Source organism: Pholcus phalangioides, unplaced genomic scaffold, assembly GCF_987345545.1.
Source record: "Pholcus phalangioides strain wild (caught in Gottingen) unplaced genomic scaffold, Ppha-v1.0 ptg000019l_1, whole genome shotgun sequence".
Classification (NCBI taxonomy): Eukaryota; Metazoa; Arthropoda; class Arachnida; order Araneae; family Pholcidae; genus Pholcus; species Pholcus phalangioides.
In genome coordinates this window covers 6,469,938-6,542,026 of record NW_028301612.1, presented here as the reverse complement: position 1 = coordinate 6,542,026, position 72,089 = coordinate 6,469,938, and the positions used below count along the sequence as shown (strand labels likewise).

Sequence of the window (72,089 nt, the reverse complement as noted above, 5' to 3'; positions counted from 1 at the left end):
AATACGAAAAACCCGCGAATAACCAGAAAATTTTGTTTTGTAGGCATTTAATCTTCAGAAAATACTTGTCTTAAATATGTGCAAGCATTTCGTGATATTTTTGTATCGAGACATATTGGGGGTCGCAAGCAAAATTAAAAAAAAGCATAATACGGCAACAGCTGATAATTTGCGTGACCAGTTGGAAGTACTATCCTCAAATGTACAGTGTTTTTCAATAGTTCTCGACATAATTTCGGGCTAATATGATCATCACTGACGAATTTTTAGAAATGCTTTTCTATTCACGGAACCATAACCGGGGAAGATATTTCTCACATCGCTGCAAACAGTGTCAAATTATGAGTTTGGGAAAAATATCAACGTCCTAAGAACAAACTCGTAGCAATGAGAAAGAGTGGTCAGCCATTGTTGTCAGACTAAAATGTAAATTTTGCTTCAAGACTTACAGTGAACTTGAAGGAAATGCATTCAGATATTCAACTATCTTTTTCCATTGCGTCATTTATCACCAGGTTTTCAATGGAAAGAGTTGGAAACAGGTTGCATTCTAAAAGCCTGATTTGAGAGCAATTTCGATGGGCTGCCTTATTATACAGGAATTTGGTGGTTGTCTTGTCCTAAAGTTTAATTTATTTTTATTGTTAAACGAGGTACATTTGTTCCTAGAAATGCAAGATCAAGATGTTTCAGAGTTATTTTTTCAAGATGGTTTCTCGAGATAAGATACGGGCTGCTATATTTAGCATTCTTAACTGATATTGCAGAATGATATCGATTGACTCGAGTGGCCAAATTCAATTGAAAAATCAGCTAACAACACACATTTTTCAATGCACGGGCAAGTTTATGGGTAAAATCGAATTTTCTCAAAAGCCATTTATAGAAGAGAATATTCTCAATTATTTTTAGTAGGTAGGAAGAAATAATTTTATGGCTTATTCATAACTCTTCTTTCACTTTCCTTCGATTCCAACTGAACAGTTTTCAAATATTTATAATTAATTTTAATTGCTAATTAGCAAAATTTTAATTACCAATTACAAAATTTTTGTTATTAATTAACATATTTTTAATTACAAATTTTTAATAATTTGTGGCCTACTTGAGAAATAATTTTGAAGCAAATGGCCCAAGGTCCAATCGGTCCCCCAACGTCGATGGGTATAATGATGGTTGGCTGAAGTTGGTATTCTGTGGTTCCCAACTTCGAGGCGCGAATGTCAGCCGATCTCGCCGCTAAAAAGTCTCGCCACTGAGAGTAACAAGCTTACAGCGATACGATTAATTAATCAACACACTTCACTCATAGTTAAAAAATTGATGGCAGCACTACACATAACAATCAATACACAGAAACAAACATGTTAGGTTCACAACACGTACATGCACATCGAGTCAACCGACAGCGAGTCAACCAAAACAACAAGACTGAAGCTGATCCTTAGCTATGACTCTCTCCACACAATCTCTCATTTAAACTAATCCCAAATTGCTCACAAAAATAGCTTTAGGGTGAGACGACTTGACCTGGCAGTTACATATATGTGTATGTGTGTTTCTCTTTCCTCTATTCCATAGAGATAGATCCATAATTATATATATTCTCCCCTTACACACACACACACACAAGGTCATCGATTTTCGTATTTTCAATGATAGAAAATTCAAATTTATGAAAGTGTATGATGTGAAAACCACACTGTGTGTGTGTCTATTTTAAGAACGAATTCATTCTATTACGAACGCTTGCGAATCGAGTTCAATTTGGTACTCATGAACGGTTGCTTTCATAAAATATTCGCATCGTCAGATTTCATGAATGTTTTTGTTCAATTCAAAATTTCGTCCCACACAGCCCCAATCCTAATAACGTAATAACTCCATCTGGTGATTTTTCCACTTGAAATATTCCATCTGATATTTTTTGCTATAAAGAAGATCTAATGAAAATTTTCTGGTGATTTTCGTATACTTGTGAGTATATGTTACGTTAAATGTGATAAATCGGTTATTATAAATATAACCCGTAATTATGTATACTTTACCAATCCTCTTTTTAAGTTTGATAAATTTATCAATTTTACCTGCGAATATGTATGCCCAAGCGTCGTTCGTAAATTTCATAAATACAGAAAGCGTTGCCACTTTTACTGGTGATATACATAATAAGTGCCTCTCGCGTAGGTAAATTTCACATATGTTTAAAATTTTTCGTCTTTATCAATGATTATCAAATTATAGTACCCTAGTGTAATTGGTGAATTTTATAATATTGCAAATGAATCTAACATGTGTGATGAATATAGTCGCACTCCGATGCTATATAAAATTTTACGAACGTACCCCGATATAATGATAAAATATATGTATGAATTAATGAATTATTATGTATAGTGTGTCGTATAGGACGATTTATTGTAATTGCCAACGACGTGACGCCTGAGTCGCGTCGTTGCTAATCGCCAGGAAAAATGATAAATTTATGAAAATTTATCAAATTTAACCACGACGCTCAATTACCAACAGTACTATGCATAATCGCCGGTAAAAGTGGTAAGTTTAGGAAAATTTATCAAACTTACCAATGTCCTCGGGGGATTACGCATATAATAATCAGATTTATTACATTTCATCATCATCGTTATCATCTACCATTTTCAGTCCACTGCTGGATGAAGGCCACCTCTAAATTTTTCCATTTTTCTCTGTCTGATGCTTTAGTCATAGTCATCCAGTTGACTCCAGCCACTTTTCTGATCTCGTCGATCCATCTTGTGTGGGAGACACCTTTTCAGACGTTTAACACCACGGGGGTACCACTCTAGAATACTTGTCGTCCATCTGTTATCCTGTCTTCTTGCAATATGTGCAGCCCATTTCCATTTTAGACGTTTAATTTTTTCCATGATATCATCTACCTTTGTGTGGTTCCTTATCCAAGTGATTCGTTTTCTGTCTCTTCTTGTGATGCCTAACAGACATCTTTCCATGCTCCTTTGATTCTTTGTAGCCTTTGTATCGTCTTGCTTGTGAGTGTCCATGTTTCAGCTCCATAAGTCAGTGCTGGTAGCACAAACTGGTTAAAAACTTTTCTTTTCAGACATAATGACATGTGACTCTTCAGAATTACACAGTTTTTACCAAAAGTGCTTCATGCGATCCTGATTCTTCTGTTTATTTCATTAATGATTCCGTTGTCCATGGTAGTTTCTTGTCCCAGGTATACATAACTTCCTATTTCTTCTATCTCTGTCTTGTTGATCAAGATCGTCTTCAATGCAAAGGGGTTGAACATAACTTTATCCTTTTGCAGATTCATTTTCAAATCCACCTGAATACTTGCCTTCGCCAATTCTCGTATCCTTCCTTCTAGTTCGTCTGGATTAATACTGATAATAACAATGTTATTACATTTACCGTAACGTATATATATTGAGAGTATGATATGAAGAAGGCAAAAGACAAACGCAATGATACCATATTTTCACTATCCAAGGGAAAGAGTCCGATAAAACGAATGATGCTATGAGGAGAAGAATATTTGAAATGGAATATAAAGGGAAGATCCTTTATTCTGGAATCACAAGCTGCTTCTAGAGGATTAAACGGATTCCTAGGGAATGATAAAATCCACACATACAGAAAATCTTCTAAACCTCCATGTTTTCCGGATTTTGCACTTTTTTTCTCTTTCTCTTTATTTCCCTATTTAAGTATTTAAACTGTAGTCCTTTGTTTTTGTTTTGGATACAATTTCAACTCTTACATACAAACGTTTATTTGATAATGCGATTCAATTTCAATACTGAAACTACTAATACTAGTAATAATCTGCATATACATCTCGCAATCATTCCTTTGACGAATTTACAACGAATAAATGCAGTGGTTCCCAAAAGTGTGGGTTCACGATCAAGACCTCCGGGGATTGTGAGAGGATCTCCTATATAAATAGAGAGACTCAAATAAGAAAGTCATTTTCATTTTTCGCAACGCAAATAAGAATACAGTCGGGTACGGTTATAACGTACCCTGGATATAAGATACCAAAAGCATTCTCTCTTAACCTAGAAAATAATTCTAATATAACATACTGCAAACAAAAATCTAGAGAAATGAAGCCAAAAACTGACCTATGTATGCAATACGTATTGTATGCATGTGATATGTGCATACTTTTTTTCACAGAAAGCCGCGGTATTTTTTTTTATGAAAACAAAAGGTAATAATTACATTAATTGTAAATAATTGCATCAACTCCGTAATGGTCAACAGATAAAAAGCGCCACCTATTAGTAACAAATATATTTATAAATACAAATACAAAGCCACAACAGGCAAAATGCCCAACGAGGTGGCTGAGAAAAAGATGCCCATAACAATTATGGATTAAATTCAACTCTTCGAGGTGAGAATGCGATTCGATCTCTCTACCAAAAACGCTCGCCACAGGCTCGACAACAGATCTACAACGGTACAAATCTTCAATCATTACACTTCACTCACAGTTCAAAAAATACATAGCAAATGGCAGCCTGTGTATTAACAAGTATTACACAGAAAAAAACTTTATGTTCAGTTCACAACACGTATACCCAAATCGTTAGAAGTTCTGCAGAGGAATATGGATGAGTTGCATGTGCGGTTTAATAGTAGATTATTTTGCTTCCTCGTAGCTGAACGTATTGAGAAAATATCTTGAAAGCTACTTTACGATTATTCAAAGACGATTAAATGAAGAAAAACAAAATCTGGCGATGTTTTCAGGCCGCACAATACTGCTGAAAAAAAAGTGAGATGCTTTTTAGTTTTACAAGTTACGCTGTGCATAATGGAAGAATTAGTAAAAATTTAGAGTTTGTGAAATAAAACATTGCAGAGTTGATGAGAATTCAAACTTAATGAAAGAAATAAATTTCAGAATTATATTCAGAAATAGATACGGAATCAATGAAATAAATAAATTTTGCTATCATTCAAAGAAGTAAATTTCAGAATCAAGAAAGAAAGAAAATTTTCAGAAGCAATGAAAGAGAAATTTCAGAATCTTTGATTCTGAAATATTCTTTATGGAAATTCATATTTAGTGGGAGCAATCATCTCGGAATTGATGAAAATTCTTCCCTATTGAAAGAAATAATTGCAAAATTGAGGAAAGTTAACGTTTAATGAACGAAATAAATTTCAGAATTGATGGTAATGCATATTTAATTAAAGTAATTACTTTGGAATCAAAATATATATAATTCAATAATAAATTTAAAAATTCATATGTGAACATGTGAGAAACAAATGAGAGAAATAAACTCGGAATCAATGTAAATTGATATTTAATGGAAGAAATAGTTTCAGATTCACTTGCAATCTTTATTAAATGAGAAAAATAATTTCGGAATTGATGAACATTCACATTTAAGAATATATATATAATATAATGATAATATATAAAAAATATAAATATACATAGTATAAATCTTTTACAATGTTAAAAATGAAATCTTTCCAAGGGAATTGGATTTATAATATAAACTTGACATGCTTTTAAATAGGAAAAAAATCAATTCATTCAAATCAGATGTCTAAGTTATATACCGTATATTGAAATGCCTAAAGCGAAACATATTTTTTCAAAAAAAATCAAATAAATTTGATCGAAATGGAATTCCAATGATAATTCCATTTATTGATGTTAACACGTATCTGATTTGGAGAAAAAAAAATGATGAAAATTTTTTTTTACATGAATTAAAAAATCACGATCATAGAGATATACATATACTCTCCAATATAATATTATTCAATGGTTCATTCATTTTTAAAAACTTAACCATTAAATTAATTAATGGTTAAGTTCGTTACTCATTTTTCACTATGAACTATAAGCATTGTAAATTTTAAATAGAAAATCTCCATTTTGTCGAACTGTAGTCTATATATTTGGATAATTCTTATGTACTAATATAGTTGACACAAACATATGTGTATTTACTAATTTAATGATTTTCAGAAGAATTCTCCTAACGTAATTAATTTTTGGGCACATGACTTCGGAGAAAATTTGATGAATGGATTCTTAGGAAAAGTCACGCACGAGGTAAAGTTTTAGTAATGCCAGCGTGTTCGGTTGATTTTATGATTGGTCATTGTAGTACAAGCGAGAATGCTAATTAATAGTTTCGAAAACTTTCCCTAAAATCAAAAACGTCCATTTTTGTATAACACAACACGAGTGAAATAAAGAATTCTAAAATAATTTTTCGTTGCTGAATTTCAATACGATAATGAGATAATGACGTCATTTTATATCCTAAAATATTTATATAGCTTTATGACGTAAAAAAACGTAAATTTAAGATATGCATATTTATAACACAAAACCAATCCGAAATAACCTCAATTTTTTGTGACGTCAAAAAAGAAATGACCAAATTTTTGCGTCATATAATATAACCAGAAAACGATCTCAAAACATTTGCCATTTTATGACTGGGAAAAACGTAAATTTATGACATTCATCATGATAGTTACAACATAGAGACACGGCAAAACAACGTTTTTTTCTGACGTCTGTCGGAATTAATGACCAAATTTTCACGTTCCAGAACAATATAAAAAGGAAATGACGTCACTTTATGCGAATTAAAAAAATATTCACATTATTTAATGGCGTAGCACTTGAATTCAAGATGTCCATATTTACAGCACAAAACCACTATGAAATGACGCAATCTATTTCTGACGTTGGAAAAAGTGACCAAACTTACGCGTCACAGAAATGTAACCAGAAAATGACGTCACTATACGCCAAAAAAAAAATGCTTGTCATTTTAAGATGGAAAAAACACGGGGCTTTTGATATTAATCATGATATTGATATAATGTACTTACGACATAAAGACACGGCAAAACGACAGAGTTTTATTCTGACGCCTGTTTAAATTTTCACGTCATAGAATGTAAGCAGGAAATGACGTCATTTAAAGTCGTAAAATGTTTACAAAGCTTTATGGCGTAAAATACACGTAAATTTAAGATATCTGTATGTACAACATGAAGATACGGTGAAAAAACGGAAATTTTCATTGACGTCTATCGGGAAAAAAAACCAAAATTTTCATGTCACAGAATATATTAAAAAATGACGTCTCCTCGAGTCCAAAAGTATATATATCGCTTTTATGACGAGAGAAACATGTGAATTTAAGACATTCGTATTTATATGGCAAAAATACGTAGAAAGGACATAAGTTATTTCTGATGTCTGTGGGAATAAGTGACCAAATTGTCACGTCCCAGAAGAATATAAATAGGAAATGACGTCACTTTATGTCCAAAAAACATTCACATTATTTTATGATGTAAGGAAAAAAAAAACGAATTTAAGGCATACATATTTACAACAGAAAACCAATCCGAAATGACATTTTTTTTTCTGACGTTGGAAAAAATGACTAAACTTTCGCGTCGCAGAATATGAAGACAGAATAACCTCATTTTATGTTTAAGAAAATGTTTAATTCATTTTATGACGAAAAAGAACCACTTGATTTTATGACATTCATATCGGGACATAAAGATACGACTAAATGACGTCGAAACGACGTTTTTCTGAGTATAATCGAAAGAAAGACTGGATTTTCACGTCACACAACATAACTAGGAAATGACGTCAGTTTATGTCCAAAAAAATGACGTCGCTTCACGTCCAAAAAATATTTACATCATTTCATGGGCAAAAACATATGATTTCATGACATTAATATTTACGACTGAAAAATACATCAAAAATGACGTTATTTGTTTCCATCCACCGTCTGTCAGTACAAAATTAAAAATTTTCACGGCATGTATAACATTATTTAACAAACAATTTTACAATACAATTTCGAGATTCACAGTTTTCATAACCACAGATAATTCTAAAAAAAGCCACATCGCGTGAATGTCTTCGTCAATAAAACAGGAAAATAATTTTCCTGTTATAGACCCTATTTAACTTAACCCTTTATTTGACCGTGTAGCTCTCAAGCAACAGGGTTTTCCTAGTATTTCTCGACAAGCCAAGCAAGAAAAATTTTTGACTTTTGGAGGAAAATACCATGTGCGGAGAGGACTTATTGCTGCGCATTCTTCAAAAATGGTAGAAAATCAAGTTGACAAACAATATAAACGATATTTTTTTTTTGCTATCCAAATCTAAATCATAAATACAGTGAACACCCCTGAAGTGCAGCATTTCATATTTTTTTAAATATCGACAATAATTTTTTTTTCGTCATGTTCTGGTAACACACTGGGTACACGTTCTTCCGCATTCTGGGTAGTTCATTTGTTTGACATAACCCTTTAGAATTATTCTCCTTTGGATGCTTCAATGCTTGTCAATTAAAGGGTATATTAATCCTGTGTAAACGTCAAACTAAAAAATTGAAAGAAAAAGACTTAAAAAATGGAAAAGAAAATTATGTCGAAACGGAAGCAAAAAAAAGAAAAATGTTGAAGGACATTATAATTTCAGATTCCAAGAAATTGTGTATCAGATCTTTTTATTTGAAGTGCAGGTGACGAGAGTGTAACTCATCATCATGATGATGACTTTATTTATAAACCAGCAACGACTTCGTGTCTAAATCACCTTCTTTTTTGAAGAAACAAAAAGAAAAGAAAGGGAACATAATACACGAAAAGATGAGAAAGAAATGACAATTGATTCTCGTAAGTCGAAAACGGATGGATTCTGAGATTTGCCTCATCCTTCTTTTTTCCCTCCAGTAGCAGAAGTGATTCTGGCTAACGTCAGCAGAAGGGGAAAACAAAATCTAATCTGTTATTTAGAGGAAGGGGAGGCAAAATTTTTAAGAAAAAAGACAAGGAGGAAAAAATTCCTACGAGGAAAAGGAAAAAAAAAAGAAAGGAAAATATGGATGAGAAGGGGGAAAGAAAAGCCGGAAGGAACAAAAAGAATAGGAGATAAGGAAGAGCCGGAAATGGATGAAAAAGCTACACGGGAAATCGAAGAATGCTTCTTTCAGGCCATTTACCTGTATTTTCACTAAAGGACAATGGAGTAGGCGATAACACATGCTTGCGTCATAAAATTCAAACATAAAACTTTGAGATGTTCTTTTTTTGTTCCTTTGGTTTCTCCTTTTTTACTTGATTGACGTCGTTGTCTTGCCTTATCGCCATCTTGTAAAAGGAGTTGTGTGTTAGTTGTTTTTTCCTTCCTCTTTTTCCATTCTATTTCACTTTTTGCCATCAGAATAACAACTTCCATTGGCGGTGTCATGATGGCTTTGTGATTCGCTCAATATATGTATGCATTAAAGTAAAATGTATCAGTTAACTCGCTCTCTCTCTCTCCGGGGATCGCGAATTCTAGTTTTCTCAATGAGTCTTGTTAGAAATGCCTCATTCGAAACTGTAAGACGTAGATCAGGAGATCTCGACCTTCTCTGATGAGCGCAGGCCAGTTAATGACTTTGAGATTGGTCGCGGGCCATAGTGAAGTTATGTTCTACTACTACCTGGTCAGGGGGTTCTTGACCTACGGTTGGGTGACAGTGACTCCCGAATGAATGAAACTTTGCTACTGGACTTATCCCGTTGCCGAGATCTTTTCCAGCCCAGCTTCGTGGCAGAGTCTGGAACAAGACAGTGGGCCCTGAGATAGGCGGTACGAATCCACTTACAACTTTACAGGGTGTCCTGTAAGTGCTAATGCTGTCTTTATCTTATCAACCGCCCGTATTAAAGGTATGATTCCAATTTCAAAAATGCTCAAAAGGGGTTCAACGTCTGTTCATCATACACCAGCTGCGAGAGTGAAACAACAATGTGTAACAAAATAAAAAAAAAGTTAGAGGTCCCGCTGCCCCCTTAATTTCCAATTAGATAGTTGTTGCCCTGTCTCTCCCAAGGTCAACTAAAATACTCCAAGTTTCTAAGAGCGATATTTGCTGCGATATTCGAATTCAAAAAGCGGTGAAAAGTAGGGAAAGGACAGCGTAAAATGAGGAGAAAAGAGAGTTGTGTGCGTTAGTTTTCGCTGTTCTTTCATAAATTTTCTCAGATTTTTGAATTCAAATACCTTAGTAAATATTGCACTTGGAAATTTAAATTTTTCTGTTGGTCTCAGGAGATACAGGGCAACAACTTTCTAATTAATTGAAGGTTGGAGGATAAGGGGGACCGTATAAAAATTTAATTTTAATTTTATTTTATTACACACTGTGTTTATTTTATTTTCACTTTCGAAACTGGTACAGGATATTGATTCTTGAACACATTTTTGTGTGAGTATTTTTAAATTAGAACTACGCCTCTACGACGAACGGTCGATGAAATAAAGGCTGAATTAGAACATACAGGACACCCTGTATATATGTATGCATTACAGTATAATGCATCGGTAACTCACTCTCTGGGGATCGTGGATCCTAGTTTTCTTAATGAATCTTGTTAAATAATGTCTCATTCAACCTCTGTAAGACGTAGATCAGGAGTGCTAAACCTTCCGATGAGAGCGGGCCAGTTAATTACTTTAATATATTTTCCCTAACGAACTTGAGGCGACCACCGATAGATAGCGCCTTCATTTCCACCTCATCTCATTAATGGCAGTAAATTGCAATATAGCGATACGGCCAGAGTTGGTGTTAGGTTAAGTAGTTAATGACCTTGATACTGGTGACGATCCACAGGAACGATATGTGCCAAATGGACGACTTCTTGACCCACAGGTCTTCAACATTTCAGACATTGCGGCCCATAACAAATTTCTATGGAGCCTGAGAGCCAAACAAGTCATCTCATGATGGTACCTCGATTCACATAGTGATGCTTTAATGGATAGATCCAACGGTGCCCAGGCCTCCGAGTCGAACAGGGGGCTCATAGTGTTCGAGAGTTTTACTTATTCTAAGATTATTTTTCCATTAAATATGAATTTACATCAATTATGAGAAATTATTTTTTCCATTAAATAAGAAACTTTATTTTTTTATATAAATATTTCTTTCAATGACTGGAAATATTTTTCATTGATTAGTTCTATTTTTTTATCTTCATGAATTATTTTTCATTAAGTTTCATGAGCGAAGAAATAATTGTTTTCTCCATTTCTGATTCCATCAATTATTTCTTTCGGTAATTATACGTTAAAGCAGTTTTTCTCATTAGAAATAATTCTGAAATTATTTCTCCTTGATTCTGAAATTATTCCCCATTAATTCTGAAATTATTTCCCATTAATTCTGAAATTATTTCCCATTAATTCTGAAATTATTTCCCATTAATTCTGAAATTATTTCCCATTAATTCTGAAATGAATTCTTTCATCAGTTCGGAAATGTTTTCTAAAAGTAATTTTAAAATTACTGAATATAATGGAACCTCCCATAATGGACATTAGTGGTTGGTTAGTGGAAACTTTTGAAAAAAGTGAACGGCCTTCAATGTGCAGTATTACACTACCAATTAACCGACAAAATTTTCAGTCCCAAGGATGTCCGTTTAACCATATTATTTTCTTGTACAACCTCCTCCCCCTTAGGGTCTTATCCAGGACCTCCACCCCCCCCCCCCCATCAAAGAGCGAGACCCTTCTTACTTATTGAATTGATTTCTTTTAAGCGAATTGTGATATTGAAGAAAAATTTTAGATGATCCCTGATTCAGTGAGGGCTTCCGTTGTGATTGGGGGGGGGGGGTGTCTATGCAGTGCCGTCTCAACACCGTGGGTCCACAGGCTAAAATATTGTGAGCACTAAAGTTGTTAAAATATGTATCACGCGAGTCGTTATGTGAAGCGAGCGCCCGTGTATTAGGGAAATACATAATGTGAGGCGCCATAAACACCTAAGGAGACCATGGTGGTGAGTGGCCAAATATTTTTACTATTAACAATTGATTGCATGCGAGTGAGTGTCATAAGGTATTGACATAAAACATAAAATATAGATGAGAAATTTATTACGTTTGCTAAGGAATAATTGTTTGATCAAAAGTGTCTAATCAATTAAACAACTAAATAAATAAATATTGTGGCACAAAACGCATCAGAATTTTTATTTGCGTATAAGCAGTTTTATTTTAATATTTAATATGTTCGCGACCCACGGCCACGAGACAGCCCTTTCAACAGCTTGTCATGACCTCTCTACAACATTAATTTTCACCCGTAGTCCCCTTGAAGTTTCTCAGGGGGGCGGAGGCATATGGTTGAGCCCAGGTTGAGAAACACTGCTCTAATGTATCATCAAGCTTGGCTCTACACGTGAGTGGGGAGGAAAAACAACAAAATGCAGCCCCTAGAGACAAATATAGGACCAAAAATTTTAGTGGTTATTGAATGAAAACAAAAAACGCTACCACTTACATATAGATTTTTTCCAATTTCTCAAAAACTGGATTTTTGGACTTATTCCCTTCTTAAACCTGGCGATTCAATTCACGTGTACGTAGTGATTCTTCTTTGTTAATGCATCGGATTCATTCAGAATCAATTTGTACGAAACACCGTAGAGGGTTATATAAACATAAAGGATAAACACAAGATTCGTACTTTGGGTTTAAAGGCAGAGTCGTAAACCTCTTATTTGCCCTATTTTCTACAACCTTGAATTATTTAATGTGGTCGAAATAAAGAATTATGAAGCGTACAGTTCAATAAAATGCGATCCAAAAAAAAAAAAAAATCTCAAACGGATATTTATTGTGGCGAAACGCATTTATATGAACATATAAGTTAAAATTTCACTTTTTGGTTTGACTGAGAATGGTTTCACTCTGTAAAAAGCAGTGGTTTATGATGCTATCCCGTGTAACTAATGCCTTAATATATTGGGAGTATTATATATATATATATATCGTATTATTAGACCTTGCATACATCATAAAATATTTTTACGTACATTTAACATATGCAACTCCGTCTATCGCTCTGGAGAAATGGGGTTACAAGACTGAATGTAATAGTTCAGGGGGAGAATTCGTGCTCCTAAACGTAGCAAAGGTCATTTCAAGGTTTCATCTTGGTCCTTGTTAGAATTCTCCATTATCGGGGATATTTAAGTACGTACAGTGATACCTCGGCTAAAGAACACTTTGTCTTACGAATTTTTCGGCTAACGAATATTTCAGTTCATATGGATGCACGCGCTAAAATAAAACAGCGGCGTCTTGAGGTAATTTTCGTTCTGACCATCATCAGAATTACTGTAACTCGAGCTTGTCCACCTCAAAGTATTTTTCCAGGTGCACCTCTACTTCTCTATCTGAAAAATATTTACTTTCTCATGTAAAATAAAAGAGTCAGAAAATAGAAAATGTACTAAAAATAACTAGAACACGTATTCACGCACAGACCACACGTTCTTTCAGTGCAAGACTCTCAGTATCAAAATGAATAGTCTGGACATTCTAAGAGATTATCGTTCTCATCTCTATGCATCAAACACAGAAATGAGCTCAACAAATCACAAATGGCGACGCCCACGTATTCGATTAGGTTGTTTCGCCACGAGCTTTAGTTTACTAAAGCTAGTATTCGTTTTGTATACCCAGTGAAACGAAAAGATCTCCAGTATATAATCTTCCAATAAACTTTAATTTATTTAGTTTTGAAGTTGTTAATTTTAGCCTTTCGGTCAGTTTTTGTCTTTTTAATACCACTCCTTGGTAAGGAAGCTTATCTTTAAATTTTGGGCAGTACTTGGAACGAATTAACTGATCTTCCGTAGAAACCCGTGGGAAATCGCTTTTCGGCTAACGAAGTTGATTCGCTAAAGAATCAAGTTCGTTAGCCGAAGTATCACTATATATGGTAAATATAGTAAGTCCTGTGACTCGTGCATTCTTCAGCCTTTTGTGCGTACACCTAATCAATGCGAGAGAAACTTTGAATTTTCTCCTTATGTGTGAACAGAGCTCCATATTTCTATTCACCTTCTATTTTATTCATTCGTGAGGTTAAAAAAAAAAACCAGGTAAGATCAATGTGTCTTTGTAGATCGCCTGAAAAACAGTTTTTCGAAAAATTCATGAAATTTGAGAACGAAAACTGGAGAAAAGAAAGTTAAAAGAGAAACTGTTTTCATTACCACAGTTTTAGAAATTGGGTGATATTCTTACGTTTCTTCTTTTTTCTTTTGGCCACGATCCAACATTTCACCATTCCATGTTACTGCTCCTTATAACACGCTAGAGATACGAATGTAACAAAAAAGTGGAATAATTTTGTTCGGTGGAAATGCCATGTTAATGAAAATACTTGAGAACCCTTAGGCATAAAAAAAAAGGTACATATATAGATGTTTTTCTCCAAAAAAATGAATCAAACTATATGTTCGTATACTTTAAATTAAGAAGTTTTCAAGTTTTCCTGGACATATAATTCTGTTTTGCATTTTGTCTCTGTTGTTTCCGTTAAGGCAGAATTCTATTGATAATTTTTTTGATTTTACATTTTAAAATTTTCAAATATGACGTTTTCATTTTAATAATATAATATGCATTCAGAATCTAGTAGCTATAATTTACAATACGACGCTTATACAGGGTGGACAAAAAGTCCGTAGAAACTTTAGAAAGGAATAGAAACCAGAAAAATAACAGAAATAAAAAACGGTTTGCAGCGTTAGCATCGCTAGGTCACGGGAAAAAATAACTGAAAGAGAACAACCGATAGGTGGCACTGTGTGACGTACACAAGTAAAAGAAAAGATACGTAAATAACGAACAGAATGCCTCCAAATCATTTATTACAGCAATATGTGTTCCACATGACAACCACCACAGGGGATAACACATTGCACTAAAAATAGCCAAAATAGGCCGGCCATTAAAAATGCTTAAAATAGGAAGTAAAACAAGGCATTTATAATTAACGGAAGAAAGGAAAAATATCAAGTTTAGATATTAAGTGTCCGACTTTAGCATAACATTGTATATGTTACGGTAAGTGTGACATCCATATAATAACCGGTTATTATTGCCGAATTATTGTGCCGAAAATTTTTGTAAGTTTAATAAATTTATCTCAATTTATGACTTTTACCGGTGATTATGCATAATACCAAAGTGTCGCGCCATTGGTAAACATGATAAATCGTACTATACGATACAATGCATGTATGAATTATGTTTCGTGTATCATTATATCGGGGGTCCTACTATATAATTATCACACACTCTATATAGACCAGGAGTTCATAACCTATGGGCCACGACCCAAAGTTCATTCGCAGGAATTTCTGAGATGTATCGTACAAATCCACTTACAGCCAGGGGCTTCCGAGATGGGTCGTACAAAGCCATTTAGAGCCAGGGACTCTTGAGCTATGGGTCACGACCCAAACTTGATTCGCAGGGGCTTCCTAGATGAGTAGTACCGATTCTTTTTTTATAGACCTGTAATAGATGCACTCCTTGCGTCACTGGTTTCACTAATTTTGAAAAACAAACCGCCCTACGGGCCACGAAACTTACCTTATCGTTGATTTTGGGTCACGGCTGAAAAGGGTTAAGAACATAGGCAGAGATTGACTTGGAAGTCTGGGGGGCAAGGTCATTATTGCTGGGGAGGGGCACGATGATGATGATGTCAGCTCATATATACATATATACATTAGATCAGTCGACTCCACCTGTGACGCTGGGGGCAATGCCCCCCACGCCCCCAGTATCTCCGCCCATGGTTAAGAACCCTTGATATAGAATCATTTGGAATTTTTTCATATTTATCAAATTCATCAATTACACTAGGGTTCTTTGCATAATCACCGGTAATTTGAATTAATTTTTTCAGTATTCAGATTTACCAACGACACTTGGTTATTATGCATATTCGCCGGTAAAAGTGATAATGTTTTCAGTATTTATCAAACGTATTAACGACACTTGGGCATTACGCATACTCGCGGGTATAAGTGATAAATATATCCAACTTACCAAGACCATTGGTAAAGTATGCATAGTAACCGATTTATCACATTTACCGTTAACATATATGCTGCAAAAACCTTTCTCAAGCATTTCTTTCCCCATACATGGGCGAAGAAAGTCGTAGAACGTCATAGGAAAAAGTAAGTTTAAAAAAAACAGAGCCATCTCTGGCGTGACCACAGTAGCGAAAAGATGCACCTTCCTGCCTGTACTTTTCCATACCCATCCCGTGAGATGGCTCTGACAAATGACCAAATGTCTGCACCGATAAAGAAAAAAATATATACTGAAAACACAAGTATATATAAGGGTGACGATGGGTGGCAAAAAAAAATGCAGCGTAGGTATAAGAAAAGAAAATGGCAGCTGAAGAACAGGAATAGGAGGAAAGTGTTCCGATGATTGGCGTTCAGAGAAGAAGTGAGAAATAAAAAAAAAACAAAATTGTACAGTACCGGGGAATCGCCCGTTGAGAAGAGTTTTCCACGAAGATGGCGGAGGATACCTCTATCCATCAGATTGCGGCACTTTTCTTCAGGGGTGTCAGAAGTGAAGATAAAAGTGTAGTGAAAAATACAAGGAAAGAACAATAGTAAAAAAAAAGTATATATTTTTTCAGTTCCAAGAATATTGTATAGTATTCAGAGGTAAGTATACCCGAGAAATGGTGGATTCTATTCCGATATATCCATTTTTTTTATATATCTTTGGAAATGCGAAATCCATGCGTTTTTGGTTTCAAAGATGGATGGCTTTAGCCTTATCCTCAAGAAAAGGGTGGACGAATAGTCATTTCAACTGTATAGCTCTTCCCCGACTTACGCACAGGATCCGTTCCGAGCTTCATCCGTGGGTCGAAATTGTATCAAGGGAGAAATGTAGCAGTTCCTTAAACCCTTTAAGCGGTTTCGTCGAGATATCTCGCCTCCTTAAAAGCCACTTATTTTGGCATTGACAAACCTAGATACTTTATTAAGTTGATTTGGTCCAATGTAAACATATTCAAACAATGAAGTCTCCCTTCATAACTCAAGCCCCGTGTGCCAATAAGGATACGCGTAGCTCTTCTCTGCACCCGTTCAACCAAGTCTATGTCCCTCTGTAGGTATGGTCTCAAACCTTACAGCATACTCCAGTCCAGGACGAACTAAGCCTCGAAAAAGCGGAAGAATGACTAGGAGAACGCGAAGAGACCTTTTTGAAAATGAGACCAAGCATTTTATTCGATTTTTTGACTACCGCTGAACAATGTTCAGAAAAACTAAGCCACTCGTCAATGAGAATTCCGAAATTGGTGACCCTAGGAAATGTAATAGGTATTTTCTAAGGCTAGAATATATCTCTTCAAGATGGAAAGTTTACTAAGATAGAAGAGGAAAGGTATAGAAATAATGTGTGTCTTGTTCTCTGTGGGTCTACCTTGACTATTTTGGGGCAGGTGAGGGAGATTGCAGTTGACTCTTGTAGACCACGATTCCACCGCTTCATGATCTATAAAAATATACGATGACATTTTTCATTGTCATAGACTCATTAAATCTTATATTTTTGATAAATTTAATTTCTTCATTCTGAGCCCCCTATTATATATCATCCGACTTTTTAAGTACGATAAACTTGCCAATTCAATCATAAGAATTCAGATTTTGTAGAAATGCACGTTTCAGGTGTCTCTATCCTGTTGCAAATTGGAATAATCAAAAAAATAAAAGTGGTATTTTCCATGTAAATACAAACACAAAGGCCACAACAAGCAAATTGTCCAACGTGATGGAATATCAAATACAGTCGGATCCCGTTATAACCAACTCCAAGAGACCGGAGAAATCACTTCGTTATAACGAAATTTCGTTATGAAGGAATTTCGGGTTGTTTGCATTGTTCCTATGTATATTTATTTGAGGGATTAGAGAAGTGTTCGTTAAAACGAGATTTTCGCTATAACGGTATTCGTTAAAACGGGATTCGACTGTATAACTAAAATACAGCAACCCAAAATAGGAGCAATTAAAAACAAAAAGAACTAATGCAAACAAAATGATTATGATAAAATATACCGCCCATAAAAAGGATTATGGTTGTCCTATCTAAGCATGGATAGCTTCCAGATTTATCCCAATAGGTTTATCGTATTCTTTTTCGAAAGTGCTTATTGTGGTAGAATTCCCGCCCACCAAGGGAAAGCTATTCCACTTATTCACATCCCTATTTGAGAAAAATTCCCTGCGGTACCGCTATTCGGAATTGTTCCTTACTAAAAGATACTGGCGTCTCCGTTGTCGAAGCAGTCGATCGACGGAGTATAAACAACTCATATTCTCCGGCAACATTAAACTGCATTTGAACCTTGGTTCTCAGGGTTCACAGTCAGCCGCACTAACAATGCGCTGATTACGTTGCATACACTCGAATGTATATACGGTGTATATACTCCGTTGTATATACCGTGCGTACATAGCCTATCTATTACTCGAATATACTACATATATTGAAAAAAATGTATATATATCTATATATAAATTTAAATAATAATTTACACAATGCATGAAAGGTTTATAAATAAATTTTGCACCTATTCAGTAAACAAAATTCTGAATAAGGCCACAGCTGAGTGAGGGAGGTCGGCAGATAACGCATTCAAAAATTTCACTAAATATTACGAGTCGGTGTTTGGTTTTACCCGTAGCACCAAATACAAGGTGGGCAAAAAGTCCGTAGAAACTGTAAAAATTAATGAAAATCGGAAAAATAACCGAAATAAAAAACGGTTTGCAGGGTTAGCATCGCTATGTCACGGAACTTTTTTAAGACAGGAAAAAAACAGTCTATAGGTGGCACTGACGTACACAACTCCAAGAAAAGATACGCAAATGACGAACAGAAAATGGCTCCAAATCGTTTATTACAGAAGTATGTGTTTTACATGAACACCACCACAGGGAATAACACATTGCAGAACAGTCACAAATCCACCAACGGCAGAGTGCAGCAGTTCTTTTAACCGTCTCATTTACATACTTCCACAGAAGTCACTCATACTAGCGCCACCTATTTTTTAGTCATTTTCTCCGTCAAAAAAATTCCCGTGACCTAGCGATGATAACCCTGCAAACCGTTTTTTATCTTGTTTCTCCCGGTTTTTATTCATTTTTGAAGTTTGTACGGACTTTCTGCCTATCCTGTATTTAGGCTCATATCGCGAAATCCCATAAAATGGATGTTCGTAGTCCGGAGAATAAATGTACGTTGGTAGACGTATCTAAATTTCACGCTAATCAAGTACTTCTTGTCTGTCTCGGTACACGTGGAGGGCTCAGAAGCCAATCGGTGTAAGTCAATTTTTAGGAAATGGTATTCGTATTTTAAGAATGCCAATTGCCGCTTTATTGCTAAAATTTTCAGTCACCAAAACATTCAAGTCACTGTCTTTGTTTCAATATACATTGATTCTGTCCACTGAATAAAAAGTTCCTTTTATATAACACTAGCTATAACACCCGGTGTTGCCCGGGTTTTCTTCAATGAAGTTTTATGGATCACGTGATATCTCCCTCTTTCTTTGAGGGACATGCAAACCGTGTCTAAAGCTAACCAATATGGCGATTTCCGGCGCGATTCATGAAATAAACAAATCTAAATTTAAAGAAACGTGGAAATGAATATACCCCCCCCCCCCTCTTTTTTTTGATGGGTGCTAAGTATTTCGATTTACCTCAACCCTGAACTTCAAGTTATCCATCTGCATGTTTCAGCTTCCAAAAATGCTTAATTAAAGCTGTGGAATTTTTTCGATGTACTTTTTACAGGCCCATAATTAATTTTAAAATATCCTAACCTACATGGATTTATGCAGTTGAATATCAAAAGACAATACGGAGACATTAATTTCCATGCTTGAGAAGACGTAATTAAAAAGTTGAAATCAATGTTATTGCATGAATGTCCAATTGAAAAGTATAGGTCCGGCTTATTACTTCATATGTAATCTCCTGGGCTACGTATATCTCTAAGCGACCTCAATATTTCAAAAATCGAGAATTCAATACAATTTTTAAAATTATTGATGTGACACAAAATCCCACCAAATTTCCCCATTTGTACAGTAGAATCGGCAATTATAACACTGATTTTCATGAGGATCACCCTTGTCCTGACCCTCAAAGCGATGCTGGTGATGATTATGACGTCTATTCAAAAAGCCTCATTACTGAGAGTATTGAAACTGTGGCAAACCATTATAAAGGCATAAACTATTATACACATACTGGACTGGCAGCATTAAAGAAATGACAAACCATTGTAAAGGCATATACACGTCTGAAACGCATTGCTAGGGAACCACGGTAACCAAAGTAAACGTTCGAAATGTGATTGTTGAGGCACAAAAACCATTGTTGCCCGACAGTTTTTTGCCCATTTGGGGCATTTGCCCTGGTCTGACGAAATTTTAAAGTAGCCTATGGTTCAAGTCGGGTCCCATTTGGTATATATGCAAAATTTGGCGACGATCGATCTAAAATTGTAGATTTGTATAGAGAACATACACACACAGACAGAAAATCAATTTTATATATATATAGATTCTTAATTTGATCATCTTTGTCGCACCACGGTCATTTTCTGCACACGAGGGCTAATTAGACCGGGACCTACAATTTATTGCCGATTCCGAACGTCAGGCTTGTTTTTTTTATACTCATCGAGTGGTTGGCGCGCTAACCCCTCGATGGGTGGGACTCCCTGCGGTAGCAATTTTTTCTGTGGTCGTGTCGCCGTTTCTGTTGTACCCCGGTGTCAGGAAAGTTTTCTGACAAGGGCAAACCGGGTATCGAACTCGCGACACCTCTAAACATCCTTTGGTACTTTAGGCGAGTATCTTATAGACCGGGCTACCGCATCCACTCATTTTTGATGATCATTATTACTATTTTTTTTTTGTCTTTCAAGAATAAACACAAATTCCAATCAGTAAGTACAAGAAAATAATCATAAAAAACTTATTTTTAATGATTATTTTCTTGTACTGATTGGAGTTTCTGGGTCCATTCCTGAAAGACAAAAAAAAAAAGAAAAAAAGAGTCGTGAGTTCTGCAATGTGTGCTGTGGGTCCATCAAGGCTGTATTGAAAAAGTCGTAAAAGTGTCAAATTTCAGGATAGAATAACAATAAGAGACAATAAAATTTTTCTGAACCCAAGAATCAGTAAAATGCCAGGAGAAATTTCGAGGGACTACTAATATAACCATAGTATATGGATCTTTTCTTTACGAAATCCCAGGAGGGATGGGAACTTGGTTGCATGTGGTTCTTCAGATTCAGTATGCATCTATCTATAGTCTGTTTCAGGTTAACTTTGCAGTGAAGAGAAAGGTAGAGAGTGTATTCCTTCGCCGCAAAATATAGTTCTCATATAATTGAGGTTTACGATGATCCTTTATACAGAAATTTTCAATTTTTTCTATGGTTTTGATAAAAATACTGAAAAAATATCGTTTTGAACCGAAGTTTATTCGTTTAAAATTGTTAAATAAGAAAAAAATATTGGTTACCATTATCAAAAATCCATAGCAACGGCAACGACATTCTGACGCGATATCCTAGAAAAATTTCTCCGCCAATATCACTGTCGTGTTTTTTCCGTTACACAATTATATACTGTATATATATATTTTTTTTCCGTTATTTGGTTGAATTTTCCATAACGATACAATTTATACAGTTTTACATGCAGTTATAGGCTTACATAAATACGAATATTCAATCACTTTTTATTTTCTCCCAAAAATAGGCTTCAGTGAGTTCAGATATTCACTCATAGATTACAAAACGTGTTTCTCTTCCACGACAGTGCCGATACTATTATGAGAGGCCCTCTATGGGTGCAGAAGTTTTTTGTTTTAGATCCTCCTTTTTTTTAATTATTTATTTTTTGCTATGTTTATGGGATAGTTTTAGTTTCCGATCACGGAAAGTGTTGACACGAGTCGTGTCTTCCACTCACACGAACGGACGCCATCTTCCACCCACCTGTTTCTCCAGATGCCCCTTGCCTTTAGTGTCTCTTCAGATAAAATAAGTGAGAGAGGGGATTCCACAGTGGTTTGGGCTTCCATCTTTTATGTGACAGTTGTATCTTTATTTTCACCAGAAATTGCCACGCTAAAGTTCTCTGCTCTTCTATTCCTGAATACTATATTTTTGGTTTTTGAATACTCGCTGTAAACAAAACTCGATAAGAATCATCCGTAATAACCACGAACAGCACATCGACCGTAACAAAAGACTAAAACTGTCGTGAAAACAAGTGTCATCGACGTATACCGTCCGGGGGATGGAAGGGGGATGAGAGCGTCGGAAATTTCGACAAGAAAAGTGAGTAAAAAAATTCCAAACTTTTTTCAGTACCATTATTATTATTTGGTGCTATTCCTGCATTTACACGTGAAAACAGAGTTAATCTGCTTCTTCTTAATTTTGTTTGATTGGCTTCAAAAATTTTATTCAACATTAATTTTTTCCATATAAATTGAATAAAAAATTAAAAATCCCCAAGTTTTTTTGAGAGCCATGGTTAATATACAGTATGTTTTTGAACCTATGCAAAGATAATAACTGGATTTAGTCCATATAATTTAACAATTTTCAATTACAATCAAATTTTCAAGTCTGTTGAACCGGAGCCGTCCTAATGCATGGACGCACGTACGCACACAGACTGTTCAGGGGCCTTCTCACAACGAGTTCAGGTAGAATTATTTTCTAAAACAAGTATTTAAAGTGGTAGGAGGGTAATTTGTGCAGTTATAGAGCCTAAAAAGCATCATTTTGTCGGATTGTCCATGATGCTTTTGATACGGTGCTGTGCGAAGTACTTAAGGTTCGAGATCTGTAGGTAGAGAAACGCTAGGTAGAGTCTATAGTGCATATAATACAGCATATATAGTGCATATTTAACAGCTGATGACTGTGCTAAAATCTAAAACTTGCGGTGTCAAACCAAATGATATCAAAGAGATTTTTCGAGATATTAGTGCCGAGGTGAACTTCGGAAAGAAACGTTTTATGTCTCCACTGGGAATCGAACTCGGGTTTTCTTGCATACCGGGCAAGTTCGATAATCAATACTCCAGCGGCATAACTACTCTTACCGAGTAAACGCTCATGGTAGAGTGATGCGCTGAGCGAAGACCATAAGTAGACAATTTATTTTGAATCCATTTAATTAATGAATTTTTTTTGAAAATTAGTGCAACTTATGTAACTTTAACTTAAAATTTAATTAAAGGTATGTAAAAGTTTGCACTGGTATAAGTTTTTGGCATATACAATCAAAAATATGAGTACCAAATTTCAAATAGATCAATGGTTAAATAATATTTTTTTATGATATTTCCACTAGTGCAGTTTTACCATGTTGAAAGATATGGGACCCCTTTACAAATATTCATTTGAGGTGTGGAACCTCACGATGGCAATATGCTGGGCTGAAATTCGGAGACTATTTGTTCAAGCCAGTTTGGCACCGTTTAATGACAAGGCAATATATATGTATATAAACATAAATACTGTACAGTGAAACCTGTTCAAGATAGACAGTGTATGAGACGGAAACCTGTCTTAAACGGAATCAAAATATAGTCTGTTGAATGATTGGTGCTTTGATTTGCACCTTTATAAAACGGAAATCCATCTAAAACGAAATATTTCAGTCTCTTGACGTTCCGTTTCGTACAGGTTTCACTGTAATGTGGTTTTTTGCTCCACTCTACTGCCCATATAGAAATTTATTTTGTCACGCTCCCAAAACTGGTTCATATTGATTTCTGTACACATTTTGAGCATTTTCTAGATTGGTACCCCCCCCCCCCCCCACCCCATGTCTCTACAACGAACAGTTGATAAGATGAAGGCCGAATTAAGACTTACAGAAAACTCTGTATATTAATAATTTATGATCATATTGAATAACATATCACGTAAATAAATATATTGGCATAAATGAAAAATTAAAATCTTCATGTCTTATAAAGGATTCTCTTATCTTTTAACATAGTAAGAACATTCTTATGTATAAATTTTATTAAAAATATGATTTATTCATATAAATATTTAAAGTTTTTCCCACATATATTTGATTGTGTGTGTGCTAGCCTATGGTAGTACAAAATTATACATACCTTTAATACCTAATTTTTTACAAGTATTCAAAAAAATGCATTAGAAACAGCTTACTCGCATGATAAAATTGCATAAAATCAATATAATGGAATGAAAAATGATTCAAAATAAAGGAAACTGTTCATACAGCGATGAAAAAATTTTATAATTCATCGTCTCAATCTTATTAAAAGTTAAATTTTAAAAATTAAAAATAAATTAATTTTTTTCATAGTTCAATTATTTATTGATTAAAATTTTTTTCTTCATTTTAAGAACTGAACAGTTTCCTTTATTTTGATTTAATTTTAATTCTATTTTATAGTGCGAGCAAGCTTTTTTAATTTTTTACAAATTTCAAAAAAATGCATTAAGTATTAGAGATGTGTTTAATTTTACACTGGCATATAGGATGACATACACAATCAAATATATGTGGTGAAAATTTTAAATAAATCAATGAATAAATGATATTTTTAACAATATTTATACATAAGAAAGTTGTTTACCATGTTAAAGGTTAAAGATTTTCTTTTACCATATTAAAAACCTATTATACTCATAAAGAATTCATTTATAATTTGTTAGTTTTCTTAATTAAACACGATTTATCACAGAAAAAAAGTTAATTATACGCACTCGAAAAAATTGTATTTTTTGTCGAAATTTTTCCACGGATTCCTTTCACAGTTTGATTCATGTTCTGTACATTACGGATATTTCTTCTCTCTTTACACATTGGAATGTTTATTCTCGGAAGAAATACTGAAAAAAATGAGGATCGGAAGGTATCGGTTTTTCCCCTTTTGAAAAGGGAACAAAATGAAAAACATATTTTCTATGCATTTTTTTTTCTCTCTATGTATTTTTTCTTCTTTTCTTCACTTTTTTCTCTCCCCGAACGAAAATATAGAAGAAAGGTGAAAGAATGAGTTCGGCCCCGTGTTCGTTTATATACGAATGTATTTTTGTTGAGTTTTCTTGTCTCTCTCTCCAACATTTCATATATTTTCCTGCCCAACACGTGTATGTATGTGTGTGTGTGTGTGTCTAAAGATAATGTGTAAGTACAATAGTTATCCTTTTTTTCCTTCCTCTAGACTTGGATTTACTGGAAAGTTTTCGATATATCGGAATCGCGTGCAGACTTACCTCTGCCTTAGCGTTGCATATACTACGTACGGTATGTATCTGACAAATACGGATTCGTGCGAACAAACCAAACCGATTTTCGGTCTTGTTTGGAATTGTGATGTATACACAGCCAGGTAATTCTTTTCGCAAGTTTCGGCTGTGAACATGAGCCTCAATACATCAATTTTAAGGTGTCTGAAACCACAAAGTTTTTTTTTCTTCGTAAACAACTTACGAAACTACAGAAATGTTTCGTCCCTTTTGTATTTTTTTAAAACTGAATAATTAGATCATGATTTCAATCTCGATTTCGGTAAGATTTTTTTCTTTCATACGTTCAGCCTTCCAATAGGAGTGGCGGAATTAGAGGGGGGGGGCGGCAAAGGGGATAATTACCTCGTGCGTCAAACTTTAAGGGTCGGAAAATTTTGAGAGGGAACAAAAAAACGTTATAAAACTATCGAATTTCATTCCCTCCCCCAACAAATATCCCAGTTAAGTCCTCTATAGCAGGGGTTCGTAACATACTACCCCATGGGTAAAGTACGTCCCACCAAAGGTGTTCCATCTACCCCGCGAAAAGTGAACTGTTAAAAAAAGTATCTACACGATTGTAATGCGATAAAATACGGGAAATTGGGAACACCCTAGGGATAATACGGTACATCGCCAATCACCGTTAAAGGAAGTTGTCAAAAAGCAAGCAAAGTCACCATTTGACACTGAAAAATCTCCAAAATACGAATTGCTACTGCAATTGTCGGTTAAAATGTAATTACGAAGAAATTTTTTAATTTGACTAATATGCGAGATTAGTGAGTATTTTATGAATATAATCAATTTTGATAATTATTAGTCATATAATCATGTTATAATATGGCATTTATAATATAGTTTATAAGTTATGAGAGAGAAATAATCTTGGTACTTGACTTCAGTAAACAATAAAACTCAAGTGCATTTCGTTGAAAATACGAGGGGGGAATGGGTTAGTTTTAAATGAAAAAAACTCAGGACAGCCAAATTTACGGGAATGTCCCGTAAAATTGGCAGTCATATGGCCAGTTTTATATATCCGCTAGCGGAAGCAATATCACGTATCTTGCTCGCGGACTGAAAAGTTTTGTTCACCCACTTGATCTACAGGGTACCTATGATTAAAGTTGGTGTATTAGGAGCTATCTACACTTTTCAATACCCATCAGAAAGCTGATATCAATTAGTCGGAACCGCGATTTTACGTGTCTTGCAAGTACTGCGCAGGCGCAGTACGGTTGTTTACTTTTTTCGCGACATTCATTACGTTTGTTTTCTTTCTTTGATCTTCCTATCCCCGTCGTTTCCCGCTTGAACGTGGAAGCTACTACTACTATAACCATACATGCACCTCGTACACATTCCTCCACGGAATTTGAACATGGAAGCTGAAATTTTATGATTGCCGTTCGTGGGTTGAGATGGTAATCTGCGTTGATACTACACTGACCCATCGCAAAGGTCAACTACCTACAGGACAAATTCATAAAGCAGACGCTGCCCAGTAAGATACTTGTCAGGGCGAAACGAAAATACTTCCCGAGTCGAGTGACGATGAGGTATGATTTGAGGGGTGCTGCCAACCCTCTTAATGCCAGTCGTGGGAATTAATAGGTAGGGTTAATAGAAAAGGGCTTAGCACCGCATAACGGCAATGCCAAGCTGATGTCCTACGCAAACAGTAGGGTAAAACTAACCTGTTACGACGGTCAGGGTTGTGACGATAAGTAGCAATCGATTAAATATTTTTATTTATTTATTCACAACACGAACGCCTCCTCCGAGTTTTCGTCCGGTGTCACATCAAGTACGGACTCGATGAATGCAGGTTCTCAGGACCCGTTGCTGAAAAATTTTAGTTTTCAATTATTTCCTCAAAATTATTAACGAACTCACTCGTATGCAGAGAGTGCAGTGATGAACTGAGTGACGTATGAAGATTGCTTTCAGTGAACGGCGTCAGATGCCCCTAGTCATCTAACTTTATGTCGGCTCTTGCCGCTCACGTAGCTTGTCACATGTTGTCTTTTTCAGCGGACGACCAGCCTAAGTATCACCAACCCCAACTAATAAATACAAATACAACACCACAACATGCAAATTGCCCAACGAGGTGGCTGACTTAAGAACATCATGGATCCCCGAGCCCTTTTTTACCCTACCTACGAGCCCTACCTACTACTGCTACACCACACATGCACCCCGCCCACAACCCCCCGCGGAACCCCCAACGAATCGGTACATGCGGGAATGTGCGTGTACGTGTAGTGAAACCTGACGTGAAGATTTTTTGTTTCTCTGTAATGCTTGTTATGTGTAGTGCTGCCATTTGCCACCAGTTTTTCAAACTATGAGTGAAGTGTTATGATTGAATGATTTTTCGTTGTAGGACTGTTGCTCTCTGTGGCGAGACTTTTTAACGGGGAGATCGGCTCGCATTTGCGCCTTGAAGTTGGGAACCACAGAAAACCAACTTCAGCCGACCACCACTGTGGGGTTCGAACCCGGATCCCCGCATCGCGAGTCCGTCACTATAACCACTCGACCACCACAGCGGCTACCAAAACTTCCATAGAAATACATCATCTAATTACATTTATTCACGTGTAATCGTTTCAAGCGAAATTGTTAATTTTATAAAGTTGATTATATACGATTTTCCCTAAATTAATATAAAAATTCAAAAATTGAAAAAAATTATTGAAATATATAATCAAATTAAAAATTAAATGATTGAAACTGCTAGTTCAAAAATGTACATATTTCAAATTTTAAATAAAATGATTGAATTCCGAATTGCCTTCTAAAAAAATCAAAATTAATCATTAATTTCAATTATTAATGTCAACCTAAAAATTGTAAGTACAGAAAAACTATTAAGAACTGAAGTTCTTGCTTAACACATTTTTCTCTATTTGACACCACAAATACAAAACAACTAATGCTTTCAATTGCTTTTTTTCCGAATCTTTCTGTAAGTTTCCATCAACAAAAGCGCATTCCATACCAGTCCGACCAGAAATGACCAGATGAAGACTAGGAGTTTTATTTAACTATGAAAGCCTTTCGCTGATTTAAGCACCACATATTTCTCAAAACATTTAATCTCTGTCATAAATTGATGATGGCAAGAATGAATCTCTTCGAATTATTTTCTTTTTCCCTAAAAATTCTGTATAATAGTATAATAAAATTCTAGGTATCGACATTATGGTGATTTACTTTATTCAGTGCTGGAAACTAGATTCTTGGGATGAAGAATATTTTGATCTATGTATAAGTCATTGGGAAGAAGAACCTTTTCATCCTTAAAATGCTTCTTCTTTTTTTTTATACATCATTTTCCTCGAAGATTTCCAAGAGCAGATTTTTAAGCATCTTTGGGATCGTGGGAAAAACGCATGTGCTTCATGACCTCTTCGCGTGCTCAAGAATTTGAGTTGCATTGAATAGAACCATCTTTATGAAAAGAAGAGAATTTTTCATGTCTTTTTTTTTTTCATTTAATTTTTTCTTATATCCTCGTGGAATCATTTTCTTTTTCAGTTTCAGGTCATGACCGAGCAGCTATTTCTTCATCTTAATTTCTCCTTATGTTAGGGGGAAAAAAAGCATTGTTCAAGAAATTTTTTCTCTCTCTCTTTGAATTAATTCTCTTTGATCTTAGATTAAATGATAAAAATATAATTTTTCATGTAATTCTTATCACTTTGGTAAAAAGAAAATTAATTCAAAAGTTTCATGATGATGTTAATTCTAAGTTCTTTGACCGGTCACGAGTTATCTAATTTTTTCGTGCACGTCTTTATTATGTTTCGTACGATGAGAGAAAACATGAGTCAATGACTCTTGTTACAATTCTCCTGGTTATTATTATTATTATTGAGCTCAAATACGGGATGTTTCAGAAAGGACTCATTTACTATAAAATGGCATAACATGGACACAATGATAAATAGAATGATGGAACAAATGATCCGTTTGATGGGAAGGCTTGGAGTTTTAAATACATCGGTTCGCAGAATTAACTGCAATTTTAACTAACAGGTATGCCACAGTCGTTTTATTTCACTACTTCTTCTTATTGGGTTATTTGCAGAGCATTGGTTACAGCAAGAGTCCTCAAACACTGCATCAGTCTGAAAAGTTAATCTGTGAAGCATAAGTATCCATTGCAGTAGAGACATCGCAGTGAAGTGGGTCTAAACACCAGTCTTTACTTTTGACTTACATTGATAAGAAATGCGAACATTTCGATTTCATCGCGTTGCTATTTAATCCATGTTTCCGAAGGAAAATATCAACCTTTTTTTAAAAGACTTTGGCGAAATCTATTAGTGAAAGTTGTGACTAATTTCACCAATCGGCGTAATTGAAGTTTCAGGCCTTGCCCTGTAAACGAACTACTTGTTTTATGTTTCCATTCGTCATTGTTTCCAAGTTTTGTCATTTCAAAATGAGGGGTTCCTTCTGAAACACCCTGCAAGTATAAAACCAACAGAACATTTGTAATGTTGGGATTATTTCAGTTGTTAGGTGGGAAATATCAATTCATTTCTGAAAGAATTGTTCCGAATTTTAAATAATATTTTTATAACATATTTGTTAACTTTCTCATATTTTTTCCCCGAATCCTCAGCGTTAGCTTTTCCTCATGATTTAAATGATTGCAGTTCAAACCGTTTTACAGGCGAATTGTTTGTATATCATACAGTAGGCGTATGCGGCGCGATTTCAATCCGTGTTGCCGGGGGGGGGGGTGCTGAGGAGGGATCACTATTTGAAGTACATACATGGTTCTAAAGTTATGGGAAAATCTTTCATTGGAGGTGAAGCTTGTTGAAATAAATACCATTTTTTTAAAATCAATAATGCACGTCCTTAATATAATCATAGAAATGTTTTGGAGTGCCTTGTTTGGGAAACATGGCGTAATTGAAAAATATATAGGATTTTAGTTTTTTTACCATTCTATACACATGACCTTCCATACGTCACGTATTACTTAACCAAAAGTAGTCCTTACTCTCTCAGGTGTCATGCTTTGCAACATAATGCAATACCTGTATGTATACCAACCTTGACATGTTCAAACAAAATTTTCATATCTGTGATCCTATGAATTTTAGTAAGAACTGAGAAGCATTGAGTGAAGAGTTTCTGTAACTAGTGAACTTGTGAAGCCAATACTGTCGATGCTCGATGCAACGATCGCCTTTCTCCCATCCACATAATTCATAATTTCATAATTCATACCATGAACATATTGATTAATTTGTATTCAGTCAAAAGAAAACTAAAAAATGTTGGTAAACTGTTAATTAGTTACTCTTGTACATACGATGAAAAAATAATTTACAGACTTCTATAAAATTGCCGATTACCAAATAATATGCAAAGATAAGACATGATTTGAAAAATTTTACAAAATGATGAAAATTCTAATTTACATACAAAGATATATTATTTACAAACTTTTATAAATTTAAAAATTACTAGTTTATAAGCAAAGATCCGGCATTATTTACAAACTTTTATAAAATTATTAATTAGCAAATTTATAATTAAAAACACACAAAATGCATATTTTACAAATTTGCATAAAGTTAATAATTGTTGACTAAAATACACAAAGAGAAGACATAATTTACAAACTTAAAAATGAATATTGCCTGATAATTTATATTAAAAAGGCATAATTCGCATAAATACACTTTTTTAAAATTATCAAATTATATACAAAGAAAAACATAAATTACAAAATTTTTAAGCGAAAGGGTTAATACAATTCTGAAAACTCGTCTGTGTTCCCCTCGGAAATGATAAACTGACGTCTTCGATAAAAAATAAATAAATAAATACAATAAGAATTGAATTCGATACAAGATTTTGAAAATAAGAACAATAAAAAAGTGAAAATACGTCTCAAATTTCTTTTCAGGAAACGCACGTTTTTTACTCACAAAAATAGAAGGGGAAAAAAAAAAAGTTTCAAACTGTGACCGTGAAACGAAAAATAAATAAAATAAAATAAGGAAACCTTTCATTTCCTTTAATATCGAATTTTTAAAATGATTTACAACGCCCCCTCACGGAAGAAACTTAAATCATATTTCAGGAGGTGGAAGACACGAAAACCGGGTGAGGTAGCTGACCTTTTATTATATTTCTTTACCATTTCTCTCGTTTCCTATAATTTTATTTTTCTTATTTTTTTTTAACATTATTTATCAATAAAGAAACGAAAGGGAAAGAAAATGATGAGAAAAGTCTCGCTCGGCTTCTCATGCACTCGTTATATCGAATAATATAGCTGCTGGAGAGAGAAGCAAGCGTACGATACCGAAGTATGTAATGTGCTGCAAGGAAAAAAAAAAATGTTGAAGATAAAGTTGTTCCGGATATACTTCTAAAGGTTGCAGCGATTTGCAATAAATCATAACCTCTCAAATTGTAAGTTTCTGAATGGAAGTTTTCCTGGAAAAATCGTGGTAGGTGTGAAAGGATGTACATACAGTATATAAATGAGTAAATAAAAATGGAAGAAGATGAAATGAATAATATCAATTATTTTTGTTTTTTTGAACAGGAATAACAATATATGAGAAAATCTGAATAATGTTATCTAGAAGAAAATATTTTTTTATAATTATTTTCAGTTGAAATGCTTTAATTTTCCATAATTTTTGATGTACCGATCAATATACCGATGAAAGTTTTAACGATTTTCTGAGCTGATTTAGTCATAGTCAAAAACTTGGAAAACCAATTTAATACTAATACTTTAAGCCTCCATTGTGACTAACATACTGTATTATAAAATTATAATGATAAATTAATATGAGCTCATTTGATAAAATATTCATTTAAAGAGCCTTTTTTTTCGTGACCGTACTGAGGAGCTTATTTTCAAAAAAGGGAACATTTCCGCAATTACTGAATTTACAGTGTAAGTAAAAAAAAAAATCGGCGTGGACTGCTTTTTACAAAAGTAGTGCTGACTTAAGCGAGGTTGCAAGATGTGCACTACACCCGGGCGGCAGCTTGATCTTCAGTAAGACGTGAAATGTTTTTAAAAATTTCCAATAGTAAATATTCACGTGGCATCAGGTTTTTGGCCATGGTGTGACGACGAAATCGATGAGAAAACTTGAGTGAACAGTTCAAGACCCGGGAACATAATACCAGAAACAATGTACTCATCACAATGGGACAAATGCGCATTTATGTATAGGGGATGCTGGAGCAGCCCACTGAGCCACAGGGAACGACTTCAAAGGGATGGAACAGCTCTTATTATATAGTCCTGAGAAAGATGATGTTTTTCTTTTCCCTTCGAGGTACAATAGTATTAGGTGCCAAGTATTACGTCAGCATCGATGGAAGGAGGTTTTCTGACCTTTGATGACAAGGGGGGGAGAGGGGTTTGAACGATGCTTACGTCATCAACCACCTTTTATAAAAATATAAATTTTCTCAATGGCATCTTTACTAAGAATGCAAAAAACGAGAAAAACCTTTACTTTGTTTGTGGGCGCCTGGACATTCTCCCCATTGATATATTTAAGTCCGCTACAGAAAAACTTTAGTGATCTCTAAATGTTCCGCGGATTCGTGGGCGCGGTAGCCCAGGCCGATAAGATGCTCGTCTAAAGTACCAAAGTATGTTTAGAGGTGTCGCGAGTTCGATACCCGGTTCGTCCTTGTCAGAAAACGTTCCTGACACGAGGGGTGCAACAAAAACTGCGACATGACCGCAGAAAAAATTGCTACCGCAGGGGGTCCCCCGTCGAGGGGTTAGCGCACCAACCTCTCTATGAGTATAAAAATACTCTATGAGTATAAAAAACAAGCCTGCCATTCGGAATCGGGAATAAATTGTGGGTACCGGTCTAATTAGCCCTCGTGTGGAGAAAATGACCGTGGTGTGACAAAAATGATCAAATATGATCGCGGATCCTTCAAGTGATCTGGAAATGTGTCGCGGGCAGCTTAAATGCTCTGGAATTGTGCTCCGCGTCACTCAAGTGATCCGTAATTAGCGGATCACTTAAGCAATGTTGGAATGTGTCACGGGTTACGAGTGATGTAGAACTCCAATGGGGGCCCAATTAAATGTTCTAAATCTGTTCCACGCATCAGTGAAGGGATATCTAAATGTGCCACAGATCCACTTAAGCGATCTGTAAATGTGCCGCTCAGTTAATTTTTGCAATATTAGGTTTGAGGGTGTCTGGCCACATCAGATAACTACGAGGGCCACATATGGTCCACGGGTCATGGGTTTGGCATATATGGCTTGGAGAGTGGGTCGCAATGAATTTGTTAAAAAAGAAATTTTGAGGTCTTAGCCCTTGAAATAGCATTGAAGTTAACTGAAATCGATTATAATAACATGAATGTGTTTTCTTCCGAAAGTTTAACTTTTCTTAAAATATTTTTTTAATAGAAATTTTTTTTTTTGATCGTACAGGTGGATGGGCGCGAGTCCTCCCTCCGTGTATGTTTCTGATCCCAATATGCGTTAGGAGGTAAGAGTCAGAGCTGACGACGCAATTTTGCTGACAAGGTGGGAGGATATGGGTCCGAAAATGACTAAAAATCTGCTGACGAAATACTTGAACGACCCCTTATTGCGTACATCGTAAGTAACAGAAAACGATATTTTTCCTCTTTCTTCTATTTATTATTATTATTTTGTGTGGCACGGGGGGGGGGGGGAGCATCTATCAGTTCACGAAATAGAGGGAAAAAATTTGAAAATAGGCTGAAATTTCTAAAAGGTTTAGTTGTTTTTAATGTGGCAGTTATAATGAAAATTTAAAAAAAAACTTTTAACAGTTAAGATAATGTTTTTCTTACTAAATTTGGTCTTATTTACAATCATTTTATTGACTATAACACGGGAATTCAATAATCTAATTGGTTTAAAGGTGACTACACTCTACTCTGAGAAGAATTATCTCTCACACAGAATTTCAACGAATCAGAATTGACCATGTTAATGACGTGATCAAACATCACGTAGTGTGCAGCAACCTCAACTTATCTTTTCCATAATAATGCGACTCACTTGTGTCTCTGGGCGGTATTTTCTTCGCACTCTCAGATTTTTTTTTGAAGTAGAACTGATCACCATACGATATTTTTGGGTCATAATTGTCCTAGCTGGAGATGAGCAAATCACTTACGGCCCGAGCGGAGGGGGGGGGGGCATGCGGTCCTCTTAAACGTTCTATCCGGCTGACAACAGATAGAATAGCATAAAAATTTCTATTCTCGGTATTTTAAAAAATATTAATTGAAGGGAGTTCCTTTTTTGCATACAGAAAATATAGCTGCGAGAATTTAAATAGAAATTGATTTAAAATATTTCGGTATGCAAAATGAAATGGAACACATATGTGTTCCGGATAATTTCTGTCCTTGAAATGAGCAAAGGATGAAACAATTTGCAGGACGTCACAGATTTATTCACAGAGACAGCTATGTACAAAAGCAAAGATCTTCACGGAACGTGACCTACGAATAATGTCTCGTCTTTCTACTAAAATTTTAGAAATACGCGTTAGTTTCGGAAGAGCGGCGCCACACATTTATGAGCAATAGCATCTTTCTAGAATAATCTGGAAGATTCAAGCGAGTTCTTTACATTTCTGGTTTATGGCAGTATCACGTCACTTTATCGGCTCCGACTTGGTGATACTTCGAGGGGATTACAAAAGAATGCTTTATCGGTTATTTACAGGTGAAAAATGACAAGTAATAAAACATAATCATTATTCACATAATTTTCGTAGCATATGCAATAAATATGAATAAAGTTATTAATATATACTTACTTTCTCACTGTTGTAAAGAATAAACTGTTGGAAGGTGGATTCGGGAATGTAAGGATGCAAAGAACAACTCATGATGAAAACAAAACAGGTTTTATTATTAACTAGAGATTAAAGGTTACATGACTAATGAACGAATGCATCAAACACATCTGAACATCGAACACATCTGAATAACGAACTTATATACAGGACAATACAAGATAATTTGCATATTCAGTCTCTCGATGTTGCCAGATAAAAGCATAAACCATTGTTTATCATTTGCAATGAAATCGCGGTAGTCTTCAAAGTTTGCAACACATTCCGCTACTTCGCTTCTAATTATTAAAATTCCAATTATCAATCAATATGCGAATATGTCTGGCCCACCATAATTTTTTTGTTTTTGTTTTGGTCCGTTTCTAAAAATTGTCCATTACTGGTCGAAGCATTTTCTGCCAGATACGCATTCAAATATCTCTCGTTCTAAATTCCGTAAGTCTCAGTGTTGAAATCGAATCGCACAATCAAATAAACGGTAGTTTGTAATACACGGATTCAAGTTGTATCCGAAAAATAAAAATAGAAGAATAGCTTGAATATACTGAGATTGAATATAAAGTTCTATGGGAAATTCAGGGGAAGGAAAAAGAAAAAAAGAGGGAAGTGAAAAATCCGGGAAAACACGGAGATTTAGGAGATAGTACACGTGTGGACTTTCTCATCCCTGGAATCTCGTTTAATCCTCTCGAAGCAGCTTCTGATTCCAGTTGAGATCAAATCGTTCCTTTTATTCCATTCCCAAATATCCTCCTCCTACTTATAACATCATTTGTTTTATTCTATTCCTCCCTTCCCTTTTATTCCTGCGGATATTAAAAACATCCGAGCGTTTGTGTTTTTCTTTTTCAATATAAAACTCAGAAATATACGAGAATGTGAGGTGGATATTTCTTTTCTTGGAAACAGGGATTTATTTCTTTTGAATATTTCAAATGAAATAACTCAAACCAAAAATAAAAAACAATACATCCTCAAATCCTTTATTATGTAATAACTGGCATTCGGATCCGGCTTGAAATGACATTTTGAATAGAGCATTCATGATAAACTTCATATATTCCAATGTGAATATTTTATGCCCGTTCAGGAAAACCAGATTGGACTCGATTCAGAGAGTGTATGTAGTACATAAAACGGAAATACTTGAAAGTAAGGTTTAGTTGTTCTTATGTATAGCCTTCCTATTCCAGATTTCTTCATTAATTATGTAAAACCCCATTATATAACACCATCTACGATGTTTATACAGCTATAGAGCTTTCTTCGAATGGCCATCCCTTTCGCAATTCTGACATTATTAGGGTATTTTTAGTTAAAGAAGTTGTAATGTGTACGTTATCGTTATACAGGATGTCCCGATTGCTTGCTCAGAAGATGTCCCCGTAACCGTTGACTTTAGAAACTTAATTTAAATTACAGAAACTTTTAAATGACGTGTAAAATCTCGCAATTTGTTTCAGTGGTTGTATATGTTAATGTCAAAGCCCAACATCTGACAGTTTCCCGAATTGTCCAATTTCGCCGTAAGTTGACCCGGTCAATGTCCAATTTTCTCGCTTTCGCCAGCTAATTAAAGCATAGCAAACATCTCAAGTTATGAATGAATTACAACATCGCTAATGCCATTCGCCTCACTGCTGTAGCCGTGGGAACTGTAAATATGGGAAACAGTGTCAATTCATGTTGGCAATTTGTGCCCGAGACCATTTCCATTTATTCGGAACCAATGAAAAAGATTATAGGAGACATTTTCATAAAGAATAATAAAGAATGGATCGATGATATGGACACGAATGAACGCCAGAACTTTGCCATTGGACTTATTCCGTTGCCGAGATCTCTTCCAGCCCAGATTCTTGGCAGGGTCCGGGACACTTTATTTTGTGTCAAAAAAAAAACATACAAAATTTTTACAACATATTTTCCCCGGACAATTGGGTACTGTCGCGATTAACAAATTTTGTGTTGATTATAGACGAGATGGGATTGGGAGTTGGAGAAAAGTTTTGGCGTTTAGTTAAGACGGATGAAAATGTACACATATTAGGATGGAGGTATGTTGGAGGTAAGCAATTGAGCCCCCCTTCCCTGCCATCTCATCTGTTATTTTACACTTGCCATATTATATACGCAGGATACAAAAAGAAAAAGAAATGAGAATCTTATTGTGAAATTAAAATATATATATATATATAATGATATGGACACGAAAGAAGTCCAATACTTAATTAAATAGCAGCAATCTAGATACATTGACAGAGGCGGAATTAATCAAGATTACTGCTTCTGTCACTGAAGTCATATCCCCCATGAAGACGTGGGAGAGACAAGTTCTCACTATTGTCTAATATAGCGGATGGGCATTGGAAGTTTAAATCGTCAATGGATAATTGCATTTTGACGTAGAAATAACACATGATAACACCGACTCTCCACACACTTGTAGGAAACTTGGTAGATGAAGTATTGCCAAGAAACTACAACATATTTAATTAAATGAAGAAGAAGAAAGATAGTTGAGCACTGGATCTACCTGAAAAGGGGAAAAAACATGGGAAAAGTCCGCTTCAATTAGTCAATACTCAGCGATCACATTGGCTTTTACGTAGTGAAAATATCCCAACAAGATCACACATCATCCTTACTACATAATTTGAATATGAATTTTCGGAAATAATGAAATTCGCAGAAATAGCGAAATAGCAAAATCAGAAAAATTCAATAATTCTTATCACATTCTTCGTATTTTTCGCTTAGGAAAAATACGTACTTATGGCCATCATAATAACTTTCATTTTAATACGTCCTTTTCCTAAAATCAAACGATTATACAGATTGTAAAGCGTGTGGAACCACTCAAAGACAATATTTATTCTAATTTACATTCAATACAGAAAAAAATCATTGTTTCTTTCCGAAATGAGACGAAGCCATTCAGACACAAAAAAAAAGAAAGAAGAATTCACATCCGTAAGCGTCTCCAATGAAAATTTCAATAACTATTTATCATTACGAGAGAGAGCACATACACTCCAATATTTCCATAATATGTCCGAGAAAAAAAAAAAACGATATTTATGATATATAATTAAAATGCAAATAACAAAAAAGTATATGTTGACGAAGAGTTGATTCTTAATTAAATTACACAACCTTGGTTTGACTTCAAAACAAACACGTTCCTATTCAAGAGGTTTATCATCGATTCATCAGGTCCTTTGAAATTCACAAAAAATATACTTTCAAAGAGAGTTTTATTTGCTAAAATTTTTTAGTCTATTGTATGTGATAAAATATATGCTCAAATTAGTACTTGCATCGCCTCAAATCAGCATGGTTTCGTTATAAATAGATCTGCAGTTACCGATCTTTTCTCCTCAACACAAATATATATTGGTGCATAGCTGATAAACGTCTGCTCGATGTAATTTACACAAATTTCGCTAAAGCATTTTGTTGTGTTAGTCATTCTATATTGATGTACAAATTGAAAAATTGTTTTCTGTGATAATACTTGTAATTTATTTGCTTCCTACATAGAAAAAAAAACACTGATTTTTCGTATCTGATGGCTCGTCTCTTAGTGATGGATTTTGTGCAATGCCTACGGTTCCTCAGGGGTCTGTCCTTGGACGTTTGTTGTTTCTAATATTTATTAATGACTTTATAGCTGATTTTCATAATTTCTTATTATTTGCTGACGATTTAAAAATATTTGACTTTGTTGTAAATTTGGAAGTTAACTTATATTTATCACTGGTGTATAGAGAATCATACACATTTGAATATAAATAAACACTTTATGTTTTTCACCAGCATTAAACACACTTTCACTAACTCTTATTATATTGACACTGAGATTTTAAAGAGAAACTATTCTGCTAGTGGGGGGAGGGTAATTTATACCTCTTATTTTACCTTTAGTGATCATATTAATGACATTTGTACTAATTTATAGCACAGACTTGGTTGGCTTAAAATAATAACTAAAGATTTCAACAATGTGGAAACGATTTTTTTGTTTTCAGTTCTAGTATAATACGATCAAAACTCGAATACGCATCTGTTGTTTGGAATCGTCATTACAATAATGATATTGAAATTATACAAAATTCATTTATGCGATATTTGTATTTTAAGAAATTTAGGACATATGATATTGAAATTTCAACAACTTTTCTCCTACAAACTTTTTTTATTGCCAGTCTCTAAAATAGAAAAAAAAATTCAATAATGGTAATATCGAATGCTCTTTTCTGTTATCTAAAACAGATTTCTTGGTTACACTGTACACTCCAGGTCAAATAAGTTATTTTAGATACATATCTCATTTTAAGACCTCGATTGGTATTGTGCGATAAACAGATTTTGTATTTAAAAGTAACGTATATTTTCTTTATATTATGCTGAGGTGAACTCGAAAAGAAAATCTATCTTGTCTCCACCGGGACACGAACCCAGGTTCTCTTGCATACCGGACAAGCATGCTACCATCTACAACACTGGAGACACGACCCTACCTTCCTTATTTCAGGCGCTGAGGAGAGAGCCGCTGAAGCAGATGCATTAGTTGTCTTTCTTAACTTCAGGAAATGGCACACAGGTGGGACGATAGAGAGAGATACAGACGGCTCTTTTTCAGCCCAAGATATAAAAAGAACAGATATTTTCTGGATATTATGCTGAGGTGAACTCGGAAAGAAAAGTCATCTTGTCTCCACTGGGACCGGGAAAAGATAACTTTTCTTCCCGAGTTCACCTCAGCATAATATCCAGAAAATATGTTTCCTTCACATCTTGGGCTGAGAAAAAGCCGTCTATACCGTTCAGATTTTGTATTTTTTTGTAATAGTTTACCCGAGGAATTTGAGAATTTATATGACACATGTGTTGGTAAATTCAAAAACATCCTTCTCTCCTATTGATGAGCGATTTTTTTCCTTCTGTAAATGATTGGTTTGCGAGTGCTAAATTGTTTGCTTTATTTTATTTTAATGGCAGTGTGCTTTTATTAATTTGTTTTTATTTTAATTTTTAATTGATCCGGTGATTTTATATTGACCTTCATTTTACGTATTTTGTGTTGACTTGTTTGTTTGTTTTAATTTTTTGTATTTTGCATCTGTGCATTTCATTTTATGCGGTTTGATTTTATTGTATTTACATTTCTATGTTTAAACATAGAAATGTAAATTACATTAATGGAATAACATTGCTATTGTAACTTGCTGTAAATGGTTTGTTTTCTGTAGCTGGATGTGTTTAAATAAATAAATGAATAAAATTCATTTCTAATGAAATATTAATTAAAAAACCGAAAACTTCCTCAAATTTGTTTTTATATATACTTAAAAAATGACAGCAATATTCAGAAAAAATTACTGTTTCCTTGATTCCCCTGATCTTGGGCTGAGAAAAATCCGTCTATCTCTCTATAAACCGTCCCACGCGGCGGCCATTTCCTGAAGTTTAAGCCGGGTTTTCCTAGGAAAAGGTTTTCTACGGTGCGTGCAGCGTGAAATCGCTGATTCACGTTTTTTAACCAATCAAGCGTTTTCACGCTGCACACGGTGTAGATAACCTGCTCCTAGGAAAACCCGGCTTAAGAGAGGCTACCAGTCTCTACTTCAGCGCCTCACGCCGCAGTGCGTGAAATATGGAAGGCAGGGTCATGTCTCCAGTGTTGTAGATGGTAGCATGCTTGTCCGGTATGCAAGAAGGCCTGGTTTCGAGTCCCGGCGGAGACGTGATGACTTTTCTTTCCGAGTTCACCTCAGCATAATATCCGGAAAATGACTGTTTCCTTAAAAATTATTGTTTTATGATGAATACAGAATTTTTTTCGTAAAAGAAAAAGGTATGAAATATGAAGAAAAATGTAAGATTTTTTTTGCCGAATAAATTTCATACTAGAGGCATCATGTTCTCGCTGAGGAAACAATATATGTCATCACCTCTAATGTTAATACTTATTCTTCCTAAAATCAAATCAAACAGCGATATATTATTAGCCGCGTATAAAACAATACAGAGACAGTATTTGTTCTAATTTACATTCAGTACAGCCGATTCTTAGATTTTTTTTTTCTAGAATCGATACGATGCCACGCAGATTCAAAAACAAAACAATTCACAAACGTCTCTAGTAAAAGTATTTCAATCACTATTTTATCGAATACTAGAGCGTATTCCAGGCATTTCATCCCGTTGCTTGCGAACACCACGGTGCTCCCTGAAGCACCTACAGTGTTCAATGCACGTGTCCGATTTCGTGCTCGCGAGCACTTGATAAATGTCTCAATTAAAACACCTTGTACAAATTGCATTGAAAGACTGAAATAATCCTCATTTCATACATTCGTATGCCAAACTTGCCGGAAGGGCGATCTTTTGATGATAGGTACAGACAGTGCTCGGGACTGCAAAAAAGTTGAAGACCTCTGGCATACAGTCTTCTATTTGCATAATTTGTCAAAGGAAAAAAATATTTGTACTTAAAATGAAAAAAAAAGATTGATTCTGAATTAAATCATATATAACCGCGGTTTAACTTCAAAACAAACAAGTTCCTATTTAAGAAGCTAATTATCGATTCATTATAACTTAATTTCTTCGAAATTCACAAAAGATATACTTTTCAAAGAAAATGATTTCGAGAATGAAAAATTAAATAAAAAAATAATCTAAAAAAAAGAATCTCTCAAATTTCTTCTTACATATACGTAAAAAATGGCATCAATATCCGGAAGGAACATCTTAAAATTATTCTTGGTTTTATGATGAATTTTTTCCGTTCATATCTTATAAAAAAAACTATATCGAATGATAACATAGCAAAAAAAAAAAGTCATGAAGATGAAAACGTGTCAGATTTTGCCGAATAAATTTCATACTAGAAGTGTTCTCGCTGAGAAAACAATATTTATTATCACCTCCAATTTTGATACGTCCTGTTTTTGAAATCAAACCGTAATACATTATTAACAGTATGAAACCATACAAAGGCAGTGAATTTGTTCTTATTTATATTCAGTACAGACAATTGTTAGATTTTTTTCTGAAATCGATACGAAGCCACACAGATTCAAAAACAGAAAAAAAAAATCACAAACGTCTCGGGAACAAAAGCATCTCAATCACTATTTATTGAATACCAGAGCATACACTCTTCTATTCGCATAATATGCCATAGGGAAAAAAATATTCTTTGTAATTAAAATGCGAGAATAGCAAAAAAATATTAATTGATGAAGAGCTGATTCTTAATTAAATCATATAACTGTGGTTTAACTTATAAAATAACACGTTCCTATTCAAGAGGCATATTATCGATTCATTAATTGCTCTGAAATCTACAATATATATATATATATCTTTTAAAGATAAGCATTTTTTTTTCTGAAATATTGAATGAAAAACCGAAAAAAATCTCTCAAATTTCTTTTTATTTACACATTAAAAAAATGTCATCAATATCCACAAAAAAAGGCTAAGAATTATTCTCAATTTTATGATGAATACGCATTATCTTTTCACATTCATACCTTACAAAAAATGTATCGAATGGTAAAATAGCGAGAAAAAAAAACTTATGAATGAAGACAGAGTTATTACAGCGAGAAATCTAACTTCGATAAACGAAGATAAGACAAGATGGAGGATAAACATAAAAATTAAAATTTCAGGTAGAAAAAACGATATTTACGATATTTATTTACTTATTTAAAACTCAAAGAGCAGCAAGTTAAAACCCAACTACAGCTTGCAGTAAAAATAGGAATTAGCGCAGAATACGAATAAATAATAAAACACACAAAATGCAAATAAAGTAATACAAATCGGACACTCTACACAAAGATATACACAATATACTTAATCATAACAGAAATCTTCTGAAGTCAGTAACAAACGAATGAAAAATATCCAGATGACGAGGAAGCTCATTAAAAATTCAGAAAATCTCTTTACAACACAGCACTTTTACCAATATTAGTATTCAAATGACGGCAAATAAGCAATTTTATCTTGTATGCTGGCACTTAATATTAAAACATATTTCGTAACAATTAATATGATTATTCAATAATTGAAAAAAACACAAAAAATTATTAATTGATGAAAAGTTGGTTCTTAATTAAATCCTATGTAACTGCGGTTTAACTTAAACACGTTCCTATTCAAGAGATTTATTATCGATTCATTAATTCCTTTATTTAATTAATTGATTTAAATTAATTGATTCATTAGTTCCATTTAAATTCACAAGAAACACACTTTTCAAAGAAATTCATTTCTAATTAAATGTTAAATTTAAAATTTGATTTTGTTTATGCATAAAAAAACGGCATCAATATCTAGAAAAAACATCCAAAAATTATTCTCAAAGTTATGATGAATACAGTTTTTTTTTCATATCCATATCTTGCAAAAAAAAATTATATCGAATGATGACATAAAAAAAAAAAAACGTTATGAAGACGGAGTTATCACAGCGAGAAATCTAACTTCGATAAACGAAGATGAGAGACAAGATAGAGGATAAACACAAAAAGAATAAAATAGAAAATTTTCAGGTAAAAAAGAATAATAATAGAAAATGTGTGGTATATGCACAAGTTTTTCTTTCACCTAAAAAAAGTTCTAGTTCCGGAGGAAAGAAAAACCTCTCAAGATCGCGTCGAAAGAAAAAAAGAAGGAACGAGTAAGATTGTAGTTGTGTGTGTGGTGATGTAAGATCTATGTTTTTACAAGGTATTATAATAAAAGCAAGGAAAAAAAAATTGCAAGACGTAAAGAAATGATAGCGTCTGTGTTACCAGAGGCAGGTGCTGATAGTTTCAGCGATAAAGGCTGAGATCAAGATTGCCAATAAACCACATGGGGTCCACCTTTTTTGCCAACACAGAGAGGAAAACAAAATTATACGACGAATAAGCCAAGCAACGTGATTCCGCGAGAATCTTTAATCTTTAATGCGCGACCGCGAATAATAATAATAAAAAAAATTATATGTATTATTGAAGAGAAATGTATGAGAGAAAATATATATTTGTGTGTACGTTCCGGTAAAATATCTCACACATACGCATTACCTGATGGTTGCTAAGCTTTGCGACGGCATGGTGGAAAAAAAATATCTCTGGACAGCTGTTTGGTATTACGTTCTGTGGAATGTTATATATATATATTCTTTCTTGATCCTTTTACAACTCAATTTTTCTATTATTATTATCCGTGTGTTCGATAGTTTCCTATAATGTAGTTTTACAGGTGAAATACGCTGTGAAAATAGTGTATCTTGATTTTTATATGCTTAGAGGATTATGTCGGATGATAATCAGATGATGAGTAGGAATATTGTGCACATTCGGATAATATGGAATAACACTTTTATTTTCTCGATTATTCCAATTTCAAACAAGGTAGAGAGAAACCTAAAACCAGTATTTTTTTCTATAAAATTTGTGGTTTTTTTTGCCGTCAAAAGCGCAACGTGTTTCAAAATAAATATTATAACTAAAAAAAGGCAGTTAAATGAAATCATTTTCATGGTGCAATAAGGAATTGTCAGGTAATGTGGAATACGGAGTTCAAAATGAGGAAAAATAATTTGTGTATTGATCAAAAACAAAATTTTATGAGTCTATGACAAGGAAAACTAAAACTTTCGTCGTTGTTTTTTGTAGTTGATGATGGTAGTGATGTCTATAGTCTATTCACTAGAGTGCAATACTTTTCTACAAAACAGTCAAGATGGACCCCATAGAGATATATATTTATAGAGGTTTTCTTCCTTCCGTCTTACTAAACTTTTCATCCTGAAGAGATAATCTAGCCCAAATCAGACGATACTTATACAATCCCATATAACCCGATACACCATCTGTGGAAAATTAGTACCGGAGAGAATCGGTGTCCATAAAAAAAAATGAACATAACACAATTAAATGAAACACTTGTGATATATGTCCATAATTAAAAGACCCTATTTTAAAGTAGTAGCCTACAGGCGAAACCATTCACCAGAAAATTGTGAAATTTTGTAGAGGTCTTCATGAAGTGATGGGAATTTGTTTCAGGGGGAAAAATTTGTTGCGTATGTCGCCACCAGAAGGCGGTTTATTAAGAAATGACACATTGGCAAACGTTTACAATTTTAACAATTGTTACTGCAAAAAAACATGTTCCACATGATGGATATTATTTTCAGATACCATGTGGTATCGCAAGATGGCATATTCCACAACTGACCGAAGTGAGTCTGGGGAAACGTTCAGCACCTGGCGTGAAATGCTGCCTTTAAGATCAGGTGAAATTCTTTGATTGTCACGACTTACCAGACGTTTAAAATGCCCCCAAAGCCAAAAATCGCAGAGATTAAGGTCAGGGGATGCCATAGATTAGGGAAATGCCGGCTGATGACACTCCCTACTGTAAAATGTGTTTTAAGAACATTCTTGACACACACTGCAATGTGTGGAGGAGCTTCGTCTTGCATGAAGGTTGTGTCTGCAAGGAAGTGACGTGCTCGCAGAGCCGGAACAATTTACAGCAATGCATATCGCTTCGCGGTGATCGAACATGCCACTGGACCTGTAGAACATAATTCCGCGTAGAAGTAGAGACCGAAAATACATGTTGTAGTAAATCCACAACATACCGTCACTTTTGGTGAATGCAACGGAAACTGTAAGGTTGCGTGCGGGTTTTCTGCTTCCTAAACTCGGCAGTTGTGGGGCAATTAACTGCACCATCAGGGTGAAAATGCACTTCGACTGTCCAGAGGATATTCCAAAGTCATTCTGAATCCACCTCAACGTGAGCTAGAAACTGTAGTGAGTACCAGAGTGGAGTGTCATAGTCATGTGGAAGCAACCGCTCCACAAGTAAAAGTTTGTACGAATAATATCGAAGGATATTCCGCATGATCTTATGGACAGTTGATCGTGGCATATCCGACGCCTGTGGTACACGCCTTGACACTAGTGCTACAACGCGACTTTGAAGCTCTGTCCTCTTCCACCTGAAGCGAAACCTCTACTGCGCTTATAGAAACGGGTTTTCTTCCTCTTTCACGACGAACACCTAACGATCCTGTGGTTTGAAATTTCGTTATACGAAGGTTTTAACATTCAATTGGACTTTTTCGAATCCTCTTCCAATTACGATATTTCCGTAGATCGATTACTGCGGAATTGCTGTTTTGGAAAAACCATTTAACCAAAAAAGCGCGATCTCGTAAACTTATCGTCATTGTGAGCAGCAAACATATTGAGAAACAAAATCTCCGCGAATGTTTCTAGGTTATATAACAGCTGCTGCATAACATCAACAAAAATTTGCATGTATATTACAGGAATCCAAAGTGAAACGCCCTCTAGTGGCGACATGTGCAACTAACCCCTCCCCCCCAAAAAAAACATATTCCAATCACTTTATGAAGTCCACAAAACTTCACAACTTTCTCACGACTAGGGGGAAGGGGGGTTTCGCCTCTAGGTTACATTAACATAGCGTCCGTGGCGGATTTAACGGCGGGTGCACCGGGTGCACGCCCGGGGCCCTGACTTCTAAAGGGTCCCTGAAAATCCAAAACTTTCCACTTTTTTCTAACTTAAAAACCCATTATTTTCTTTTGCACCCGGGGCATTGGCCGACTTTAATCCGCCAGTGTCGTTAAATTTACTTTGCCTTTAACACATTTAAGAAAAATTCTATTGCTATGAGACTTGAATCCACAAAAGTCGTGGCCGAGTGGTTAAGGCGATGGACTAGAAATCCTTTGGGAATTTCCTGCGTGAAATTATACTTTGCCTTTAATGCATTTAAAAAAAATTCTATTGCTATGAGACTTGAATCCGCCGCAGTCGCGGCCGAGTGGTTAAGGCCATGAACTTGAAATACATTCGGAAATTCACGCGTTGCTGGACTGCGTGAAATTATACCTTGCTTTTATAGCATTTAAGAAAAATTCTATTGCTATGAGGCTTGCATTCGGAGCACTCGTGACCGAGTGGTTAAAGCGATGGACTAGAAATCCATTGGGAGTTTTCCGCGTAGTTCGAATCCTGCCGACTGCGTGAAATTATACCTTGCCTTTAACATATTTAAGAGAAATTCCATTGTTATGACGCTGGGGCAGGCAGCAGTGGGTGGCGAGTAGTTAACGGGATTGATTTGAAATCCATTGGGAATTTCCCGCGTAGGTTCGAATCCAGCCGACTGCGTGAAATTAAAAATTTTTTTTAACACATTTAAGAAAAATTTTATTGTTATGAGACTTGTTCGCGCAGCAGTCGTGGCCGAGTGGTTAAGGCGATGGACTCGAAATCCATTGGGAATTTCCCGCGTAGGTTCGAATCCTGCCGACTGCGTGTAATTATACTTTGCCTTTAACATGTTTAAGAAAACTTCTATTATTATGACGCTTGTGCTGGCAGCAGTGGGTGCCGAGTGGTTAACGCGATTGACTTGAAATAGGTTGGGAATTTCCTGCGTAGGTTCGAATCCTGCCGACTGCGTGAAATACCTTGCCTTAAATACATTTAAGAAAAATTCGATTGCTATGACGAGTCAATCCACAGCAGTTGTGGCCGAGTGGTTAATGCGATGGACTTGAAATCCATTGGGAATTTCCCACGTAGGTTCGAATCCTGCCGACTGCGTGAAATTTTACTAAACCATTTTAAAGAAAAGTGACAAGAAAGGTAGTCGGATACATTAAGGCGATGCACTTGAAATCCGTTGGCAAATGCTCGCGTATGTTCGAATCCGGCCGACTGCGGGAGATTATTTTTTTTAATACATTTAAGAAAAATTCTATTGTTATGAGGCTTGTTACCGCAGCAGTCGTGGCCGAGTGGTTAAGGCGATGGACTAGAAATCCATTGGGAATTTCCCGCGTAGGTTCGAATCCTGCCGACTGCGTGAAGTTATAATTTTATTTTAACACATTTAAGAAAAATTCTATTGTTATGAGGCTTGTTACCGCAGCAGTCGTGGGCGAGTGGTTAAGGCGGTGGACTTGAAAACCATTGGGAATTTCTCGCGTAGGTTCCAATCCTGCCGGCTGCGGGAAATTATACCTTGCCTTAAATACATTGAAGAAAAATTCTATGGCACTGGCAGCAGTCGTTGCTGAGTGTTTAAAGCGATTGACTTGAAATCCATTGGTAAATTCCGGCGTAGGTTCGACTGTGTGAAATTATACTTTGCCTGTAATAGATTTAAGAAAAATTCGATTGCTATAAGGATTCAATCCGCAGCCGCCGTGACCGAGTGGTTAAGGCGATGGACTAGAAATCCATTAGGAATTTCCCGCGTAGGTTCGAATCCTGCCGCCTGCGTGAAGTTATACCTTGCCTTTAATACATTTAAGAAAAATTCTATTGTTATGACGCTGGTGCGGGCAGCAGTCGGTGCCGTGTGGTTAGCGCGATTGACTTGAAATCCATGGGGAATTTCCCGCGTTGGTTCAACTGCGTGATTTTATACTTTGCCTTTTTACACATTTAAGAAAAATTCTATTGTTATGAGGCTTATTACTGCAGCAGTCGTGGCCGAGTGGTTAAGGCGATGGACTAGAAATTCATTGGGAATTTCCCGTGTAGGTTCGAATCCTGCCGACTGCGTGAAGTTATAATTTTATTTTAACACATGTAAGAAAAATTCTGTTGCTATGAGACTTGAATCCGCAGCAGTCGTGGGCGAGTGGTTAAACCGGTGGACTTGAAAACCATTGGGAATTTCTCGCGTAGTTTCAAATCCTGCCGGCTGCGGGAAATTATACCTTACCGTAAATACAATGGGAAAGAAAAATTCTATGGCACTGGCAGCCGTCGTTGCTGAGTGTTTAAAGGGATTGACTTGAAACCCATTGGGAATTTCACGCGTAGGTTCGAAACCTGCCGACTGCGTGAAATTTTACTTTGTCTTTAAAACATTTAAGAAAAATTCTATTGCTATGACGCTGGTACTGGCAGCAGTCGTTGCCGAGTGGTTAATGCGATTGACTTGAAATCCATTGGGGATTTCCCACGTAGTTTTATACTTCGCCTTTTACACATTTAAGAAAAATTCTATTACTATGAGGATTCAATCCACAGCAGTCGTGACCGAGTGGCTTAGGTATGCGACTACGTTAAAAACGTCATTTTGGAAGAAAATATATGGATTTCAATTTTTTTATTTTTTATAAAAGCCCTATTTGTTGTGATTCCAAAACGGGCCTTGTTTTGTTTATATGTTGCTTCGAATCAAAGTGACGTTCACTTTGGTGTTGCGTTTTTACATACAAGTAATACGCGAATAAAGTCTTTAAACGTGTTTTACGAAGAATGCTATGTTTTTGACATTTTACTTGACTTTGTGACATGATTTGTAAACATTGATGCATTGCATCGTTACGAAATTTTAATGTGATATTTTGATATATATGGTTGTGAACCAAAATCTAAGGTCTATCACACATATTTTTTGAATCACAGCGTTTTAACGACAAAATGTAGGATGAAATTTCAAAAAATTCAGACGTACTTAAACATATTTTGCTTAAACTTATGAAAATATCATGCAATCGTTTAAATTTTGGTTCATATCCAGCAACATTACCAGCTAATTGCACTGTGAAAATCACGAAGCATTTCATTAACCAAATTTTTTGCAATCGTGTTTCGAATATCACATGAATTTTGCCTAAAATTTGACATAAAAGCGACTTTTCATAGAAAATATAATAGATAGACGATTGTAAGTTGAAACAAGATATTCCAAAAACAGACCGCGGGTAACACTATTGAAAATAGAGTTCGAGTGGGCACATTGAAATTTGAACCCACAACCTTCAATACACAAACCCTGTATTCTAACCATTACACCGACTGGCACACGCCGATTGCAGTTAAAATTTGGTATATGTATTATTAGACGTTGCCAGGAAGTGTATTGGCGCCAACCAACAGTCGCCGGAAAAACGCGCGCACATAAATATGTCGCGCATGCGCATTACATCGAGTTCCGAAGTCACGCTCGGGTGTGATGATTTAGTGATGTAATATAAATCTTAGCCAATGAGGCACATCCCATGTTAAAAATCCTATGTACGGTATGGAATTACGCAACCCGGGCGGCCCGCGTGCATTCTACCACTGAACCACCGATGTCACGGAAACACGTTATCGCCATGAATACATTTACCTTATTATTCATAAGGTACAGAATTTTCGTCACAAAGGTTAATGTATTCGAGGTGAAAACTTGAAATTTCGAAAACCGTTCAAAAGTGACGCTAGGCTCGTTTCGATTGTACGATGAAACTCCCTACCAACGGCTATTAAAACGAATGCATCGATCGGGAATGGAACCCGGGGCGCCCACGTGCATTCTACCACTGAACCACCGATGTCAAGGGTAGTCGTTATCGCCATGAATACATATAGCTTATTATTCATAAGGTACAGAATGATATAGGTTAATGTATTCGAGGTGAAAATTTGAAATTTCGAAAACCGTTCAAAAATGACGCTACGGTCGTTTCCATTATACGATAAAACTCCCTACTAACCGACTATTAAAACGAATGCATCGGCCGGGAACCGAACCCGGGCCGCCCGCACGGTAGGTGTGTACTCTACCATTGAACCACCGATACGAATCCTACGGGTTATCGCCATGAGTACATAAAGCTGATTGTTATATTAATATTGATTTGCATCTGTTTTCTGAAAGTAAGTGGTCCTTATGAATCTCGGTTTGCCTATCCGGGAATGGGCGGACTTGACCATTGAAGAAGCTGGCTTTCCCTAATTTTCACGGCATGCCACTTAATGCGGGGTAAATAAGGTACATATTGGAGAGGCATCATTTATGTGGCAGCTAGTAAAATATATTCATATTTAAACTTTCAAAATTTTTCCGGAAAGGCCTTGGACAGTTTTCTGCTGTTTTTGCTTGTGTTCTAGAGACTCTTTTTTGTGAATGATGCCATTTTTTCATGAAGCAATTCTTACTTTTTACTCTACTTTAAGAAAAAAACTTCAAGAATTCAAAACGAAGTTTAAAATGCCTAAAATGAATTAATCATTTTGATGTCCGATATGTCAGCGAATTTTCATTTAACTGATAAGAAAAAAATTTCTTCAGTATGATAGCAAGTAGTGAATATTTTAATAATTCACAATTTTATTGATTATCTTTACTTGGAGCCAATTGTCATTTTATCATTTCTTTTAGTATCTTTTTTTTAAAGGAAGTACAGTCGAATCCCGTTGTAACGAACTCTAAGAGACAGTAGAAATCACTTCGCTATAACGAAATTTCGTTATAAAGGAATTTCAGGTTCTTGCAGTGTTCATATTGCAACTTTTGTGGAGGATTAGAAAAGTTTTTGCTATAACGGTATTCGTTAAAATGTGATTCGACTGTATTCACATCCAATTTCCGAAGTTCTCCCAATCATATCTGGAATTCTATTTTTCATATTATTTTTATTTCACAAATACAAACATGTAATACACAAATTCAGACATGTGTTACACGAATACAATCATATAATACACAAAAAAAAAAGAAAAAAATGGATGCATACATATTACAAACAAACACTTTGTAGCCACAAGGGGCCGGAAAATTCCTTCCAGCAGGCCTAAAGGAATAAGCTTTATAGAATATCTTTTCTGTCTCTTGCAACAGCATTATTATATTTATTAGATGTGTGTTCAAATGTATTTTCACTTATCTATATATCTGAATAATGTTCACAATTAAGTTGCTTTTCGTGAAGTTCAGTATAATACAACCATCGTACACCACTTTTCTTATTTATTATTATACTCTTTTGCTCTTTCAGAACTTTCATCTAAATGGTTTCGTAATCAATGCGTCTGACGAAGTTAAAAATCACATTATAAGGGGACGTCGTGTAGGAGGTGCGTCTCTTTTCCCGCAGATGGCGGAATATTTCTAAACCCTTGGTATTGGAGGGGTGTCCAATTAAAGCACGAAACTGCGGAACTTAAAGAAGAAGCGTTTATTTCGAAGCACACTCAAAACAGACAACCTTACAGAACGGAAGCCACATTCCAACTCACGTTCTCTTCTCTTGGAAGATAGATTTTCTCTTCTCAACTTCTTTTAACAACGTATAAACAAACAAAACGCATTAGGTGCTGTAAGGCCACAGAGAGTTAGTAAAAATATCCATACTGGGAAAATAGATTCGTTACAACATGATTTTTTTATTATTATTATTAAGCAAGCAAGCCGAAGCCTTCTAGCAAGCCGAAAGGAAAAACTATAGAATAATTTTTTTGGAACATGCCAACAGCATTATTATATTTGTTAGATATGTGTTCAAATATATTTTCGCTTTTATGTTTATATCTAAGTTCACAATTAAGCTGCTTATCGTGCAGCTCAATATAATATAATTATATTATCATTTACATTGTGATTTGAGTTTTGATTTTATTGATTGAGTTTTGATTTTTTGATTGAGCTTTCTTCTAATCTCGTACATTATTTCTATTTTTTATTGTAATACTCTTTACTTGTTCTCAGTTAATATCGGTTTTACATACTCTTTCAATACATTCATCTAAATGTTTTATGTTTTTATTATTATTATATTGATTTTCAGTGTGAAAGTGTTTGATATCTTAGGGGAAATGACGGAAAAGCTCTTTTTATATAATGTTTTATTTGGTTTTGACAGTTGATAAACTCGATTATATCTATTTGTAGTTCTATTTTCATTTTTCGTTAAGTAATTTTCATGTAATTGTGAAAATTTGATAACTCTGTACAAAAAGTTTTGTCTCAAAGTTAGAGTATGGCATTGTATTTTGGAACTATCGATTAATATTTGAGATCTTATTCTATTATATATATTATCTAATTTCCGAATATTCTCGTAATATGCTCCTCCCCAAGCACTGATTGCATAATTGACAATTGAATATATCCATGCATAGAACAAATTTTTCAAAAAATGTTCATCAATCAAGTTTTTCATTTTGTAAATGATCACAGCATATTTTCTAATCTTTTTTATTAAAATAACACAGTGCGTGTTCCATTTAAGATCATTCTGTATTGTGATACCTAAATAATTGTACTCCCGCACAATATATATTTTTTGGCAATGGCATTGATTGTCAGGCACTGACAATAATTATGTATTCTTAGATGTATGTTTGTGTTATAATTTATGTTTCTTGTCTTCATATAAATAAATTTTGTTTTTTGAGTGTTAAGTTTTAATTTATGTTTAATTAACCAGATATTACTATTTGTTAGATCATCTTCTATTTTTCTAATTAAATTTCCTGTATCAGTATCTTCTACATAAAGCACTGTATCATCGGCAAATGTTATAATTTTTCCATTCAATCTCAAGTTACATAAATCATTTATATATATAAAAAATAATATCTGACCCAAAACAGAACCTTGAGGTACCCCCTTTTTCACTTCTTGAAAAGTACTAATTTCTTTTTGAATAACAACTGCTTGTTTCCTGTTGCAATAGTATGATTTAAACTATTCAAGTATGTTTCCTCTCACTCCTATTTCAAATAGTTTATTTGTTAAAATGTCCAAATCCCCAAACTCGAATGCTCTTTTCAAATCTAGGAACACAGTTATGGAACATTTATTATTGTTGAATCCATTGTTTAAGTAGTTAGTTAGATCAAGTATAGCCATTTCTGTATTTTTATTTTTTTTTAATCCATACTTGTTAGTTGAGAAATTTTTTGTCTATTTATAGGAAATCAACTTTACTTGAATTTTACAATTTTATTTGAACTTTAAAATCAACAACATTATATTTCTTTTGGATGCTATTCGTGAAACACCATGTACAATAACTTTTTTTCGCCATAACAAATGAGACAATCCAGAAAATACAATCTAGATTTGTCCATATCATAATTACCAATTGTAATAATCTATGCGTTTAAAATTTACGTCTTTATAGAAAGAAGGATAAGTATATCATTTGAATGAAGATGAAATTCCGGGTAGTTTTCGCACAATTTTTTTTCAGAAAATAATTTTTGTTCGAGATGTTTAAAGAAAATGAAGAAACCGAATGCGCAACTTCAAGACAGAAAAACAAAACGAATTAAGAAAAAAAAAAGCTTCTACTCCAGCATCTCATTCATCCACATGATAACAAGTGGAAATTACGAGATCATCACGGAACAGTAAATTTTTGGTTGAAATGTTCTTTCCGACGGATTTTGAAAAGAAAACTTTGGACTGTTAATGAGCACAAAAATTGAAGAAGAAAAAAAATGTATATAAATGCTCAAGTAACCTCGAAAATATTCTCATTTCCTTAAAAGAAAACTTAAAATTTCACTATCTTATGTATGTTTTTAAGATGAAAGAAAAACTAGCAGAACGTGTCGTGAATATTAGATGCTCGTTTCTTTTTTGTACAAACGTGAATTTTTATTATTGAAAAAAAAAAAAAAACTCGAAATATAAAATGAATTTTTCTCTCTTTCGTATGAGAAGATATCTATGCTTATTACGAACGCTCTAATTGATTTTTCGAATGAAGGTATTTCTATGCATGTCGATGGTGTCGCGTATGCCAATACGCGTCTAGAAACTAGTAATACGTGCAATGAATTGTGATAAATGTATATTTCGAATCAAATGGGAGCTACATTCTCGGAATTTTAGCTAGGGATGGTTATACTGTGTAATTGAGTTGGAATTTCTTTGAATTTATATTCGAAATATACAGGGTGAGTGAAAAATCCTGGACACGTTTTAAAAATTAATTTAAAAAATCGACCAATCGACCAAAAGATGCCGTTTGATTTAAAACAGTGTTTCCACAATCTTTTTTTTTCCCATGGCCATGGGTCCACACATACCTGGGGCTAGAACTCCTTGAGGTTTCTTTTTGTGGGGTTTTTATGCACGGCCGTATCAACGTCGTGGTTCCCTGAGTAAAGTGATGATCTAAGGCCCCATACTTAGCTAGAAGTAATAGGTTATATTTTCACATCCAAAAATCACTGTACCAGATCTCATCATGTAAGCTCCCTCTATGGATATAAGGTTCAGGAATTATCTCTATCGGACCCATGGGTTCCTGGTACTGTGGACAGCTCTGCTGGATGATGGAAGCAGTCGAGGCTTTTCGCAACATATTTTAATCGAAAACTAAATATGTTTATGATAAAATGATTATAATGATGATTTAAATATGATATTTTTTCACAAGTCTCTATTTCCCCCTTCACCACTTATCGTGACTTCCCCTTTCTACTGATTTCCTTCCGTGGCCTCATTGAACTATTCGACGACTGCGAGGGGCCATACAGCTCCCAGGTTGAGAACCACTGATCTAAAATACGGGGTGATTATAAAAAAACTATCCCGACATATGGGCCCCTAACTATCATACCATTCACAGAAACTGAATGAAATTTTGGCATAAGGTATTTTGAGGTATGCGCTCAAGAATGATATGGAAAACAACAGTGTCACTCTAACAGTTACGGTTACAGTGAGAAAATTTCGAAAATATCAAATGGCAACACCAAGTTTTTTGTATTGGAATGCGATCTCCATACTGAAAAACACTAAACAGCGTTAGAATGGCAGATTTAGCACGAAAATCCCCGGAGCTAGGCAAGGAAAAAGGACTTTGCCGTGCACCAGAGCATTAATGTTCGTTTCATTCGTCACACCGTTTCTTCGGCTGAGATCCCAGCCTAAGAAACACAATAAAATGCTTTATTTTATGCTGCTCCTCTGTCCTTATTGGTTGTCCTCACTTTTAGCCTATCTACCGCCGGTGATTTTCATGCTACAGTTGCCGTTCGAACGCTATTTAGGGTTTTTCACAATGGAGATCACATTCCAATACAAAAAACTTGGTGTTGCCATTTGATATTTTCGAAATTTTCTCACTGTAACCGTAACTGTTAGAGTGACACTGTTGTTTTCCATATCATTCTAGAGCGCATACCTCAAAATACCTTATGCCAAAATTTTATTCAGTTTCTGTGAATGGTATGATAGTTAGGGGCCCATATGTCGGGATAGTTTTTTTTATAATCACCCTGTACTTATCATGGCCGAAATTATTCTTTTCTATAAGTTAAAATATTGTTCTAAATTTTAGTCACAGATGACGGTGTACTACGAAACACCCAACAAACACATAAAATATAATATAAACAACGTATAATTGATGTGTTTAAAACTATTTCCTTTACATTTAAAACTACCATATTCAAACATGAAGAACTTTTCAGCCGTTGAGATGTAGCCCGAGCTAAAAGAATGCTCATGTTGAAATGTAGTAGTTTTATGTAACGTAAATCGCCATAAACATTAATTGCGCTTTGTTTACGTTGGATTTTATACGTTCTGTCGAGTTTTTCGTTTACGGCGCCCTCTATGGGTGAAATTTTGAGAATTTCTTTAAAATTTACCAGAAAATTATCAATAGACCCTATGCGATAAATGCCTAGGCTGACCCCATTTCCTTCATTAAAATACAAGAAATCGGGATTAAAAAAAGGAAATTCATCACCAATTATAATTCATCACAAAATAATAGTCAAAAGCAAGTATAGTTACCAATTATTGTTAAAAAAATTGCCAAAGACAAGTAAAGTTGCCATCTATTGCTACAATTGCTGAAAAATTGTCAATATTGGGGATATAAAGGGCTACTGAAAATCGCAGAGAGTGAAAAATGTAATTCTCACCAATATATATATATGTTTCACAAATATGTGCGATGAATATATTTATATGAATTTAATCAATTATAATAGAGTCATAATTATCATAATATAATAAATTCCATATTTTTCGGGATGATATGCCGTGTTGCAGGCTTCTTTGAAACAGCGTTTCGTCCACTTCTGCTGTGGACATCTTCAGTGTTTCTTTTGTTTTTGACGAGCGAGGAGATGAAACGTCTTCCTTGGATGACCGTTGTCCACTGACGCTTTTGCTGGAGGTCAACCCCGCCGTTGAGGCGTCGAGCAAGTGACGTGTTGATGTTGATGGAACGTGGTGGCTTCTGATTGGGTGATCCATTTCAGTTGAATCATGTTTCATTGTGTCGCTTAAAAGCCAATTCGAGCCAAAAGCCAACGTTTTTGTTTTCATTTGAATTAGGTGAGAGCCCTTTTTAAAAGCCTTGGACTTCGTTCGGACAACCGCAATATAAAAACATGGGGATCAAATATAATCGTACTTACGTTTACTCGATCGAGCCTCTTGCATTTGAATACCCATGTTTTTCAAGTGTATTAGTCTTTAGGGGAAACGTATGATAAGCGACTTAAGTTTTCTTCAGAGAATTCTTCTTGCACGTTGCAATCGCACAAGAACTCACATTTGTTTGTAACTGATTTACTGCAAAAATCACCGAAAATATTTAAAAACTATCACCCGTGCATACCAATGACACTAACACAACAACCGTGAAAGATCACTCACTTTAAACAGCAAAATAGGCAATCAAAATTTAAAATAATCATCTTCAATGCAAAACGTTTTGTAATCTGACGTCGTCTGCGAGAAAAAAAAGTAGCAAGGCCGTGACATAACACGGCAGCTTAGAAACCACGCCCACTGAGCCAAGGTGGCAAGGGCACCATCAGAGAGATGGAACAGCGTTTACTACGTGGCACTGATTCAAACTACGTAAGCCCGTGTTATCAATGGTATCCTTAATTCTTTCACTCGAAATAAGAAATAGTATAAGTTTACATAATTTTTTAAATTAAATTTACAAAACCACATTCAACACTAAATAACTTAAAAATACAAATTTAAAAAAACATTACTTACATTGTTTTGAAACATCATATTATGCGTAAACGAACTTTATTTTACAATGATGTCGGCTACTCCATTCCAAAAACATTTCTCGAAACAAAATAGCGCAATATATGGGCATGACGACGACTGACACCGAATTATACGAATCCAATTTGTTGATGGTCTCCAGGTAATTCAAGTTGAAATATATCTCGCGACTTATCAAATTCGTCTCCATTATTTTAAACAAAGCTCCGTCGGTGATAGTATTAATATATCCCTTGGGTGATTTTACCTTGCTGGTAAGCACAAACCCCGGTTTTCTACGCAACCCACCCCCAGAATCTACGCGGATATGTTTCATATTTAAAATAATGCACATTATATGCTTCCAAAGTGACGTCGGTGAATATCAAAATATACGAATATACAGGGTGCATATCTAACTCCTCGCATCGCTATTTACTGATGAAACGTTGGTTCTAGAGAGGCATACTCCCAATTAGAAAAAGTATCCAAATAACGTGTAGAGCTGAGATGTATTCTTCATGTTGCAGGGGTTATATAGTTACAAAAATAAAAATAACAATAATTTTTAAGACGGACATACAGTCATCAAAAACTCTCGTTCGGCAGTACATATACTAAAATTGGTACGATACAGAGAAGATCAGCATGACCCCTGCGCAAGGATGTCTTAAAAATCCAATAAAAAATTGTTTCCTATCTCTCCTGAGGATAAAATAATTCAATGTTTAAAAGTGAAATATTCTATAGAGCCATCTATATATATATCTATGAAAAATATTCTATAGAGTCGTCTATCTATATGCTATATGAGAAAATATTTGTTTTTCTACTTCCAGAAATTTACTCAGGCAAGTTTTCAGCAGTGTTTATTAATTACTAGAAATGTGTGTGTGCCCAATAATTTCAAACGAAGCACAATGTGCAGTACGTCCCTAATTAAAAGACCCTATTCAGTGGCGGATTAAACTCGGTCGAGGCCCCGGACGCAAAAGAAAATAATGGGCCCTTAACTGAAAAAAGTGGGAGGTATGGGATTTTCGGGGGGCCCTTTCGAAGTCAGAGCCCCGCCAAGCGCCCACCGTTAAATTCGCCACTGTATAACGACATAGTATAATTTAAACCAGTGTTTCCCAAAGTGGGCGATGGAATGGTCCAAGGGGGCGATAGAACCTACTGATTTAACATAGGATCCTATGGGTTTCTTGAGTTGGGGGGCGATGAGAGGAAAAAATTATTGATGAAGGGGGCGATGGAACAAAAAGTTCGGGAGACTATGATTTAAACTATTAACTATATGTATTAAACTATATGTAATTTAAACTAATAACTATATGTATTCATGGCGATAAAGATAACTCGTGGCATCGGTGGTTGAGTGGTAGAATGTTCGCCTGATACGCGGGCGGCCCGGGTTCGATTCCCGGCCGATGCATTCATTTTAATAGCCGGTTAGTAGGGAATTTTATCGTAAAATGGAAACGACCGTAGCGTAACTTTTGAACGGTTTTCGAAATTTCAAATTTTCACCTCGAATACATTAACCTATATCTTCGTGACGATTTTTCTCTACCTTACGAATAATAAGCTAATTGTATTCATGGCGATAGCGACTACCCGTGGCATCGGTGGTATACTGGTAGAATGCTCGCCTACCACGCGTGCGGCCGGGCAATGCATTCGTTTTAATAGCCGGTTAGTAGGGAGTTTTATGGTGTTTCCGTGGCGTCGGTTGTTCGGTGGTAGAATGCTCGCCCTCCACGCGGGCGGCCCGGGTTGGTTTCCCGGCCGATGCATTAATTTTAATAGCCGGTTAGTAGGGTGTTTTATCGTACAATCGAAACGAGCCTAGCGTAACTTTTGAACGGTTTTCGAAATTTCTAATTTTCACCTCGAATACATTAACCTATATCATTCTGTACCTTATGAATAATAAACTTTATGTATTCATGGCGATAACCCGTGGCATCGGTGGTTCAGTGGTAGAATGCACGCGGGCCACCCGGGTTCGATTTCCGGCCAATGCATTGGTTTCAATAGCCGGTTAGTAGGGAGTTTTGTCGTATAATGGAAACGACCGTAGCGTAACTTTTGAATGGTTTTCGATTTTTCAAATTTTCACCTCGAATACATTAACCTATATCTTTGTGACGAAAATTCTGTACCTTATGAATAATAAGGTAAATGTATTCATGGCGATAACCCGTGGCATCGGTGGTTCAGTGGTCGAATGGTCGCTTACCACGCGGGCGGTCCGGGTTCGATTCCCGGCCGATGCGTTTGTTTTAATTGCCGGTTAGTAGGGAGTTTTATCTTATAATGGAAACGAGCGTACCGTAACTTTTGAACGCTTTTCGATGTCCCGGGTTCGATTCCTGGCTGATGAATCCGTTTTAAACAATGAATAGATGCGTGAATCGGAATAAAATGATAGTTTTCATTGAAGCAGACGTGTTTTTTTTTTTTTTGGAGAATTTAATAACGATAATGAAAATTGAATATTTTCTTATGTATAGGGTAAACGTGACATGTTCTGCCAAACGAAAAATAGGTGAGCCCAAATAGAACACCAACGCTGTCCTATCTCAAACGATGGCCGAGTTATGGTGGATAATTGATTCTGGGAAAAAATACGAGGTCTGAAAAACCGAAATTTGCGAAGTTGTTGAAAAACCTGTCTGGAAACTAATCGCATATTTTGAAACAACACAAAAAATCCTATAATCCAAACTAATTTTTGATTGAAATATCTGAATTTAATGACAAGCGCTGAAAAATCAAATTGTCGATATCGTCGTAATCGTCAATTACTCAAACACATGTAATGTTTGCAATACATCAGTGAAGTCAGCGTTTTTCGAAGTAGATGTTCGACGAAAATTCGGGAATTGGTGGACACGGATTTTAACGACAATTTGAGTTTGCAGGAAAAATACGATAAGATGACAATATCTAAAGCAGTGTTTCTCAACACTCAACTGCCTTGTCGGGGGACTGACATCATTGAAACCGGAGCGTGGGTGGTTCATTGTTTCATTTTTATCATTAGTTTCACATTGATGATGTATATAGCCGGGCAGGAGTTTTTCTCTTCTTTCGAAATATGTATTTAATTCTTGTGTCGGTCTCAGAAACTTAACAAACTTAAGTTTTTTCAGACTTGACGCATGTTTTCCCCGCAATCGATTTTATCCACCGTAATTCGGTTATGGTTCGCGATAGGACAGGGTTGGTAGGGTGTTTCATGTCTCACTTAGGCTCATCTATTCGTTTGGCAGAACATGCCACGTTAACCCCCAACATAGTTTTTAACACATACAAGATCCTGAGATACCGAAACAGAAGAGTTTCAGCTCAGCCGATTCATTCGATTCTTTGAGTCCAGACATTTAAGAATTTTTTGCAATCCGTGACGAATTTTCCGACATGCTGGAAAATATGCATGCTGGTCTCCCCCGCTGTTTCCCGCCATGCCGGCTAATGCGGGGGGGGGGGATACGGTAAACATTTAAAAACATGTATTGAAGTGCGAAATGTCGGGAAATAAGTTTTGGAAAAAAATAGACTTATGCCATTTTGGCATAAAGCGATTCAGTTATTTCAGCAATTAAAGAATAAATAAAATCAGGAATTGTGCTTACCCATTTCTTACTGAATTTTCTTGCAGTAGTGGCATACAGTAAATGTTTTAGTCATTACACAGCGAGTTTTCTTTCAATTATTACATAGTAATTTTTTTTTGGAGATAAAGACATAATATTTAATTATTGGCAGTTCAAGATTAGTTCAAATTTTAATTTTTTTCCTACCAATATAATCATTTTAGGGAAGTTAAAACATCTCACAGAATTATCTAGTTCTTCTCTTGCTAATCCCTTTTACATCATACATAAATTTCAAAATGAAATGTGGAGTTTATATTCCTTTTGGACAGATCATATATTATACACAGAATCATATTCAAAACATAAAACAAAAGATTTCTCGATTATATGAGAAGTAATGAAGTCACGAGTAATTTGGAGAAATGAACATTTCATTTAGAAGAAGCTACAAGATTACCTTGTGTATGTCTTTGCGTAGGAATTCATCCATCAATTTTTCTTAGAAAATGAATGATAATTTGAAACATTTCCTGAAATCCTCTAATATCAGATAAGAAATGCTTAGATATTTGCACAAAGCACACCAGAATTATCATAATGTATAAAAAACAGGGTATATATATCATTCCAACAAAAAAAAAGATTCTATTGAAAATTCATGAAGCTATTGTTGCGATTGGAAAACGAGTAACAAACCAAGAGATAAATTATTAATGAAACATTAAATTAGTTTCCATTCGACGTAACATGTATCTCCATGATGGCAAATATATATATATATTTTTTTTTTTCATGAGAGAAAAGCCTTTCTTTATTATTTTCTCCGTGTAAGATACGTGTTAACATCATTAACTTATGAAAAATCCATTTCTATCCGAACTTTTTTTTTTCATTTTCTTCGAAAGGATCTTTTACGCTGGAGGCGTTTAAATACACGCGTGTAATTTACACCTCGGATCTGAACTTTCTTTTCAAAAAAAACATGCGAAGTTCCAACATCGTAAATGTAATTCCCCTTAGGAAGATTCCGTTTTCAACATTGTAACAATTTTAATAGGGGAAATAAAAACGCGTATTTCTCACAAATAGAAATGGAAAACTTTCATGTTTGGTCCAGATAAATAAACAACATGAAAAACGTATTTAGTAAATATTTCCTTTAGATTCATCTGATGTTTCTGAATATTATTCTAATTAAGATAGTCTGTAATTAAATAATGAGAACGGCTAAAAAAAAAAAAAGATGTATTTGTGATGTATCACAAACTCAATTACAATTTATTAATTTCTTAGGTTCTTTGTGATTGAATGGCGTGGTTTTTGTATTTTTGTAAGCGTTTTGATAGTCATTTCTTTCGTGACTTCAGGTTCTCTCGTCACTGAGATCTAAGGAGTTCCAACTGTCCTAAAACAATATCTTAATTGTAGAGAATTACGGTCGGAGGATGAAATTTGATGGATTTTGATGAAATTTCACCTCTGACATTTCGTCCCTGGCACGTTTCGTTCCCGGTACATTTCACCTGCAGAAATTTAGCCCCTGAAATTTCGCCCCGACATTTCGCCTGCACTGATAGTGTGAGTGAAGAACTGAGTGGGTAAGTGAATGAATCTGCACTGACAGTGATTGAAAAAGTGAGTGGGTGAGTGACAGCATGAGTGAATGACCGTTAAGACTGACCAATTGAGTGGTTGAGTGACCGTATGAGCGGATGAGTGATCGTAGGAGTGAGTAACAGTATGTGATCTCATGAGAGACCAAGTGAGTGTGTTTACTCATATTGTCACTAACTTGATCCCTCCTACGGTCACACCCTTGATCACTCATCCGGTCACTAACTTGATCATTCATCCGATCACTCATTTGGTCATTCATCCGATCACTCATTTGGTCATTCATCCGATCACTCATTTGGTCATTCATCCGATCACTCATTTGGTCATTAACTTGATCACTAAAACGGTCACTTGCTTGATCATTCATACAGTCACTTGCTTGATCATTCATACAGTCACTCACACTCACTTACTCATACGGTCACTTGATCACGTACTCTTGGTCATTCATACTGTGACTCCCTCACGTACTCTTGGTCGTTCATACGGTGACTCCCTCACGTACTCTTGGTCGTTCATACGGTGACTCCCTCACATACAGCCATTCATCCACTTATATTGCCACTTATACGGCTAATCATCCAATCACTTGGCCACTCACCCAGTTAGCTACTTGCTTTGTCACTAAATCGGTCACTCAGACGGTCAGGGCAGGCGAAATGTCTAGGGTGAAATGTCGGGCGAAATATTCGAGGTGAAATATCCAGGAACGAAGCGTACCAGTGGTGAAATTATTTATGGATCCTCTTTTTAAGTAAGTTTTGAGCTCTGGGAATAAAACCAAATTGCATAGCGTCTAGATAAGCTTTGGAGATGCGTTGTGGTACAATTTCAAACTAAAAATGCTCTCAATACTAATGCATGATGAAGAAATTTCGTTTTTGTAAATTAATGTCAGATTTCCCAAACTCAAAAACAGCGTTTGCACAGCGGATATCTCTACAAGCGATTGACTTTAAAGAATATACTTTTCAATTACGAAAAGGTTTTCAAATGACGTGCGGTTTGTGTCGTAATGTCTCAAATTTCTCAAGGGGTCGTATGCATAAACAAAAACTTGAAAAACTAAGTTTTTATGAAGACCGTGTGGGCTGAAACTTCCAATCTGGGAAACTTTAGTGTGGCTCTGATAAGTCATTTACAAAAAAAAAAATTTCATATTTTTAAATGGAGATGTTTGTATAGACTTTGGCGGTCTGAAGTAAGTTTGGAGTTTCTCAGCATGGCTTAGGGTGTTGTGGCTCACAAATTGCAAAATGTAAATTAAATTCGAAGTTGTAAAAATTCTAAAACTTAAAATCTGTCCGAAAATGTAAGTTTTGGGTTGCGATTGCTATTTATTGTGAATAAAAAAAAATGAAATGGTAGAGCTCATTCTCTCTGTGGAAAGTCCGTATAAATCGCAACCAGGATCTCTTGCATAACGGGCGAGATTGCTACCTTCCACACCACACTGAAGAGAGACGACCCACCTTCCTAATTTCAAACTCTGTGGTGTGAGGCGCCGGGACAAGATGATTTTTTGAGTTCACCTCAGGATAATATCCAGAAAATAGCCGTTTCTTTGAATATTGGGCTGAGAAAAAATCCGTCGATTTCTCTCTACCGTCTTACCTGAGGGGCCATTTCCTGAAGTTAAGAGAGGCTACTAATGCCTCTACTTCTTCAGCTCCTCACATCACAGTGCGTGAAAATAGGAAGGCAGGGTCGTGTCTCCTGTGGTGTAGATCAGTGGTTCTCAACCTTTTTTTGTCCATGGCCCCCTTTCAACCATTTCTCATTCCTATGCCCCCCCCCTCTTGGGAACATGAATAGTTTTCTACCCCCCTCCCCCCGTCTTTCCATTAGAAGTATATAAATATGTTTGAATTTAATTTGATTAATTTTTAATTTATGAAAATAACGAAAGAGCAAAATAAACGTAATAAAATACAGTAAAAAAGCAGAATAAATTATTATCAGTTAATGTAAATTCTGCGCTTGAAGATGAAGACGACACAATGTCATCAAGTTGCTGTAAATACAAATACAACGCCACAACAGGCAAAACGTCCAACGAGGTGGCTGAGAAAAAGATGCCCATAAAAATATGGATGTCATGTATTTCAAAAATACAGCAACCCAATTAGAAATACAATTAGCAAAAATTATAAACAATATATATACACTAGCTATAATACCCGGCGCTGTCCGGGTTTTCTTGAATGAGGCTGTTCGGACCACGTGATATCTCCCTCTTTCTTTGAGGGACATGCAAAACGTGTCTAAGTTAACCAATATGGCGACTTCTTGCAGGACTCATGAAAGAAACAACTCTAGATTTAAAGAAACGTAAAAATAAATAAATATATTTTCTTTTTTTAGAGGGTGCTAGGTATTTTGATCCCCCCCCCCCCCCACGAACTTCAAGGTATCGATCTGCCTGCTTCTGCTTCCAAAAATGCTTAGTTAAAGCTGTGGAATTTCTTCGATGTACTTTACGGGCCCATAATTAATTTTAAAACAACCTAAACTATATCAATTTATGTAGTTGAAGATTAAAAGACAATACGAAGAACTTAATTTTCTTGTTTGAGAAGATATAAATAAAAAGTTTAAATCAATGTTATTTCCAACTCAAAAGTACGTCCGGCTAATTACTTCATATTTAATCTCCTGGGCTTCGTATATCTCTAAGCGAACTCAATATATATTTCAGAAATCGAGAATTCAATACAATTTTTAAAATTATTGATGTGACAGAAAACCTCACCAAATTTCCGCATTTCTACAGTAAAATCGGCAATTTTAACACTGATTTCTCTGAGGATCACCCTTTTTCTGCTCCTCAAAGCGATGCTGATGATGATTATGACGTCTATTTAAAAAGCCTTATTACTGAGAGTATTGAAAATGTGGCAAACCATTATAAAGGCATAAACTATTATAAATATACACATACTAACAGGATTAAATAATATACACGTCTGAATCGCATTGCTAGGGAACCACGGTAACCAAAGTAAACTTTCGGAAAGTGATTGTTGAGGCCCGAAAATCATTGTTGCCCGACAGTTTTTTGCCCATTTGGGGCACTTACCCTGCTCTGACAAAAATTTGAAGTAGCCTATCGTTTAAGTCGGGTCCCATTTGGTATATATGCAAAATTTGGCGACGATCCATCTAAAATTGTAGATTTGTATAGAGAACATACATATATAGAAAATCAATCTATATATATAAAACTAGCTATAATACCCGGCGCTGCCCGGGTTTTCTTCAATGAGGCTGTTAGAAACACGTGATATCTCCCTCTTTCTTTGAGGGACATGCAAACCGTGTCTAAGTAAACTAATATGGCGACTTCCTGTGCGACTCATGAAATAAACAAATCTGGATTTAAAGAAACATAGAAATGAATATATACTTTTCTTTCCTTTTTTAAGGGGCGCTAGGTATTTCTATTTCCCCCCTCCCCCGCAAACTTCAAGTTAATTATCTGCCTGTTTTAGCTTTCAAAAATGCTTAATTAAAGCTGTGGAATTTTTTCGATGTACTTTTTATGGGCCCATAATTGATTTTAAAACAACCTAAACTGTATGAATTGATGCAGTTGAATATCAAAAGACAATACGGAGACATTAATTTCCATGCTTGAGAAGACGTAATTAAAAAGTTGAAATCAATGCTATTGCATGAATGTCCAACTCAAAAGTATAGGTCCGGCTTATTACTTCATATTTAATCTCCTGGGCTTCGTATATCTCTAAGCGACCTCAATATTTCAAAAATCGAGAATTCAATACAATTTTTAAATTATTGATGTGACAGAAAATCCCACCAAATTTCAGCATTTCTACAGTGAAATCGGCAATTTTAACAGTGATTTCTATGAGTCTCACCCTTTTCCTGACCCTCAAAGCGATGCTGATGATGATTATGACGTCTATTCAAAAAGCCTCATTCCTGAGAGTATTGAAATGTAATTGTACTGAATAGTAGTATTGTGTAGTATTGTGTAGTATTGAAAGCATTGGCAAACCATTATAAAGGCATAAACTATTATACATATACATATACTAACAGGATTAAAGAAGTGACAAACCATTGTAAAGGCATATACACGTCTGAAACGCATTGCTAGGGAACCACGGTAACAAAATAAACGTTCGGAAAGTGATTGTTGAGGCCTGAAAACCATTGTTGCCCTACAGTGTTTTGCCTATTTGGGGCACTTACCCTGCTCTGACAAAAATTTGAAGTAGCCTATCGTTTAAGTCGGGTCCCATTTGGTATATATGCAAAATTTGGTGACGATCCATCTAAAATTGTAGATTTGTATAGAGAACATACATACACACAGGCAGACAGAAAATCAATTTTATATATATAGATTGATATTTTCTTCGCACTAAATTCTTCCCATTGACTTACCATCCCTACTGATTCCAACCGGTGTTTGAAAATTTCCGCTAACCTTCCTCTCAAAACATCAAAGTTACTTCTTCAAAAACAAGGAACCAGTCTTTTGTTATCAACCTTACCCAAGGAAAAGTTAGTGACATCTGACTATACGATGATCACTGGAAGAAAACTCTTCCCCTACCGAAACATGTTCAACAAGATCCTCAGAACTAGTAAGAACTAAATCCAAAATAGCAGTACGCCTAGTGGCTTCTGATACATGCTGATACAAAACATTTTCGAGCACCAACTTAAGAAAGTCTCTTTCATACTGATTTCTAGATGAAAGGTTCACCCAATCAATACCTGGGTAATTGAAATCCCCTAGTATGAGAACCCTCTTACGCTTACACATGTAGGAAAATTCACCATGGATGAAATTTGTATTATTTCAAATTAGTTTATTTTTGTGTCAATGATTATGGTTTCGTTGAGAAAATGTCAGTTGTAGCTTCCAAAATACGCGTTCTTGAAGTGATAAAAATCGCAAAAAGTGGTAGCAAGCAGTTTTATTAATTTTATTCTCTTCATGCGGATAAAAGTAGTAATGAGGGAGTAGCCACCCAAATTAATCACAATTGAAAAGTTCAACCTTTCACATCGTTTTCAACAATAATACATGTATCAGGGATGTAGGTTCATGTTGTAGCCATACTATGAACTTAAAAAAATTAACTAAAATACGTGTGAAAAATATTTAAATATTTGTTTGAAACATTCATTCCAGAGAAATTATGTGCGCAGTCACAGGGCCGGACAAACCATTAAGCAAAATAAGCACGTGCTTAGGGCATCAGTACTAAAAGGGCACCACCAAAAAGATATCATATGGTATTTTTTTTAAAGCGCGATTTTTTTAAACATCGATCATCCGATAGAAGATCCTAAAATTTTAAGAACACTTGATTGTATAGTTGAAGATCATTATTACAAGAATGGCACGGAAGATGAGAAACTAATAAAACTAGACCACATTATTTTGCTGAGTTTTTTGATTAGCTTTTCACAATTTTCATAAAGTACGCCCAGGGCTGTCTTAACATTATCACACGCCCACATACAAAGCGATTTTTCTGAGATAGGCACTACAACCTAGCTAAAAATTCCTACCTACCTATTTGCATATTTACTCTTGAAAATCGGAACCAGATCTAATTGTCACTTGATTGCCAGAAGTGCTCAGGTGGGCCCACGCAGTAAACCAAGTTCTACAGAATAAGGACATGATTTTTGTGGGTCATTAGTAGGTCAACTGTGTAGTTTGATCTATAGAAGTAAAAGAAATACTACCAGGTGTAAATTACGAACTTGAGAATGTATCTAAAAATAAAAAATACCCAATATATATAACGGTGATTCGTGAGAAATAAGACACCTACTGGCAGGGCCGCAACTGGATACTTGGTTAGCCGGGGCAACCACTCATTTAGGCAACTCCCCCCCCCTCCCGTAATGCTGAAGGATAGGTTGAATGGTTAAATCTGCGCCCGCTTCTTAATGCGCCCGGGGCACCAGACTCGCCTGCTCCCCCCCCCCCCCAATTACTTGCGGCCCTGCCTATTGGTAATATTATGGCCATTCTAAGATTCAATGGTTTCTCCTTGGAGTGTTGTTACAGCCTTTATCTCATCAACCGTTCGTCTTAGTTGTATGGTTCCAATTTTAAAAATTCTCAAAATGTGACCAGAAATTACCCTGTACGAGTTTTGAGGATGAAAATACAGTGTACACAAAATAAAAAATGAAATTTTTATACGATCCCCTCCCCCCCGTCCTCTAACTTCCAATGGGACAGTTGTTGCTCTTTCTCTTCTGAGCCCAACAAACAAATTTCGGCCCCCTCTAAAATTTTTTTATGTAGTTGCTCCCCGACCTACAAACTTTTCGAGTTACGAACATAAATCTTGAAGGGGAAATTTTGTTTTCACGAAAAGAACTAATTCTATCACACTCATTTTTTTTTTCATTATTTCAGGAATGCGTCGATAGTCTGGATCGTAATCAAACACGATCCATTGAGAGGGAATGACATTTAAATTAAATTCACAAAATTTATAAATTATTAATAATAATTAGCACGTGGGTCCACCTGCTGACACTTCATCGGGGCTCGAACCATATTGAACAGACATAAAGTTTTGTCATCATCTCTTCATCAAATATACGTTGCGATTCGATAACTTTGATCATTTTTCGAATTTTTTATTGATGTTTTTGTTTAATTAATGTAAATTAATAGAAGTAAAGGAACCAAGTACTGGAATTCCACGGCCCCCACAAGAGTGGGGCTGACAGGCAAGATCGTCGTAATAGCATCATAGGCCCCCGAGCCAAAGGACTTTTTGGAGGCCCTACCTGAAAAATTCTCGAAAAATTCAACTACGTCTCGTTTTTCTGAGGCACCTCTTCTCTTGAGGTTCTTCGGGCAGGGCCAGGGGTGGGGGAAGCATGTGTTAAGACGGCACTGCCTAAAGTTCGCACCAGGCGTCCTCCTTTTTCAGTTTTTAATCTGGTAACCCTATCTGAAGACCACATAATCTGTGTTTTCACTTATTTGTTCGATCATCCATGTTGTCCGAATGTTTATGTGGAAAAAAATAATTATTTTTTCTACATAAAATCGATTGTTGCAAATGTTTACGAAATTTTCGTCTCATAAAAAAATTTTATGCCAAAAAATGACAAAGAATCTCTCTTTCATCATCGCATGAGTTGCCTGAAATTTCGAGATTAAATGACAGCACCAACAGTATAAATATAAATCAAGCCTCCGGAAAGAGTATGACGTCAGCGGTCTCCGCCTTGGCAGTGCTGAGAACTGCCCCCCCCCCCAACATTTTTCGTCGGAACATCACGTGACTCGGCGAAAACAAACACGATCCCCCGTTATTTTCTTATGGCATAAATAGGAGTTTAAAACAATAAATGAAAAAATAATTTCAGCGTGGACGAGATAATTCCAAAATTAATGAAAGTTATAATTTCAGCATTAAAGAAAGATAATTTCACCATTAATGGAAGAAAATATTCTATAATTAATGTAAGAGATAATTACAGCATTGATGAAAGTGATAATTCCAAAATTAGTGAAAGAATTAATGAAAGAGGTAATAATAAAATTAATGAAAGATAATTCCAGAATGAAGGAAAGAGATAATTCCAAAATTAATGAAAAGAGATAATTCCAGAATTAATGAGATATAATTTCAGAATCAATGACATATAATTTCAGAATCAATGACAGAAATAATTTCAGCATTAATAAAAGAAATAATTTCCGCATTAATGAAAGAAATAATTTCAGCATTAATGAAAGAAACAAATCCAGAATTGATGAAAGCAATTATTTTAGAAGTAATAAAAGAAATAATAATTAATAAAGGAAATAATTCCTGAATTAATGAAAGAAAATTCAAGAAATAATGAAGGAAAATTCCAGAATTAATGGAGGAAATTTTCATAATTAATGAAGGAAATTTTCATAATTAATGAAGGAAAATCTAGAATTGATGAAAGAAAATTCAAGAGATGATGAAAGAAATTATTCCACATTAATGAAAGGAATGATTCTAGTATTAATGAAATAAGTAACTTAATCTTTTTTCACCTTTATATGAGTTCTCTATCCATTTTTTAAAACCCAATATTTAGAGACCGAACTGTACATTTCTTTGGAAAAATTGCCAGGCGGGAACTTTGTTTTTACCGGGTCACGGGATTTCCTTGCATTTGATGTCGCTGCAGTCGCGGTGGCTGGATGCTCCCTCCTGTAATGTATAATCTCTGTCGTCTGCTTCTCTCCAGGTTACTTGTTTTGGGCGTCTCCTTGGGTCCTGAAAAAATTACTGAACTGGCAGTTCAAACTTCCAGTTCTGTTTGTGAGCTTAGCTTGTAGGGAACCGACTTCTTGTCTGTCGTCTGCTCATTAAGAGGCTCTTTGTTTTGGACGCCTCCTTATGCTCAAATAAAATAGCCGAACTTTCAGTTCAAATATCTAGTTCAGTTCACGAGCTTTGTTTATAAGGAACTGAGAGGAATAAAGAATATAGTTTTTCCACTTTAAACTTCATCATCACCACATGAGTCGCTTTTAAATTTGACGTTAGATGGCAGCACATTACTATAAAGTGAAGCGTGGAAAAATTCACTTTTTACGATCTTACCTGTCGTCTGCTTGTGTGGAGGTCCTATGTTTTGGATGTCTCCTTGGGTCTTGAAAAAATTACTGAACTGGAATTTTGATCTTTCAGGTCAGTTTATAAGTTTTTTTTATAAGGAGCGTAGCTGAATGAAGAATTTAGTTTTTTATACCTGAGCTTCTCGTCATCACCACATAAGGCACTTCTGATTTTGAAAGTAGGTAGCAGCACAAACAATATTTTTTAAAATGAATTTCTTAAAGTATTCTAAAGTATTAAATTAATTTTAATTC

General features: G+C 35.3%; 7 non-coding genes across 7 annotated transcripts; all 7 read left to right on the top strand.

Annotated features, from left to right (window-relative positions):
- Nucleotides 1-47,451: 47,451 nt before the first annotated feature.
- On the top strand, nt 47,452-47,533 carry TRNAS-CGA (transfer RNA serine (anticodon CGA)). Its single transcript has one exon. It is a non-coding gene; the product is annotated as a tRNA-Ser (tRNA).
- Nucleotides 47,534-47,742: 209 nt separating this feature from the next.
- On the top strand, nt 47,743-47,824 carry TRNAS-UGA (transfer RNA serine (anticodon UGA)). Its single transcript has one exon. It is a non-coding gene; the product is annotated as a tRNA-Ser (tRNA).
- Nucleotides 47,825-48,004: 180 nt separating this feature from the next.
- Nucleotides 48,005-48,086, top strand: TRNAS-AGA (transfer RNA serine (anticodon AGA)). Its single transcript has one exon. It is a non-coding gene; the product is annotated as a tRNA-Ser (tRNA).
- A 622-nt stretch (nt 48,087-48,708) lies between these two features.
- TRNAS-AGA (transfer RNA serine (anticodon AGA)) lies at nt 48,709-48,790 on the top strand. The gene has a single exon. It is a non-coding gene; the product is annotated as a tRNA-Ser (tRNA).
- Nucleotides 48,791-58,586: 9,796 nt separating this feature from the next.
- Nucleotides 58,587-58,692, top strand: LOC149071161 (U6 spliceosomal RNA). Its single transcript, XR_016194947.1, has one exon. It is a non-coding gene; the product is annotated as a U6 spliceosomal RNA (small nuclear RNA).
- Nucleotides 58,693-59,356: 664 nt separating this feature from the next.
- Nucleotides 59,357-59,427, top strand: TRNAI-GAU (transfer RNA isoleucine (anticodon GAU)). The gene has a single exon. It is a non-coding gene; the product is annotated as a tRNA-Ile (tRNA).
- A 773-nt stretch (nt 59,428-60,200) lies between these two features.
- TRNAG-ACC (transfer RNA glycine (anticodon ACC)) lies at nt 60,201-60,271 on the top strand. Its single transcript has one exon. It is a non-coding gene; the product is annotated as a tRNA-Gly (tRNA).
- Nucleotides 60,272-72,089: the final 11,818 nt, after the last annotated feature.